This window comes from Anoplopoma fimbria, chromosome 13, assembly GCF_027596085.1.
Source record: "Anoplopoma fimbria isolate UVic2021 breed Golden Eagle Sablefish chromosome 13, Afim_UVic_2022, whole genome shotgun sequence".
Taxonomy (NCBI): Eukaryota; Metazoa; Chordata; class Actinopteri; order Perciformes; family Anoplopomatidae; genus Anoplopoma; species Anoplopoma fimbria.
This window is the reverse complement of record NC_072461.1, coordinates 13,006,802-13,076,332: the sequence shown is the minus strand read 5'-3', so window position 1 is coordinate 13,076,332 and position 69,531 is coordinate 13,006,802. Positions and strand designations below refer to the sequence as shown.

At 41.1% G+C, this 69,531-nt stretch overlaps 2 protein-coding genes across 2 annotated transcripts in view; both read left to right on the top strand.

The window, feature by feature from the left end:
• The first annotated feature begins 12,850 nt into the window (after positions 1-12,850).
• Positions 12,851-52,905, top strand: pdzd2 (PDZ domain containing 2). The gene is made up of 25 exons (XM_054610831.1): positions 12,851-13,043; positions 13,847-14,325; positions 15,341-15,860; positions 20,561-20,706; positions 22,323-22,455; positions 23,461-23,634; positions 24,716-24,815; positions 25,045-25,193; positions 26,181-26,300; positions 28,016-28,130; positions 28,214-28,287; positions 29,333-29,555; positions 30,874-30,991; positions 31,904-32,036; positions 32,757-32,838; positions 33,001-33,104; positions 33,271-33,436; positions 35,773-36,710; positions 36,916-37,060; positions 44,157-46,794; positions 48,186-48,303; positions 48,447-48,548; positions 50,738-51,008; positions 51,134-51,268; positions 52,504-52,905. The coding sequence occupies exons 1-25, from the start codon at positions 12,924-12,926 to the stop codon at positions 52,662-52,664; spliced, it is 7,464 nt and encodes a 2,487-aa protein (XP_054466806.1). The 5' UTR covers positions 12,851-12,923; the 3' UTR covers positions 52,665-52,905.
• A 4,974-nt stretch (positions 52,906-57,879) lies between these two features.
• Positions 57,880-69,531, top strand: part of npr3 (natriuretic peptide receptor 3) — a 24,604-nt gene continuing 12,952 nt past the window's right edge. The window contains exon 1 of the mRNA XM_054610572.1: positions 57,880-58,547. Within this exon, the coding sequence (XP_054466547.1) occupies positions 57,890-58,547 (658 nt within the window). The 5' untranslated portion in view covers positions 57,880-57,889. The remainder of the gene's footprint in view (positions 58,548-69,531) is intronic.

The following is a 69,531-nucleotide window of genomic DNA, read 5'->3' as shown; positions in this document are numbered from 1 at the left end:
TCTGGATTTACAGTATGCCGCACGTTTTTGGAATAAGCTTATCTCTGACGTCTCTGTCAGCATTTTGGGTGAATCATGGGCTCCAATAGGATATGAATAGAAGAAAGTATATTTTGCTTACAGATCTAACACTGTAGATTAAAAGGAACGTGGTGGTCTACTACCAGGGAAATAGTATAATAAAAGTATGATTATGGTATTATTTTTTTCTTCGGGACACCGAATATGTCACCTGAACCCTTGTATCACTAGATATCGAGTACTGATCTGATACCATATGTTTTTAATATGAATGGATGCTACATTCTCCGCTAGCACCGGCCTGGTGGGTATTGGGCATGTGCAACTCTCAACAGAGATGAGAGGGAAGCGAGATGACTCACTCCTTAGCTGATTCAATCATCGATATTGGATGCAGCATCGTTTTTTTCAAGAGCTGATGAGAGTAGTAGCTTACCAGTAAGCCATCTCGCTTCTTTCAAGGGATGTTAATAATTAACGGTTAACTGGCAATGAGTATTTTGACCGATTCATTCTATCAGTTAAACTGTTAAAAAAAAAAAAAGTATAGAATAGCTCTGGTCTGCCTTTAAGGTCAGCCCACATTAAGTGTGCCAGAGCCGGAGTTGTTGCTAACGTACGGGCTAACCCCCTTAACTTTAATCTGCAGTTGGCTGACAACCTCATGCCTTATCTAATTGATGCGTTGAGACTTGCTGGGAAAGTGGCTGCACGTGTCCATGACAACGCATGCAACATCGTGGCTGCTAACACTCCCTGACGTGTAAACTGGTTTCCTGTTTTGCGCATACACTGCAGCAAGTGGTAGTCGATGAATTTAACCTGTTAAGGCGTCGGTTATTGTTGCAGCTTGGTGGCTTCTTAGTCACTTCAGCGAAAAAACAACATGGCGACGGCCGTAATCCAAGATAGCAACGGCGATATCGCAGACCTCTAGGCTTCAAAACCGCAGTCCATAAACCAATGAGGGACGTCATAATAATATACAGTCTGTGCTTCTTTCTCATCTTTGAGTTGAACGCGTGCTGCACGCATCGAGCAGGATCAACGGATCGGGTATAGAGGGACATGTGTTGTTATGGATCCTGTGTAGCGTAAATGAGCTGTAAATTATATGATGCCCTGATATCGGCATACTCACCGATACCGGATGTATCTGAGGCATTTATGACACCCAACAACTCTAGTTATTCTGGCTTTTAACAATAATAAATACGTTTATTTACTTTCTTGGTATAAAAATAACCTTACCTCCCGCATCAACAGGCCCACAGAGGAGGTGCAGGGGTTTCCTTCAACCCCGCCTCCCAGCCGCTTGGTCTTCATTATGCCTGGGGAAATATCTCTGGATTATGCAATAAGTGAACCTTTAGGACCTAATGATTAGGACTATTCATGTGTTCATTAATGGACCTAAAAATATATTAGTCACTGGTTTAGGAAAGTATAGGAATTCTAAATGGGCCCAATGGCATCCCATAATTCCATGATCTGGCCTCTACAAAAATCGGCTTCCAAACCCATTACTGTACCTGGGGGCTTGGACTCATGGACCTGATTAGCCTCCATTTAATCAAATGTATTAATTCACTCTAAGATCAGGGTCGCATACATGTGTCACCGGGCTGAGACAGCTCCAGGATGATTTAAAAAACCTATGAACATAAAAAGTATTAAATGGTTTAAACATTAGTTTGTTTTGTCTTTGTCAGGTTTTGGCATCGGTATTCCACAGTCACTGAATGTTTTTTCACTTCAGGCTTTGGCTGAGTTACCCTTAGGGTTTGTACACTTAGGGTTTGAGAGTGTGTGTGTGTGTGTGTGTGTGTGTGTGTGTGTGTGTGTGTGTGTGTGTGTGTGTGTGTGTGTGTGTGTGTGTGTGTGTGTGTGTGTGTGTGTGTGTGAGAGAGAGAGACAGACAGAAATGGAAAGTGAGGGAGAAGAGTTATGTGATAAAAACGTTGGCTACATGTTGGGTTCTGCTGAAATGTTTTTAGCTGCCTGACCAGGATGGACCTGAATGACGAGGGGCGGGGTTTTATGTAGGGCTTAAAGGAATGATTCATTCTTTTTCATGTCCGTCTCAAACCAACAGTCAGGTGTCCCTACCAGCATTGAAACTGGTTTAGCTTTTTCTTTTGTTAGGATAACCCTTCCTAATGTGCCTTCAATGGAGGAGTTATGGTTGTTGCCTTTGCAACAAACAAGGATTCCTGTACTAACGCTGAAATTGAAAGCGACCAGTATGAACAGGAGGAATGATGACAGCAAAATAAACCTAAAGGTGTTGTCTTAAGACGGACAAAAGTGATCTGATCCTATAAATCAATAGCAGAACTTGAAGGAGGAGGCATTTGTTCAGATAGGCCCAGTAGGGGAGGGACACTTTGCTTCCAGCTTACTGTTATAAGGCAAGTTCCTACAAGTACACAGTACTTTAAGGGCAGTCATGTCTGAGCAGATTATCTGTTTCTCATAAACACGGGTGCATCGCCCACTCTTGTAATCAGATATGCAAATTCATAGAGATTTTTACATTTTTTATTTTTAAGGGTATGCTAAAGTATCAACTCATTTGAGCATCTCGTTATTATTGATTCTCAAGAACACTACAAATACTTTATATGCAAAATATTTTGTGGCAGACAGTGGCTCAGATTGCACAAAAAATTGTGCAGGGTTTAAAGGTAAATGAAGATGCCACAGTTACCTTAGATTAGATCCTACAATTAGATTTTTAAAAAATTGCAATATATCGCCTTGCTTACAGTATCACGGTGTATTGTGATATATTAAGTCGTAACCCCAGATTCTACACAGAATCAGATTTAGAATCAGAAACGGAAGGAATTTGGCTTGGTGAATGGTGCATGACAATAAACGTAATGCAATAGTAAAATACAATTTAAAAATAGAAAATAATACAATTTATAGTAAAATATGATATACAATCATACAAACAAATAAAGAGTACGTTAGGTTAATTAATCGGAAAAAAGCTTTGGAGCAATAATCACATTCGAAAACTATCGTTGCTGGGAAGGTTCAAGTAATTGATTGAAGTGTCAAGAGCACAGTGTTTAAAACTATATCCCCTCGCTTCCAGTATCTCAATATATTGCGATATATTGAATCGTAACCCCCATCTCATTCCCATCAAAGTTTCTTTGTGTTGGTCCCCAGAGATTCTGTAGCCCCCCTTGAAGTAAATACACACAGATTGGCCCCTAGGTAACGCAAATGGTTTGCTTAAGGTTAAAGTGTTTTAATTTAAGCTTGATTTAACTTCAACTCCGGAGCTGCACGACTCCACGTGATGAACAGTCAGGAGCAAAACAAGAGCGCCTGGAGTAAAATACGGGAAACACCTGGAGATGCTGGTTTTGAGATGATACTGTTTGCCTGACACACACACACACACACACACACACACACACACACACACACACACACACACACACACACACACACACACACACACACACACACACACACACACACACAGCAGTTGGTGTCTGCAAGAGACACACAACAGTGGTCATATTTACACGAAAACAGCAAGGTGAAAGTCCTCCACCCCAAGGACCGAATCAGCCTGCTCTGCTCCCTCTGCCCACACCGCTCGCATAAAACTGCTGACAGCAGCTCAACGCAGCCTGAAACAATAAATACCTCTAATCCCTGGCATGTTCCCGTTCCCCCTGTCCAGCCACAGAGCCCTGAATCAGTTTCAGCCCCCAAACAAACCAGGTCCTATTGTACATGGTTTTATAACGACATCATCACCTTTTCAAAGAGAAGAAAAGAAAATGCTGATTAACGGCAAATTCAACTAACTTCACCTTGACGAGGACTCTCTTGGGTAAAATTTGTCAGATTGACTTTGTCCTGCAGCGCTGAATGTTTTTTTCTGCTTTTGTGGTGAGTTTTTCCTCATTCACCTGATTTAAATTGATTTGAGCTGCTACCTTTTCCCAACAAGTAAAATTTCAGAGTATTTTCCTATTAATCCCTGATATTGCAATTTGTTGCTTTGAGTAATCCCCCAAAATTTGATTGATCAATAACTGTTGCCGCCTTAGGTGATCATTTTAATTTATTCTGGCAATACTGATGATGATTTCTATTTCAGGGGAGGAAGAGAATACTTTTTTTTGAGGCAGACAGAGAGAGCGAACTGCAAAAAGTAGGACAAATGGCACGTATGGAATGCTCACCAACTGCTCACATTGACTAAGAAATAAATGAACAAACTAGTCTGTGCTAAAACTTTTTTGCCACTGTATTGCCCAATAACTTAATGAAAGCCTCATAACTTGACATTTTGGACAGAATATGGTGGAAAAGCTTTGTGTTAGTATAGAGTTTCCAACCATGCTTGAGAAGGCAGTATTTTTTTAATATTAGTTTGCTAATTTTTTCAACAAATGAAGAAAAGAACAGCTACCATATGGTATAATTAAGTTTTATAGATGGTAAAACTGCGGCACATACCACTAAATTGGCGTTTGGACACCTTGGTCATTTTGAACCTAGTACAATATAAAATAAGGATTTATGAAGCATGGCCTTAAAGGAAGCCCTACCTTCAACGACATCTATTTTCCTGGTTATCAGCTGGACAGAATCCTTCTGTATTCCACTTCTTATCTGGGGCATGGTTACTGTGGCAGCAGGTTAAGCGACGTTGTTGTGAAAAATATGCCAGAAAAATATTTAGTTTGTCCCAATACATAGTATGTCAAGTGAATTTGCATTCCGGTCATATTTTTTTGTATGCAAGCCAGCGTGGTTTTCTCGATCAACCCCAATCTAAACATTACATTACATTACAGTCATTTTAGCAGACGCTTTTATCCAAAGCGACTTACAATCAGTAGTATATTTACATATCATTCACCCATTCACACACTGATGACAGGCTACCATGCAAGGTGCCACCATCACCTTGCAACTAACATTCATGCAACATCCAGTCCACACCGATGGCAAGCCTTCGGGAGCAACTTGGGGTTAAGTATCTTGCCCAAGGACACATCGACTGCCGAAGCCGGGTATCGAACCACCGACCCTCTGATTGGAGAACTTTTGACACAAAGGAGCGGTGGCTCTACCCACAGCTGCCCCCAGAAGTCTGAACTCACCCTATCTCTAATATTGAGCCTGACCACCCGATGGAGGAAGCTCTTTTTTGCTGCTTGAATCTGCAATCTCTTTCTTGCGGTCACTACCCAAAGTTCATGACTATGGTTGATGGTTGGAATACAGACCAACTGGTAAATCCAAAGAAAAAGAAAGAATCTAAAGAATCTAGATCTATGAAGATCTTTGTGCTCTTGCAAACAATTTTGGGCCCTTCTAGCTAGCATTGGTAAAAAGGAACTAAGTACATTTAGGCTACTCAAGTACTGTACTTGAGTCAAATTTTGAGTCACTTATACTTTACTTAAGCATCTCCATTGTATGTAACTTATATTTCTAGTAAACTACATCTCAATTGGAAATATTATAATTTTTACCTTCAATACATTTATTTGACAATATTATTAATTGATTAAGTTTCAGTTCCTTAATGCAAAACACAAATCAACAAATAAGTTATGATGTATTATTAAGTAGTATACAATTATTGAGTATATTAAGTAGCCACTTTCAATTTTACTTTCCGAGCCAAACTACAACCGGTGGCTGCGGAGGAACTGCGCCCGGAGAGGGCCAGCCAGCCGACCTGTTAAGTGTAAAAAAATGTTTTGGTTCTTTATGAAACTGGGGCAGGACTAAATAGACTTTGGCTGGCCGCCACAGTCTAGGTTATTCATGATAAACACTGGATCCTATCCAGTACCCACGGAAAACATGTTTGAATTCTTACCGCTCTCACTCCGGCCATATAAGGAACAGATGGCCTGGTACCCCCTACTCAGTAATCCCCAGAAGACTCCCTGGGAGACACTATCGACAGCCTTCACCCAGTCCACAAAACACGTTAAGTCTTGATGGGTAAACTCCCATGACCCCTCTAATAACCCTGCAAGGGTAAATAGCCGTTCCAGTGCACTTTTAAGAGATGAGGTTTCACAATTGGGTGGAGCCTCCTTACCAGCATCCTGGCACAAGCTTTCCAAGGGAAGCTGAGCAGTTTGATACCCGGGTGATATGAGCAAACCCGTCGGGACCCTCTTTTAAAAATGGGAATTTCCACCCAGGTTGGCCTTTTTACAAGCACTGTCACCGACTTCCACGAGAAGAGTTGTGTCAGCCCAAGACAGTCCAACAATGTCCTTCAGCCTTCAGCTTCTCAGGGTGACTCTCATCCACGCCTCGCTGTCGAGAAGCTCCTAAACTACCTCAGAGACCTGATTATGTCAGTATTATGGGTGAGGCCTCCCAATAGTCTTCAAACCCTGCCTCCTCCAAAGAGTATGTGTTGGTTGGGTTCGGAAGTTTCTCAAAGTGTCATCCCCAGTGCTGAACAAAGCCTGAGCTAAACCCTGTATTCTCCTCCTGAATTGTCTTCTGGTTTGCCAGACCTTCCTTGTGGTCTACCGAAAGACCTTCTCCATAGTCTCCCCGAACAACACCCACACTTTGGGTTTTTGCTTCGGTGACAGACACATTTGCCCTGAGAGACCCTTCCAGGAGCTTTTATTCCCCAATAACACAGCTACAAGGGACGCACAAACTCCTCCACCTCAAGAAGGTGGCATTTTTTTGGAAGGGCAATTATTACAGAAGAAGAAAATGTTTTTTGTGTTTCTGCTAAGGTGGATTTAAAAGTGACACCAGCTGATTGAAGTGTCTAGACCACAGTGGACCACCTTCTTTATTCTGTAACAATGTGACATTTGGGATGTACTGAAATGGGGCTTTTTGTAATCCTTGGCCATATGGCGCTTTGGGTAAGAGCAGGGTAGAGGGGGAGGGGAGGGAGGATACATGTAGGTCAGCCCGAAACACAGAACAATAAGTAGGGAACTAATCCGTGTTGTCAAACTGTAAAGTAGAGAAATGTGTTCACCCAACAGTGAAGTGTGCACATCTTGGGGAACACAGTGAGACTTTTAAGTCCATGGATGGTTGTCTGGGTATTCATGATTATAAAGAGATGTAGCATCGAATTTAGGGAGTTCTAGAAGGCATTCCATAGGTCTGAAGGACAATATTAGAGATTGGCGTGCAAGTCAGTCGCACTATGACGAGTGCAATGAAACGAGGGAGCTCGAAGACCTTCCTGCGGGTTCCCGGAGAACAGAGAGAGAGTTGTCAGAAATTAATCACCTCTGTGTATTTTTACTGATATTGCAGACCGCGAGTAACCACGACTTGGGTGTGACTTTCAGGGCCAGATTTAGTGATTTGGGGGCCCTTGCTTTACTTTCACCCTTCCTCTATATGGAAATGTTGGTGTTGGCAGCGGTAGAAGAAGTACTCCAAGATGTTTCCAAAGTAAAACAAATAACTATGAATTGTAAAACTATCAATACCGCATAGTAAAAATCCTGCCTTCAAATTTTATTTCAAGTGAGGATATGCTGGTATTGACGACTGTCCAAAACTGTGTTTTTTTTTGAAAGAGAGGCATTATAAGCACAATGCACTTTACAATTTACATCTGTCCAAGGTGGAGCATTCAATTCTTATATGATGCTGGATAGTTTAATGAATGATAATGCATCATATTTTAATTGTTATATTCTGTGAGTCAAATCTGCAATGTAACCAGTGACATTTATTGTCAAATAAATGTCGTATTACAATAATTACAAAATAAGTTTTTTTTTCTGAAGTAAAAGTACCCTTTACTGCTGAGTTAGATTTTTGAAGTGCTTTAGGGGCCCTTTTGGAAATGATTTTGGGGGTTCAGAGTGTATCTCACAGCTGTTTCTGACCGTGAGTGGCCACAACTTGGGTGTGTGACGCAACCACTGTAAGTCATGGCAGGTGTGGGAGGAACCAAGAAAGCGCAGTGTTGAGTGTGAAGTTGTTTTTATGATATTTTCCCTGATTAGTAGGTCAAGAGCTGTTTTCCGTTAAAAGCGCAACAGCAATAAGACAGCAATTCCCAGTCATCTGGGTGCGAGCAAAGGGGCTTATGTACCATCCTGTCTCTGCCATTAATCATCACAACATGCGATACATTTGTAGTCCAGTAATACTGATAATGCTTCTTATCAGTTATAAATCAAATAACATAAATACACACATCCGAATCATAAAAGTGCTGAGTAGACTTGATTTCCCCATGTGGGTCCTAATGATGCAGGATTACAATTGTCAAAACTGTCCAACTCTCCAGAAGTGAACAGCAACAGTGTATAATTTAAACCCAACTACATGTGTGAAAGCACCCTAAATTGCCCCCAGGTGAGAATGTGAGCGTGATTGATATCTATGTGCTAGCTCCTCTGTCCAGTGCGTACCCTGCTTTCGCCTCGCAATGTGGGCTGGGATTGGCTCCAGCCCCCCACAGTTAATGGATGGATGGATGGAGGTATGGATGGAAAACACTTAACAGAGGATGAGATGAGACAGTGGATGAGTCCTGCAGTAAACCTGTATCAGTATAGACTGTGGGTCTTCGATTCTGTTGCAAGAGTCGGGCAGTGGGCCGGGGATTATGTGCGGAGGGGGAAGGGCTCCATTTAGAGGGATTTAGGTCGTTACTGGAAATGTCATGTTAATACTGTTGTTGTTTAACTGATGCGTGTCAACAGTTGGACTGATTCTGCCTCTGTCTCTTCCTGTATGTTTGGTCTGTCTGAAGAATTGAAAGCCTTTGTGAAAAGGCCTTGTTTAAACACTCAATGTGATTTCAAGTCCACAAGTCCAAATGTGATTTAAGTCACTTTCATTCCCACTTTGCTCCAAATACGCATCTGATGGCCTCCGTCTTGGTTTTCCCGGACTTCTTTTTTGATGAATCATCATCAGTAATGTGGACGTAATGAATAAGTCTGGTAAATTCAGAAAATGACTTTAATTTTATATCCTATTTTGTGTCATAAACCATATCCTAAGACTATATCCAGTTCTATCACTGTATCTATCACTGTATCTATTACGTTACGTCTTCTTTATGACTGTATGTGTTGAAATCTTCCTGCTGTAGGAAGAAAGGTGGTTACATTCAGTGTAATGCTTAGTTACACACAGGTCAGGTGTGCCTCTTGCATTTACGATTTTTCAGTAGAATCCCTCTGATACAGTGCTCTCAGATTTCAATCCGTCCCTAATGTCTCTTGGTTGCATTTACACTTGGCTTTTTAGTCATCTGGTAGCTTATCTGATACGCCAATTCTGTGTTTTGTACATTAGCAGCCTCTGTGGATTTGATGCATTTCAGGTGTTTTAGTTTGGCGGAGTGGCTTTGCTCATGTGATGCCGAGCAAGCATGCAGACAGAATGAGTGAAGACAGCATAATGTGATTTGCACAGTCCACACAGAGTGATTCGTATTTACATTTACTGTCACAGAGGGAGATTTGTTTTTACAGCCAGTCCAACACATACAAACATACTACACAGATATAGACTAGGCGTGGGCCACATGACCAGATAATCATTCAGGATGATAGTGGTTATGATAACATAATGATATTCAATTATGTAACGCCTGTTGTGAATTTTGTGCTATATTCTCTTGCTTTTTCTATGCTTTACTGCTTTGCACCGTATCAGAAATAAATAAGGTCTGATTTTGTTTTATTGTGGTTGTATAAATGTAATTTATGGTCCTGTTAGAGTGTAGCTGAAAATGATTATGTCTTTATGTTATTAATCAATTTTGACTATGTTTGTTTGAGGGGGGTGGAAGCTGGTGAACTATTGCAAACAATGTCTGTGTAAGTTATTAATATAAATAATTCAAATGTCAACATTATTAATGAATTGAATTCGAGGGTATAGCCCCAGTAAAACCCATGTAGAACCCTTTCTGGCAGTTTGTCTGAGCTAAATTGTTGTATAGCCTGAAGCTACTGTTTGCTATTTTATTGAATTTCCTTTAACCAAAATTATTTATTTTGAGTTTCCTCTGGGAATCAGTTACACAAAGTATATGTCTATGGCTTTTATCATTAAAGGTAAGAACAGAAGGAGTGGATCTGGTCTGTCTTTGTTAAGGTTAGGCATTAATGTTGATTAACAATATATGTTTACATGAATGTTTTTGCTTCGCGCAACATGATTGTTGATTAATTTATTAGTGGTGCAAAAGCAAAAAAAAACGCCCTGGTTCCGATTTTTTTACTCATGGCAAAAATAAATGTACATGCAAATTAATAGCACCAAACAAAATGCCCCTGCTTTGTAAAGGAGTTTGGCTTTAGCAGTTTGCAAGCAGAAGTTAGTCATTCAGTTGATGGGAAAAAGGTAAATAAAGGAAAACAAAGCCAGGTGATGGCATAGAGTGTACTGAAAAGTAATTGTAATCATCGTGATGTCACCCATTGGTTTGTTGACTAATGTTTTGAAGCATTGAGTTCTGTGAATTGGCCTTTTTTTTGCATCTAGTGAATGGAAATTACCATATTTGGACTGCGGAGGAGTGACGTATGGTCGCCGGCTCTGGTGGCGTTAGCGACTTGTCACAGTAGCCCCGCCCTAAAGCATACTCTGCTTTATGCTCTATTTGACAAAAAATGGACCATAATTTACTAAATGAACATCATGCTGTATTGAAGAATACTTGAAACTAGAGATTGAGACCATAAACTCATGTTTACAATGTTTACTGAGGGAATAAATCAAGTAAGAAGTAGAGTCATTTCCTCATAGACTTCTATACAATTTGACTTCTTTTTGCAATCTGAGAAGTCGTCCCCTAATGGCCAACAGAGAAAATGCAGGTTGGACATACTGCTGCATTGGATTCATTTGCCCCCTCGGCCAGGTACAAATCAGAAATAATGTAAAAATAAAACCCAGACAGAATAGTAACCGTTGACAGACTATGTGCATAACATATAGCCGTTGGCTGATCTCCTACCCAAGTAATTTAATATGGAACTGTAAATGCCGTCTTCGTCTCCTGATATCACATTTTGAAAAGCTTCATCTCCCCGAGGTCCCACTACACCCTCACCTCCTCGTCTTCCCTCTAAACCCACACCTCCTATTCCAGTCCGTGGTTCAGCTCAGGCCAGAACTGGGCAGGCCCCTGGTTGCCTTCAGCTGGGAGTGTACAGGAATAGTAGAGGCAGAAGGGACCACAAAGCCCAACAGTTTATTTGAAGCCCGAGCTCTGCATAGTCATTAAAGTGCGGTCTGGTGGTAGCCTGCGTTTTTTTGTCTATATCGGCCACAGATGTGGCAGCACTCAGCTCTCCGTCTGTAGTTAAGCGTGTAGATGGAGGGGTCAACCCAGATTCCTCACTTCACAGAGGAGCCCTTCATTGTTTGAATGGGGCCCCCAAGGGACTCTACCGGTATAGTGTGTTTTTAGGACATTTACAAAATGAACATCACTGTCAGCTATTGACAAAGTATAAAGTTAGAAGTTAAGCGTATGTTTTTAGATAGATTTTTATCATCAAGGCAGTTGTTGGTTTTCCCTTTTTCAGTAGTGGAAAGTGGGGCGAGACCTGCCAATTTTTTGTTTTGGTGTATTTCAGGCTGTTGCACAAAACTAGAAATGGTTAGATTTAGCATAAATAAACCGTTTTTAAAAACAACAGGCTCTCAAAAAGTTGTGTCATTACTCAACCTTTCTCGTATAAGGGTAAAGGTAAAACCATTCTAGGATAGTCAGTGTTTATATGTTTTTCAGAAGGCCAGCTAAGCCAAAAAATAGCAAACAGCGAGAGATGTTCAGTGGCATTCGACAGCAGAGAAAGGTTTTTTCATCCACTTTGTTGCTTTTAACACACATTAAAAGATGTAAATTGTAAGATATGCCACGTTAAAGTTCTGGTTGACATTTATAATTATAAATGATTAATTGGTTTTACAAAATCAAGTACTTCTCTGTTTTATTGATCCCAAGTTTTTTTCTATGGGTAGCCAATACGAGGTTTGACAACAGCTTCATTTTTTTTATTTTGACTAATTCCTCATTTGCACAACATCAGATGTGAAGGTGCCGTACTAATTGATGCCTTAGTACAGCTATTCTCAACCACCGCTCCTCAGAATGTCATCTAGTGAACCGCTGTGGTACTGCAAAATGATTGAAAAACATATTTGGGGGTTTTATGAAGCTAGTTTTTTTGTAACTAAATGTGCTCAAGAATTCCCATTAATAAAACCCCAAGAAAAAAGATATTCAGACAAATGAATTGCAGCGACCAGATACGTTTCCCCAGTTTCCCTGGTATTTTGGATGGGGAAAACGAATGAAGAATAATTTTTTATGAGCCACTGATTTTTCATGGAACTGTTTTTCATGGCGTCATGACAGTTGTTTTACAGCAGAAAGTAGAAAGTAGAAAACAGTAGAAAAATGAATCAAGAACAACAAGTTTGATGTGAACATGAGCTTCGGAAGGTTCTGTGTAATCGAAGAGGCGTTGATTTATCGTTTGTTTCATTTGGTCTGGCTGGAAAATAATGCCAAAAGCGCAATAACAAGTTATTGACTTTGGGAAAAATTTGGTGTAGAAGCCAAGCTTTCTTTGATACCTTCGTTTACCTTTTTATCTAGCACATAAATCTGACATTTTGTTTTGTTCTCTTAAGGAAATGGACGCCACATCCGACATCAATCCGATATCTTCCAACCTGGCTTGTCTGGAAATCTCAGAGTAGAGTTTGTTAAGTTTCTCTGCAGCGGCTCCCAGACCCCTCTTTCAGAGATGGATCCGGAGCAGTCAGCCAACACCGGTTCCCACTCCTGCGCTGACTGTTGGAAGCATCAGAGTGGCTGGTGAGGGACCCGACCCCCCCAACAGGCCCAGGATGCCAGGATGCCCATCACTCAGGACAACGCCCTCAGCATCCTCCCACTGCTGGAGAACTGGCAAGGGGCTCAGAGCGCAAGATCACAGCAGGACCACAACCTGAATCGAGACAATTCTGGCTTCAAGGTACTTCGTCCCCTTCCCTTTTTTCTTGTAATTATGGCATAGTATGGCCTCCTTTATGCCAAATGGTTCAAATTAGACAAGAAACGTTTCTTGTACAAACAACAATCTTGTCCCTTCTGTGGGATGTTGGCCCTGGTTGATTTTGGAATTTCCATTTGAGTGAAGACAATGGAGTTTGTGCTTGGTGTTGGGCAGTCTGGAGTTTTTTTGGGGGGTGCTTGAGCTTTAAAGTTTTTTAAAATGATGTGCATAGTTTCAGTTTTTGTGTTGTTCAATGGTGAAAGATTGTGGTACACTAATTTCCCAGGAAGTTAAATGAAATGAATTATTTTAAATAAAATATGTAATCAATTTAGTTTATTTGTTAGTTTTAGTGAGGGGGAGACCCGCAAAGACCCTTTTTTTTATTATTTCATTTTCTTTTGTTAATGTTACTTATAATGTTCTATTAAATGAAATTAAAATAAAGAAAGGAACTCTCGGTAATTCACAACCACTGATCTCGTTAAATCAAACATTTTTTGTTTTAACATGAGAAGTCGTTATGTTGTAACAAGAAACTTCCCCATGGCGTTTATCAAGAAAAACGAGACACTGTAGCCTGGAGCAGTCATAAAACATGATGATGTAGACATGTTGACACTTTTTCACAATAAAAGCTCTAGTCATACACTGTTTACCAGAGGAAAATACACTCAGAGCATTTCGCTCAAAGGAAACAAAGTAGGTTAAGTTGTTAAAAGCTTTACATTAATTTTCCATTAACTAATGGATTACTCTTCTTCTTCTTTATCCTCCTCCAGCAGGTGGATCAGGACTCCTACCAGAATGGGGAAGGGGACAGCGTGTGCAGCAGCAGCAGCGTCAACAGCGTCAATGTGGAGGACATGTCCCTGTGTCTGGCTGCCATTCAGAAGCTGGTGGAGTACATCAAGTTCAACTTTATGGAGGGTGACACAGCTCCGTCGGTCAGCCCGTCCTCCTATAGGGAGGGGCTGGACGTCGAGGTCCACGCCGTGTCCCTCAGCAAGGACGAGGGCGACGCCGCCGAGTTCGGCCTCAGCTTCGGGAACATCCCCATTTTCGGGGACCCCGACGGGAGGAAGAAGGGAGGCCCGAGGAGGAGGAGGGACCAGGGCCCCATCATGGACGTGGGCTGCATCTGGGTGACGGAGGTGAGGAAGAGGAGCCCGGCGGCCCGCTGCGGTGGTATCAAACTGAGGGACGAACTGCTGTCACTCAACGGGCAGCTGATGGTGGGAGTAGATGTCAGTGGAGCCAGGTAAGACCACTTCAATAAACGAACCAATCACATGAAGGAAAATAATATTAATATATATAGAACAATGGCCAAATACCTGGTTGTATTTGATGTTAAAGGGATGGCTCAGAACAATATCTACTGCATGAGAAATCTCTATTCTCATATATCATCACATCAATGCGGAGTCTTGATCTAATACAACTGCATTAGGACCTGGTAGTCTGCAGAACCAAACTCACCGGAAGCTCTGACTGACCCTTCGCTAAGTCCCGCCCCTTGAATGCATACCAGCAAATCATAGTGCAGCATTGGCCAGCTTCAACCAGGGTCCGACAACTATCCGGCTTTGCTCCATAGACTCTAATGCAATTGTTTTGTATGTTCTTCATGTTGAGGCTGTGGATTTGGAGCTAGTAGTGGTTAAACATTGTGTTATAGCGATTACTTTGTACATGTTCTTATCTTTATAAGAAATACAAGCGCAGACACAGAGCTGTGGACATTTTTCTGTATATGCGAGACTAAATCAGGTTGTTGGAGCACGTCGCTTATTTTTGAAAATGAATGTCGGGTCTGATATGTCTCCCACAGGACTGTTTTGGATCTGTAATGTGTGACTTATAGGGCCGGACCCAAATATTTAACTGTTTGGTTATTTTTATTTATTTATTTGTAATTCAATAACAGATCTGAATACAAACAACAATACTGTAGAATAACCGGATACTTAAAAACAATAAACTTTAATTAAACCAAAAGACCCCCCCCCCGAGTCTCATGTCATAACCCCAGGCCATGAGTTTGTTGCCTAAACTTTTTTTTTATGCCCGAAAAGCCCCAATGGCAAACTCCCATGTGCAAGTCAAAATGAAAGTTCCTCGTAGTAGCTTTAGTATAAAACCTGTACAGAATGCATGAAGAGACCGCCTCCACCCATAGAGGTGGAAATGTGAGGACATGTAATGGCTATAGTTTCCTCTATGATATTGGATGTAATGACAGCATTATCCCATCAATGTTTGTTTTTTCACAGTTACCTGGCTGACCAGTGCTGGAATGGAGGCTGTATCTACCTGATCATGCTTCGGCGAGTCAAGCGGAAGGCTCCCCTCCCTCCCTGCAACGCCAATGGCAGCACAGACACTGCTGTTATCCGCGACAACTGCGAAGACCCGCCGCAGTCCAGAGCCGACCCCGACCTTTCCGACCGCCCGGCAAACGGCAAGCGCACCCGCAAGTTTGGCGTGATATCGCGGTCGTCCTCCAACCGGGATAACCGGGACAGCGGGACAGACTCCGAACTCAAAAGCTGTTACCACGGCTTCAATGGCTCCTCTGTTCCCGCCGACTCAGTTTTCAGTCCCCCTCCCGATGACTCGGGTCGCACCCCGTCTGCGAGCACACAGCTGGAGGAAAGCCCGGACGCCTCTCCTCCGGTGAGAGCTGCTCCCCAGCGTCTACGCGGCGGAGGCGCCTCCACCCTGCCCGCCAGGTGTCACAGTCAGCTGTTGGAGTGCAAGATGGATTCTTTCAGCAGTGAACCTTCAAGCCAGGTAAGACCCTGCACAGCTACATGACTCAAACTTGCACCTTTATTCTGAAGAGTTTATTCTGAATGTCATTTTTGTTAAGTTTAACGATAAAAGATATGAGGTCAGTTAAAATGTTCAAACGCAAGCTCATTCTGTGGTCAGCTTAGCGTTTTTGAGGCCATACACCTTTCATATGTCAGAACTATTGACAGCATCATCATCACAAACGCATGAGCAGGAGGGCAGTGTGAACCTTAACTTCATTTGGAAATCATTCATTGTAATTACCTTTACTTGGTTGTGTAAATGTAACTTTTTCCACCCAGTCTATTAGTCCCCCCAACACATTACATTACATTACAGTCATTTAGCAGACGCTTTTATCCAAAGCGACTTACAGGAAGTGTATTCAACATAGCAATGAAACCACTCACAGAGGCTTTTGGTCAGGAATGGTAGTTAGGTGTGCTGCAAGGTGGTATTGTGGTTAGCACCCTCTCACAGCGAGAGGGGCTCGGGTTCGTACGGAGGAGGTCAAGGTCATGCGTCAACGTTCGGTTCTGGAAAGTGAAGACAACACTAAAGTGTCTTAAACCTGCATTCTCTCTCCTGTCCATCAGGGGCGACTCTTCTGGTTGTTAAGAAATCCATGAGAAAATGACTCTACTTCTCACTTGATTTATTCCCTCAGTAACATGAGTTTATGGTCTCAATCTTTAGTTTCAAGTCTTCTTCAATACAGCATGATGTCCATTTAGTAAACGATGGTCCATTTAGAGTCAAATAGACACACATAAAGCAGGGTATGACTTAGAGCGGGGCTACCTTGTGACTGCCGGGTCGCTGCTGCTGCCAGAGCCATATACGCCGCCTCTGCATCACTCCTCCAAAGTCCATACATACAGTCACATTTGCTCAATGGTTGCAAAAAGCGAAGATGGCGACAGCCAAAGCGCCAAACTCAAGGCTTCAAATTGGCAGTCAACAAACCAATGGATGACGTCAAGACAACTACGTCCACCTACTATATATAGTCTATGGTCAGGTTGGAAAGTTGGAACACAATGCTCAGGACTTAAACACCAGCGATCAGAGTCCCTGTCAACTGTCTTGCATGTGGTTATATTTGTATGAAACGATTCCTAGAGAACCTGATTAATAAAAGAAAAATAGATTGAATGGAACAAAAAAAGTGTTGAAATAGTCAGAAGGAGAGCTAGTTAATGTTAGCTGTTAGCTCAGAATTATTAGCAGCCAGTGGGCAGCACCGTCCTGCTTGGCTAAATAACTAACAGTAACTGAGGTTCCATTGAGTTACATAATGATGCCTTCAAGCTCTCATCAGTAAAAATTCATATTGGGCAGAGGTGGATTGTAACACTACCATGATATGTTATGTAGCCTCTAAAATGTAGTTTTTGGCGAGAAACTTGAATAAATCCAGTTGATTAAAGGAGATGTTTTCAAAGCAGAGAGAAAAGTATGACTCGTATACACTTGATCTAAGCAGCTTATTAAAACTTTAGATGCCAATAATTATATTAATCAAAGCAAATATTTAATTAAAAATACATTATTTCTTTCCTCAGAATTTGAATTGTGCATTTTTATGCAATTAACCACTATAGATGACAGTAAATCATTTCCAGAAAACAATGTTTTGTATTTTTAATAGTAGTGCCCAGAAATGTATTAATACAAAAAAAGAATCCACAAATTTCGAAGGAAGACAAATCCAAACTGTTCTGTTCTTTTATTCTCTTCTCATGTTATGTAACTACTACCTTCAAGGCAAATTGGTAATGAAGCTGATCCGGAAAGCGAATAAAACATCAAAGCCTCCTCAGCCTCGTTTGACACTTGGGATTTATTAGCATCCGAGAAGAGTGTCTCCGTCTGTTTTCCTTTAAGACCGGAGCTGTAGTGTGCTGAGCAGTCAGTAGTATTGTGGACGGAGGGCAGTAAGAGGAGGAGTGGTGTGATGAGGACCACATTAGCAGTGGGACTGCTAATATGCCACTAAAAGCAACGTCCTGTTGTGGTAAATCCAAATAAATCATTTTTATATAAAATGTCATGTATTTAGTATGGTCATGTTTTTATATATTACGTTTAATGCCAGGGAAATACAAATGAGCTCCACAGAAAACAAAGAACCTGCAACAAACATATAAACAATTTAACTTCTGCTAAGTGGCAAATATGAACAAAAACAATGAAAAACATGTCTGCGTATATAAATAAATATATATATACGTATATGTCCAATACAACATGGCAGAGAATTCCAGCACCTAAAACTGGCATGAAACTAAACATACTGGTAATAATATTTTTAGTACTAACATTTGGTATTAACAAAACTAAATAATAAAAAAGTATAAAAACATCGATGGCAGAGAAGAAGACATTTTTATTAGGTCATTACTGATGTAAATGAGAAATGGAGAGTATGTGCCAACACTGAAGGGCAGAGATTAACCTGAGGCATCTGTTTGACCACATTAGTGGATTCAACTCATCTATATGACAGCTGCATGAGAAGGGTATTAGTTTTGGTTAAGATATGTCAGGACTTGCAATACAGCAATCAGTCAGTGTAGTGGATGATCTGTTTCAGGAGAGATCCCTAGAAATATTACATTGCCATTTATTTCCAAGTCGTCAGACTTGGGGTTCCTTGTGCCGGTCCAGCAGCCAGATGTTCATCGGTCCACAGATCTGTGTACAGATGTCTGAGAGGATAAATGGGATCACCAGCCGGCAACAACTGGTATGAGGAACGGGACAGTGGTTTAACGCACCCCGTGCGTGAGAGGATTGAGACAGACAGCTGGCGTATCATCCCAGCACATCCGAAGGATTGTAAATGCAGTACAGTGTTTGTGGCCTACATTGAGGATGTAAATCCTTTTAGGTCCTTGGGTCGTCAGAATGGCTGATAAAGCCGGTAGCAGTAGCACTGCAGGGGTTAAGCATGACTAAGGGTCCATTTTTAATCTCCCAGTTCAACGTGTAAACAGTATCAACAACAACATGAATTTGGTGTGGTAATTAATGAATACACGTGATACATGTGTATCAAAATGCGTGGTGATCCATGCAAGAGCATTTCATGTAAACCACGTCTTGGAGGTATAAGGAAAAGTCAGTGGATCACCAGAGTCAGGAGGGTGCATCCTCTGGGGAACATGATGTCAAATTTTCATCCACTATTTTCTGAGATGTGGATGGAGCAATCGACCAACCATTGCAGATTAAATACAGAGTAAACCAAGGCTCAGTAGTTTCAGTTTCATTAGTGTTAATGCAGTGGTACAAGCATAACATTTTTTAAACAGATTGGAGAGCATTTGAAGGCAACATTGGCTTACAGTTAAAGTGGCTGTGACTGGAATTGGCTAAAGTGATGGGGTAAATGTTGGACTTCTGAGGCTTAATTGAACAATAGATTCAACACTTCCCAGACTCCAATTCATGGTCGAAGAGCACAGACTATATAAAATACGTGACGTCACCCATTGGTTTGTGGACTGCTCTTTAGGAGCCCTTTATTTTTTTTCTTTTGAAACTAGACTTGACCATTTTTGAACGAGAGGGTAGAGCTGGGGAAGAGCGAGGCCTGGGTCACAGCAACGCATATGTCTTTGGTGCGGTATTATGAATCCCATTGCATTTCTTGGCAAGACCAGTCCTGAGAAGCTGGTTGAGGCAGAGACGTTTGGTTAAGGTTAGGCATTGACCATCAGTAGTTATGCTCAGGATAGCCAAATGGTCAGGGCATAGGACCTGAACATATCACCTTACCAGTACCTCGGCGAGCATAGACGCCTGGCAAATCCTAGCGTTTGAATTCTACGCAGGTCTTGCCAAGAAAAGCAGTGGGATTCTTGATTACGCGTCTTTGGGGCCAATTACCGTTAGCAGCTAGGGCTAGCTGGCTGGCTAGCTTACTTTGCAAGCAAGGTGCATCCTTAATTTCGCTTTAACTGCGATATTATGATGAATGCTAATTTTGGCTAGCCAAAAACAAGCTTCAAACAGAATGCCTCTTCCTTTAAATGTCTTTTAGTACAACCGAAAGCTAAACAACACTATTGTAGCGAGTGTACACACCCTTAATTATGCATAACTTTAAGCCTTGATATAATTAAGTAATATAAAGTGAGTTATTATAAAATGATGCCCTATACAGACTGAAACAAGTTTATTTCTGATCTAAAGTTGGGCAATTTAACATGGGGTTTATGGAGATTGACTCCCTATTGGAGCAGCCTCATGTGGCCATTGGAGGTACTGTAGCTTTAGGGAATTCTGGGTTGTCTTCATTTGTTTTAAAAGGAAACTTAACAGAAACTGTCTCCTGGCTGGAGTCTTTGTGGAGAAGGTGGCATTCAGCTGCCCACAGATGTTTTGTGAAAGTTTTATTTCTAAAAAAGGGGTAATTTTACAATTTTTTCTCTTGACAACTCCACAGTAAGACCAGGTCCACATCCCAAACTCTGGCTAGTCACATTGTCTACACAGGCAGCAGCATTAGCTACAGTCCGTCATCAGTGTCCACACAGGATGCGTTCAGGCACAGCTTTAAGTGCTCTTGAATACCATAGTCACATAAAAAACATATAATCTGACAATCAAACTCATGAACTTTTCAGCATTCTGTTGGTCTGAATTTGATTTATTGTTTGTTGTTGTGTTTGTCTGTGCTTCCTTTGTAGCCCATAGAGGGCAGCTACATCTGGAAGATGCACATGGTGAAGGGCGAGGAGGGCCTGGGGATACAGATCACAGGGGGGCGTGGCTCCAAGCGCTCCCCTCACGGCATCATTATAGCTCACGTGGAGAAGACGGGCGCCATTCACAGGTACAAGGGGACCTCCCTACAGTACAATAATAATCTGTGTACTTGGTTTTTAAGGGTAACTACGGTAATTATCAACCAATGTTTTTGTGTCTAAGTGACTGATGGGGATGGCAATTTTTGAAATTGGTCCAGTATTGATTGACATACAATGTACGTCCACTAAAAGTGCTTGTGTAATTCTTTGATACAATGTTCAAAAACTTTTTGTGCAATCATTTGCAATCTGTTGGACACACCTTTTTTTTTTTTTTTACAAATAGCCTATAATGAAACATTAAAAGTTTTTGGAATCTTCTCTTTTGATTTACAGAATATTATTTTAACAGGACAAACATTTCAGAAGAATTAGATGTTCAGATGAAGGCTGTGATATGTGTAATAAAATAATTATTTAACTATAGCAAGTTTAGTCTTTAGGGTTTTTGGGCGTTCTCAAGGCCTGTAGTATAAATAACGGTCCAAAATGTAGTGAAATTGGATAGTATTAGGTCAATGCCTTTAAATGATCTTGGGGGCAGGTCCTATTAACCCAATGTCTCCTAGTATCTTTAATTAACTGTAAAAAATCTTAATGTAGGCTAATAATGCTGATGCTGGCCAATACACATATCTGTATCTGCATTCCTTTTTCTTTTTTTTTGCACTTATTGTGTCTAACCAAGTCGCATCCATGTTGTCAAAATCAGATAAATATTCAGCCGGGGCATTAAAAATCTTTTAGATAACACCAAGCTACGCTTTCTTCCACTCCAACACCACAAACTCTCCTCAGCTCTCACTCACGTTTGCACTCACGTTTGCAACGTTGTCTTCTTGATAAAGAAAGGTAAAGAAGGTTTTATTTCTGTAGGGTTCTCTTCAAAAACAATCTGAGTCAGTGGCAAAAACAAGCACTGTTAGTTAACGCACATTGACAGTGTGGCGTTGCCCTGAGCAATTCCAGTGTTTTCCTACGATACTGGACCAATTTCAAAAATTGTGGTTCCCATTAGTTGCAAAAAACATGAAATAGGGTCCAAGTAGAAACATTTAAATTGTTGACAAAGTTACCCTTTAAGTGTTCAGTATAAAGTTGTTTTTTCTCACAGTTTTTATATCCTCAAACCTTTATTCATATCACAATTATTATTTTATTAATTCGATTCTTTTATCTCTCACCAAGAAGTATATGTTTTCAGTCTTGTTTTTTTGTTGGGATGGCCTAATATCTCCAAAACATTAATATACCCAAATAATTGCTGTCATTTTGTGTCAATGTTTGCAATAACACCTTTTTTAAAAATCAAACAAATCTGGAGTAGGTATCCCACGATTGTCAGTCACTTTGTCCATGTGAATGCTAATCCAGAGTCAGATGCAGGTTACTTCTTTTTTTTAAGTCATTTTCTATTTGGCCATTATAAATATAAATTATAAATAAGTAAAGAAGTGCAGCCTCGGTGGAGGTAAGCCCTCTCTGAATGCTGGCGCTAGCGCTAGATCTGATACAATACGTGACACCTTGCATGTCTGAAGTGGTGGAGAATAGTTCAGCTTGAGTTTGTGTATGTGTGTATGAGTTTATGTACAGTATGAGTAAGTGATGCTGTCTAAATGTGTATGTGTGTGTGTTTCAGAGACGGTCGTCTTCATGCTGGCGATGAGTTGCTGATGATTAATGGTCAGTCTCTGGTGGGTCTCACACACCAGGAGGCTGTCGCCATCCTCCGCTCCACCACTGGTCTGGTCCAGCTGGTGGTAGCCAGCAGGGTAGGTGAACACACACACACATACACACACACAAACACACACACAGTCAACACACACACACGCGCAGCCGTCCTTGTGATGCCAACTTTACTCTTGTACAACTGAACAAATGGCTGTCATTATTTCAGTACGAATCTCAGGGAACACTCTAGACAGCTCCAGATTCAGAACCATGGACAGCGGTCAAGAACGTTAAGCTTATAATGTAAAAATGATTTAAGGTCATGTCCGTATATCATACAATAAGTTGATAGTGTAGATATGATCAAGGGCATGTCCATTTATGGTACGATATCAAGAGGTCATGTCCATATATCGTATGAGATTTAGAGGTCATGTTTATATATCGTATGAGATTTAGAGGTCATGTTTATATATCGTATGATAAGCTGACAATGTATAAATGATCGAGGTCATGTCCATATAACATACAATAAGTTAACAGTGTAAATATGATCAAGGTCCTGTCAATTTATGGTACGATATATAGAGGTCATATCCATATATATATCGTACGATAAGTAGTTAACTTAAAAATGATCAAGGCCATGTCCATATATCATACGAGATATATAGGTCATTTATATATCTCACAATAAGCTGACAACGTAAAAATGATTGAAGGTATGTACAAATATAGTACGATAAGCTAATAACGTCAAAATGATCAAGGTCATGTCCATATATCGTACAAAAAGTAATTAACGTAGAAGTGATCAGTCATATACATACAGTATATCGTAAGACAAATCAAAAAAGGCCTTGGTACATAATGAGGACAACTTTGGCCAAGTTCCAGTTAAAGGTCCAACATTGTTTGTATGAGATTCCTGCTGTGATAACAGCTGTGTTACATGTTTTTTTTATTTTATTGTTCCTGTTTGAAATGGAAACACAACAAATCACTTTCTCCTCTCCCATGGCTACATATCTAACATACCAAGTACACATAAATGCCATGATGTCTCACACATGCCATCTTAACTTTATTTTCTGTCCCCGCAGGAGGAGTCAGATGTTGGTTTCGAGCGCTTCCCATCCACCAGTCTGCCGGATCTGGTCAGCACCTGCAATTCCTTGTCCTCCCTATCTCAGACTGCTCCCCCTCGCTGCTCCCAGCCCTCCAACTGCAGCCCCAATTCTCACAACCCCTACCTGGTACACACAGATATGTACTATGTGTTTTTTTTTTGTGTGTGTGTGTGTGCGGATTGTGTCGTTTTGTGTCGGATTGTGTCATTGATGGATTTTAGGCCACCGCAATGTTACAATTAACTTACATGAACTGTAAACTCCCTCTGAAAGGGTTCAAATATAAAGATAAAAGCGCTGACAACTCCCAGACCGGAAACGCAATGGCAGAGACCTGTCAATCACAGTAAGCCCCGCCTTAAAGCATACCCTGCTTTATGGTCTATCTGACTCTAAATGGAGCATAATTTACTAAATGAACATCATGCTGTATTGAAGAAGGCTTTATACTAGAGATTGAGACCATAAACTCGTGTTTACAATGTTTACTGAGGGAATAAATCAAGAGAGAAGTAGAGTCATTTTCTCATAGACTTCTATACAACCAGAGGAGTTGCCCCCTGATGAACAGTAGAGAGAATGCAGGTTTAGAGCACTTTTCAGAACCGGAAGTTGCTGCTTGGTATTAGCCAATCAGAGGCAGTAGGGTCAGTCCTTTGCCATAGCATCATTTGTAATTTAGTGCCCTTGGCTGTACTCCTATTAGGAGACATCCAGATAACCTCCAGATGATGCATCCTGATCGACCGCCTGGGCCACCTTAATGACTCCTGTCAATAAAACAGAACGGCTACAAAGTGTCCATTTGGAAAATAGCACAATAAAGGTCTATACATTTTACAGTATATTTAGTGTTCACACAACAGAACTAAAATGTTAAAAAAAGGTAATGTTTTTTTTAATAATAATAATAATCAATCCTTTATTAGTCCCACAATGGGGAAATTATTTCTCTGCATTTAACCCATCCCGGAGGAGCAGTGGGCTGCAATGAAGCGCCCGGGGAGCAACTTGGGGTTAGGTGTCTTGCTCAAGGACACCTCGGCATGTTGCCGGTAGAGGGGTTTGAACCACCAACCTTGTGGTTACGGGACAAGCGCTCTACCTCATGTGCCACAGCCGCCTATAATAGACAAAACTGTGTTTTTGAAGTTTTATTGTGGAAGTACCAGATATCAGGAGGTCCATATTTCTGTATGAAAATCTCCGTATGTTTTTGTCCTTACAGTTGACTAACTTGGAGAAACAAGAAGGACAAAGTCAGGGAGAGGCACCCAAAGGATCTTGCTGCAGCCCCACGCCGATGAAGCTAGGCAGTCGATCCCAGGGTTGGTACAGAAATTAACTCTTGAAATGGTTCTTGAATTAGAAACACTGCATCTATTCTCGGCACGTTTTTAGTCTATGGATGGGTGGATTGATGGAAATAAAGATAGAAAAATGGATTGATGGATGAGAGTTTGGTATCTTCCTGACTTTTATATTGACTTTACCAATGAAAAATTGAGAATGGCTTCTTCTGTTCAGAGGAATGAAATTATTTTTTTCGTGGCTCAGGGGCGAGCAGTCGTCTGGAGTCAGTGGGTGAGGACGATGAGCTGTTTGTGGAGAACGGTGTGAGCAGCTGTGAGGTGGTGGAGAAGCCTCCACCGGGACGCCGCAAACACTCCTTACCTCAACAGCTGGACACCGCTGGAGTAAGACAGGTCAGCGAATGCCTCACCTCATTCTAAGATTGACAGTGTTGATATTTACATATAGATTATGCATTATGCCCTGAAGTGTAGATATAATAACATTACATAAGATGGAAGAAAGGGCGTAGACAGCTAGAAGGTTCCCGGGTTCGATGCCCGGTCTGGGCAGGGCCTTTCTGTATGGATTTGATATGTTCTCCCCCGTGTAAGTGTAGGTTCCACTCCCAACACCAGATCATCAAATCAGATTTCCATACCGGATCGGTCGAGGCCCAGATAACCAACAAGATGGCTAGCAACCGCCTTTATTAAGACACATAAGTATACTGTCATATTTTATGTTGGAGCACAAAACGTTAACATCCCTCAGGCTTGTACTTCAGGCATCTTAAAAAAACATTTACTTTGAAATGAAAAAATGCTAACTCATCTTTTTGCAGCACTGCCTTTATCGATCTATTTTATGTAATGTTTGATATAACAGTGCACAATGAAACGTGTGTTAATGGGAGGCTTATTGAGAAAAGGAACTCAAATAGAAAGGGACTACATCAGAATCAGCTTTATTGGCCAAGTATGCGTGCACATACAACAAATTTTACTTTTTTTTTAACATCTCTCTCAATGTATTAAAACATCAATAGAAAAAAACAGCTTGGGACATGGACAACATAGCAGGACAGGTAAAGGTAAAGACTAGACAGGACTGTTTTGTACACAATTAGTGAACAAAAAGGTGTAAATATAAATATGAAATAAATATATACAAAAAGTAACAATGACCTACATTATATAAGAACAAAGTGTCTAAATACAATAACATTAAGAACCACAGACTTAAGTCATCACATGTCGTCTGTATGTATGAGGGAATAATGCAAATGTATCATTTGAATAAAAAAGTAAACGTCTCCTCACACTATCAATAACTCTGTTGTTCTCATCAGATTAATTTGTATGACTGTGTTTTTCTTTTCATATTAATCTCCCTTTTAGGAGTATCAGATCATTAAGAAATCAGCTCGCTCCCTGAGCACCATTCAAGTGGAGTCTCCATGGCGACTGGCACAGCCGTCCATTATCTCCAGCATAGTGCTGATGAAAGGCCAGGGCAAGGTGAGTGCACTCCTTTTGACACGAGTCGCATGAATAGAGCTCACAGAATGCACTCCAACTGCTACATGTATATGTAATCTAACAATATGAGATGCACATGTGTGTGTCGGTACAACCAGAGTCTGGTTCTAATTCACTAACTTTTATACGACAGCGTATTAGGGCCATTTAAATAAATAAATTACAGAGCCGGGGAATATATTCCAAAACTGAGAGATTAAAATTGAAAATTTGGGGAAATTTCCAGGAAGAAAATCACAAATGTACCATAAAACACTAACAATATCTGAGATTATAAAGTTGTAAAATAATTTAAAAAAAACCTCTTTAACGAGGAAGAAAAAAAAGGAAGAAACCTACGGAGAGTAACAGCGGAGGGATCCCTGTCATGTGTACAGAATGAACAACATAATAGAGTTTCAACATAGTCAACCCATATGATAGAAATGATACATATAATGACTGAAGCAATAGCAGTAGTAGATAAAATAATAGCAGAATAATAATAGAGAAATTATGACTTATAATAACAGGAATAGTGGATATAATAGACTAATAATGATAATAAAAGTAGAAGTAACAGTAATAATGCCTACAAATAATAATAGCAGTAGCAGTGGGTGTGAGCAGGACCGCAGCAGGAGGCCCGACCACGGGCGAGGTAGAACTAGATCCATGGAAACCAAGATAGCACAGAGACTCCAGGGAAGGAGCAGATTTACTAATGTGCATAAAAGTGACATGAATATACACAGATGGAGAGGAAGAGGAGAGAGGAGCTCAGTGTATCCTAGGAAGTCTAGGCCTATAGCACCATATAGGGTCTGCACCAAGGGAAACCTGAGCCAGCCCTAACTATAAACCTGAACCAGCCCTAACTATAAACCTGAGCCAGCCCTAACTATAAACCTGAACCAGCCCTAACTATAAACCTGAACCAGCCCTAACTATAAACCTGAACCAACTATAAACCCCAGCCCTAACTATAAACCTGAACCAGCCCTAAAACCTGAGCCAGCCCTAACTATAAACCTGAACCAGCCCTAACTATAAACCTGAACCAGCCCTAACTATAAACCTGAACCAGCCCTAACTATAAACCTGAACCAGCCCTATAAACCTGAACCAGCCCTAACTATAAACCTGAGCCCTAACCCTGAACCAGCCCTAACTATAGACCTGAACCAGCCCTAACTATAAACCTAACCAGCCCTAACTAAAACCTGAACCCTAACTATAAACCTGCCCTAACTATAAACCTGAACCAGCCCTAAAACCTGAACCAGCCCTAACTATAAACCTGAACCAGCCCCTGAACCAGCCCTAACTATAAACCTGAACTATAAACCTGAACCAGCCCTAACTATAAACCTGAACCAGCCCTAACTATAGACCTGAACCAGCCATAACTATAAACCTTATCAAAGAGGAAAGCCTGCTTTTAAAAGTGGTGAGTGTGTCTGCCTCCTGGACTGAAACTGGAAGCTGGCTCCACAGTAGAGGAGCTTGTTAACTGAAGGCTCTGGCTCCTGTTCTGCTTTTGGAAACTCTAGGAACCGTAAGTAACCCTGCATTCTGGGATTGCAGCGCTCTAATGGGGTAACAGGGTACTATGAGCTCTCGTGTCACCACCATAATGAATGATGTTCTTGGAAAAACAAATGCCTACTGATGCCGTTGTTTGTCCTTTCTGACATAATATCTGCCTGTTATAGGGCTTAGGATTCAGCATTGTTGGTGGCCAGGACTCGGCTCGCGGTCAGATGGGGATTTTTGTCAAAACCATTTTCCCTCACGGAGCAGCAGCAGCTGATGGACGACTGAAAGAGGGTAAGCGTTCTTTTTCCATTCATCGATTCTGTGATCTCCATTTACGCTCATCCCATATCTAATTGTGTGCTTCCCTTGTGTAGGGGATGAGATCCTGGAAGTGAACGGGGAGTCTCTCCAAGGACTCACGCACCAACAGGCCATTCAGACCTTCAAGGTGCACTGCATGATCACAATAGGTTCTGTCTAAAGATGTTGTTGAAAAAAACAATTCTAAAAATGTCTGTGACGACATCCGTTTGTCCTTCAGACAAAATAAAGTTTATGCTAGGCTATACGGCAACTATACTGACTTCATCACTTTTTTTTGTAATAATAACCCATTATAAAGCAATGTATCATAATTTATAAGGTCAAATATCATAATATTTAATAATTGCTGTCCTCTCAATGATCAATTCAATTCAATTCAATTCAGTTTATTTTGTATAGCCCAGAATCACAAATTACAAATTTGCCTCAGAGGGCTTTACAATCTGTACACATGCGACATCCTCTGTCCTTCCCTCACATCGGCACAGGAAAAACTCCCCTAAAAACCCCTTTAACAGGGAGAAAAAAGGAAGAAACCTATGGGAGAACGACAGAGGAGGGATCCTTCTCCCAGGATGGACAGAATGCAATAGATGTCATGTGTACAGAATGAACAGCATAACAGAGATACAACACATTCAATGTATATGACATAAATGATTCATATAATAAGACTATTTATAATAACAGCAGTAATTATTATAGTAGAATTATAATTATGAAAATAGATCATAGTGTAATTTAATTCCCATAGTTGTTATATATAATTATTTTTCCATAAATGCATTATAATCATTGTTATATAATTGTTTATAATTTATTCTAGTCATTGTTTGCCTTAAGTAAGGTGAAAATGTATTTACATGTGATCTTCTTGCATAGATTCAATGATATTAAAGCAAACAATAACCACTTAGCGTGAATTATTTTCACATTATAATACATTATAAAATATAAAATTTGTATTACACCTATGGGAATGATAATACACTGATACATACAAAGAAATATGTAGAAATAATATTATATTGTTATAATACACTTCAAAAGCCAATATAAAATATCTTATAATCTGTAAAGATAATTGTAATAAAGCACATGAATATTGATTAGTGCAAAGTAATTATACGGGGTTGACATTGGACCTTATTTTTCTGTTCTTCCAACAGCAACTGAAAAAAGGTGTGGTGACGCTGACGATTCGAACCCGCCTGCGCAGTCCCAGCCTGACCCCCTGTCCGACCCCCACCCTCCTCAGTCGCTCCAGCTCGCCCAACTCCAACATCAGCGGGGGAACACCCATCCCGTCAGGGGGCGAGGAGGCTGACACCCACAGGGGCCCCGGTCCTGGTCCCAAAGACTGCATCATCATGGAGGTCACACTTAATAAAGGTTGGCAGACCTGATGGAGAACCCAGAGACAACCCTTGTCATGATTCAGGGGTTACGATTCAATGTATGGCAATATAGATTGTGATTCTTAAAATTTGGTTGGAGGAAAACTTTCATAGAATAAAGTTGTTTTTTTCCCGGGGGACCCACTTATCCCAACCATGTGATGGCCAACAATGTTCCTGATCGTTATTTTGAATAGCTTCACCAGCCATTTAGAAAAAGAAATACGATTGATAAATCACTACATTGTTTAATGCATTTTATTCAAAATACACACATATTTGATAAATGAGACCCATCAAATGCATTTAGGGGGAGTTAACAGGCTCTCATTTTTTCCTCTCTTCAGTAAAACAAACAGAATTATTATATTAGATCAACTCTTATAAACAGGCTGCAGTTATCAGAACAATACCAACATTCAGGCTCCCTCATGTGGCTCAAATATGAACTGCAGATGTAAAAGTTAAATTAAAGACTATGGAAGACATTCTGCAAAAACAATTTGGCAACCCAGATAAAATGTCCCCGACCCAGTTTTTGGGAATGACTGGTATAAAGGACACACCATCATACTCATAAAGTGAAAATAGAGTGAAAAAATTGCAGAACATTGGGCTCATTTGATTTATCACAGTCCTGGTAACATCCAACATCGTGGCACTACTTTTTCTACAATCTGAGCCACTGTCTGCCACTAATCTTTGCATATGAACTGTAATTCAAAAATCGTGTTTTGAGAGTTGATGGAGTATCACAAAACACAATATTGCAACATTCAACTGTATCTATATTTTCTTTGACCCCTAATATGTATACTTATTTTTATTCCATTCAGCTCATCCCTAAGGTGTTGGATGGGGTATAAGTTCTCCCAAACCACACTGGAGAATCTTTCCTATATTTATTTGAAGCAGAGAAGAGACAAACATAACTGTTGGCAAAAAAGTTGCAAGGACACTATTGTGTAGAACAGTGGTTCTCAACCTTTTTTCAGTGATGTACCCCCTGTGAAATATTTTTTCAGCCAAGTACCCCCTAACTTAATGTTGCACAATTCAATGATATTCTACACTGTAGAATATCATTGTTGCATTAAGAATTCCCTTCATTGGAGCCAATGGGCTCAAACCCGGAAACATAGACCCGGACCAAAGATATACTCAAGTAATGGGTCGGTATGTTCTCGTATTTTTGTACAGTATATCCTTGACTGCTTTGTTTCTGTATTAATGAGCAGTTAGCAGTCATACTTTACAAGGAGGTCTTGTGCGATTTTTGCAGTGATGGCTAACATGTTTTTTGTTTTTTTTAGAGCCCAGTGTTGGTCTCGGGATTGGAGTTTGCTGTTTGACCCTGGAGAACTCTGCTCCTGGCATCTACATCCATAGCCTGGCACTGGGATCTGTGGCCAAGATGGACGGAAGGCTCAGGTAAAAAAACTTCAGGGTCATCTTTGAACTGTAAACTGAAATGTACACTTTGGTATTAGCTCATTGGTTGAAAAAGTACGGAAGCTCCGTGACGCAAGTGAGAAAAAACAATTATGTTGTTCCATTTTCTAAGTCTGACCTTAATTGTTTTTTCACCTGTGTTTCATTACTTAAAGGGACAATTCACCCCAAAATGACAAAAGACAATATTTTTTTTCCTACCTGTAGTGCTATTTATCATCCTAGATTGTTATGGTGTGAGTTGCCTAGTTTTGGAGAAATTGCCCGTAGAGATGCATGCCTTTTCTGAAATATAATGGAACTATACTCTCCAGAAATCCTTACTACTACTCGAGAGTACTCAAGATAGTCCACGGACCTCTTTTTTAATTATATTCAAGAAAAGGCAGATATCTCTATAGTTGATACCCTTAAAACTAGGCAACTCACTAGTAAAAAGCACTACAGGTAAGAGGAAAAATATGTATTTAGAATTTTAGGATGAACTGTTCCTTTTAAAGAACAGGTTAAAAAAAGATTCACTTGTGACTCAAAAAGAGTCACTTTGAAAAATGATCCTGGCAAAGCATTTTTTCCCACCTTTTTACAGATGAAAATACTAAATAAATATTTAAGGAACTTACGAAGATTATACTGGAAAACAACTTTTTTCCCCACATGTTCTTTAGTCATAAACACAGGAGAGAAAACTATTTAGATCAGACTTAAAAAATGGAACACCAGAATTTGTTTTCCTAACTTGCCTCTCAGGGCTTCCGTAGAAGTGTATTCACAAATCAATGTTTGTTCATATAATATTTACATTTGATTGCATATGGGTACATTTAAGTTTGGGTGTGTACAAATAGGTCTTTGACTGTGTTATGCTGATGCCTGTACTCCTCCGTGCAGTCGTGGAGATCAAATACTGGAGGTGGACTCGGTCAGTCTGCGTCACGCCGCTCTCAGTGAGGCCTATGCCATCCTCAGTGAATGTGGACCTGGACCTGTCAGTCTCATCATCAGCCGGCATCCTAACCCCAAGGTAAGAGGATGTGTGTCTCTATTTACATAGATACAGATTCTTTTTTGATATATTCAACAGCCTGAACTTTTGGGCAGGTCTATATTCCAATTAAATCCAGCTGATACTCAATAATTATGAAGTAAAGGGTAGATCATTCCCATTAACTTCCTGAAGGACTGTGAAAATACAAACCGTAATGCAGTTTTTGGGGATTTGACCTTCCCTGCCAAAGTGCCTAATGCAGGAGGACTCTTTTGGACAGCCATTTCTCAAGACCTGTTACAATTGAGGTCTGAATGTAGCTTTATGTTTGTGGTAACGGCGGATTGGTAGCAAACAGTCAATCACAAGATAGCCCACCCTAAAACATACCCTGCTTATAGTCTACCTTTACTCTAAATATGACCATCATTTACTAAATGAACATCCTGCTGTATTGAAGAAGACTTGAAACTAGAGATTGAGACCATAAACTCATGTTTACAATGTTTACTGAGGGAATAAATCAATAGAGAAGTAGAGTCATTTTCTCATAGACTTCTATACAATCAGACTTCTTTTTGCTTTACTTCTTTATGCCCTTTTTAAATCTGTCATAATGTACTGTATTTTTATTTAACTTATATACGTATATGATGCTTTCAGAACTGTTGTATCCATTTTCTAGTAGTTGCCACCGTAGTGTTCAAAGTTGTCCTGGTTTGATAAAAACTCTTGCATCTTATTGTCTTTGCTCAGGTATCGGAACAGGAGATGGATCAGGTCATAGCTCGTTCCACACACAAAATGAGCAAAAACAGACCTTCGTCTCACCCCCAAGGTCAGATATCTCTACCTACATTTACATTTGTCATCCGTTTACTCCTGTTCTGAAAGAAAGTTTTACAGGTGTTAGAATAAGAGCACCGCAGTTGAACTAAGTGCTAAAGTATGTTAGCAACAGCGTGGCTCAGATGCTAACTGTCCCGGTTGTGATGTGTAGGTCCGTCCTGTAAGAGCCCCTACCCAACGCTGAAGGACCGGCAGGGAGATGGCTCCCCTACTCTCAGCTGGACCATGAAGAGGTTCCTCGAGCCTGCTAGTAGAGTACGTTTGTTTCCAATATTCATGTGTTATTTCTAAGTTCTTAGACATAGGTAGTGTGGCTCTGCTAGGTTCAGTTTAGTTCTTCTTAACCGGTGCATTAGTATTAATCTTGCACTGTTTTTCATCTTCATTTCCCTCGATTGGTTCTTCCACCATTTTGCTGTAGCAGGGGTCTCTAAGCTCAGAGACAGAGTTGTCTCAGTACTTCTCCCAGGACGTTTCCAGCCAGTCCTTCTCGTCCGAATCCGTGCTCATGGGCTCCACCAGCGATGATGCACTGCACCAGCGGAGCTTCAGCACTTCAATGGATGACAGCACAACAAGGCCAACTGGTAAAAATAATTCCAGCCATTTAAATACCATGGAGAGGTTTAAACTTAGCTCTAGAGGAAAGTGACTTTGTGATCAGATGAACTGAAAATGGCATTGTCAGGTATGGATTCAGCCTGTTTAATATGAACTCAAGGGCAGCCGAGCAATCATTTTGATGATTTTGATGAGTGTTTTCATTTCATGTTCCCCCTCAGGATTTCTTAGCTCATGATAAGTTCATGATATTCAAAGGCCGTCTTTTCATTATTAGTTTGTATGCCTCCACGATTTCAGACAAATGTCTTTAAAGGACAAAATTATGAAGGGATGACATTTTGAACAGACCTGGATTTAAACTGCAACTTGACTGGCTCGCGGAGGCTTGCAAGCACGAGGTGCTAATTATAGTTTATAACTGTTACTCCCAATTGACCAGATGTAAAATGTCTGTACTGAGTCTCTTCCAACAGACAGAGGACGATTTACAGTGGGGGAAATAATTATTTGATCCCTCGCCGATTTTGTAAGTTTGCCCACTGACAAAGAAATGAACGATCTATAATTGTTATGGTAGGTTTATTTTAACAGTGAGAGACAAAATATAAAAAGAATAATCCAGAAAATCACATTATATAAAAGTTATAAATTGATTTGCATTTGATTGAGTGAAATAAGTATTTGAGCCCCTACCAACCAGCAAGAATTCTGGCTCCCACAGACCGGTTAGATTAGTCCTCTCACTTTAATAAAGTACTCCGAATCTCAACTCGTTACCTGTATGAAAGACATCTGTCTCAATTCATTACCTGTATAAAAGACACCTGTCCACAGAATCAATCAATCAGATTCCAACTTCTCCACCATGGGCAAGGCCAAAGAGCTGTCTAAGGACGTCAGGGAAAAGATTGTAGACCTGCACAAGGCTGGAATGGGCTACAAGACCATCGGAAAGCAGCTTGGTGAGAAGGAGACCACTGTTGGTGCGATTATTCAGAAATGGAAGAAACACAAAATGACCATCAATCGCCCTCGGTCTGGGGCTCCACGCAAGATCTCGCCTCGTGGGGTATCGATGATCATGAGAAAGGTGAGGGATCAGCCCAGAACTACACGGGAGGAACTTGTTAATGATCTCAAGACAGCTGGGACCACAGTCACCAAGAAAACCATTGGTAACACACTACGCCGTAATGGATTAAAATCCTGCAGCGCCCGCAAGGTCCCCCTGCTCAAGAAGGCACGTGTACAGGCCCGTCTGAAGTTTGCCAATGAACACCTGAATGATTCAGAGAAGGTTTGGGAGAAGGTAATGTGGTCAGATGAGACCAAAATCGAGCTATTTGGCATCAACTCAACTCGCCGTGTTTGGAGGAAGAGAAATGCTGATTATAACCCCAAGAACACCATCCCCTCCATCAAGCATGGAGGTGGAAACATTATGCTTTGGGGGTGTTTCTCTGCTAAGGGGACAGGACGACTTCACCGCATCGAGGGGAGGATGGACGGGACCATGTACCGTGAAATCTTGGGCGACAACCTCCTTCCCTCAGCCAGGACACTGAAAATGGGTCGTTGATGGGTCTTCCAGCACGACAATGACCCAAAACATACGGCCAAGGCAACAAAGAAGTGGCTCAAGAAGAAGCACATTAAGGTCATGGAGTGGCCTAGCCAGTCTCCGGACCTTAATCCCATAGAAAATCTGTGGAGGGAGCTGAAGTTTAGAGTTGCCAAGCGACAGCCTCGAAACCTTCAGGATTTGGAGAAGATCTGCAAAGAGGAGTGGACCAAAATCCCTCCTGAGATGTGCGCAAACCTGGTGACCAACTACAAGAAGCGTCTGACCTCTGTGCTTGCCAACAACGGTTTCTCCACCAAGTACTGAGTCATGTTTTGTTAGGGGATCAAATACTTATTTCACTCGATCAAATGCAAATCAATTTATAACTTTTATATAATGTGATTTTCTGGATTCTTTTTTTGATATTCTGTCTCTCAATGTTAAAATAAACCTACCATAACAATTATAGATCGTTCATTTCTTTGTCAGTGGGCAAACTTACAAAATTGGCAAGGGATCAAATAATTATTTCCCCCACTGTAGCAGCTTTTTGTAATGTAATGTTTGCAATCAGAGTGAAGCATTCTGTCCTCCACTTTTGCGTTGTTGAACAACTCACATTTTTTTTTCAGCTCTATGTGCATGTTTTTTCTACAGGAATGTTTGTAAAATAGACGTGAAATAGCGTAAAATAGACGGCCCATGATGTAAAAAGGTTGTAATGCTTTGTGACACGATCATCAGATCTTCATCTTTGTCTGTTTTTATTTGGCAATGATGATGACTTATTCTCAGCATTCACTCCTTCTCTTACAGAAGTGGAGAGTTGCTCCGCCCACAATGCATCGCAAGAAGAGACGCCTGTTCCTCCCAATCCCCCCGTAGAGGCAGTTTGCCAGCCCATCGCTGTATCTAGCCCCGCCTCCTTGCGTAGCCCACTTCTTCGCCAACGACGGCTGATGTGCTTCGAAGACGAGCTCAGCGACGAGGAGGACGACAAAACCAGAAACACCGGGCTCTTCCGCGGGCCAACGAAACCGGACTCTGTAAACTTTGGTGATGGCAGAGCTTCTGAAATTCCCAAAAGTGAATCAGCGATTGTGAATGCTACATCGTCGTTAGATATAAATGGAAACAGCAAGGACGGGGATATGCAGAGTTGTGGAAGCCATGATGTCAAAACACCGCTCTCTGGCAGTTTCTCACAGTGTGAGGAAGGTTTCACCAATAAGTCTGCGTCACCCACTTCCGAGTCGCCCCTCATGCCCACCCGAAAAGCAGGGGCTGCAGGCAGTTTGGGCTCCAGGCCCAGCAATTTGAGCATCAATAGTGAGAGCTATACAAGTCAAGATGATGGCCAGTTGGAGTCAAAGCGCTCCCCCAAGCTCGAGCATAAAGCAGTGATGCGGGTCAAAAGCATGATGAGCATCGAAGCGCCAAACCTGCCCCAGCAGCAAAAGTCCAAAGCGGATGAGCCCTCTCCAGGCTCCGGCCCATCCCAGCCCCCTCCCCAAGCCACCCAGTGTGGAAGAAACCCAAAGATCACCGGGGGCTCGGTGCCCCATCCGCACTGCAAGAAGGGAGATGCCAGTGAGCTTGTGGGTGTCTGTACCATCGACACCGTGACCCTGAGGAGAAGCGAAGACGAGACGTTTGGTCTTGACCTGGAGATCATGTCGTCCCCTCTGAAAGTGGTCGTCATTGGGCTAAAGCCTGGAGGTGCGGCAGAAAGGGTATGTCTGACTAGTTTAGTCTTGATACAGGTCCAATATCAGTGAAATGATACTGCAGATTTTACTGCAAACCTCTCAGTTTGAATTGCTTCAAGATAATACCAAATAATTTGACGTATAAGGGTATTTTTTTGCCAGAGCGCTGGTGGTTCTGTTGCTCGGTTGCATGCTAACTTTGATTCCTTTTGTTTAATCGTGCACCCAGGAAACTACGGGAAGCCTGTCTACTGGAGATGAGATTGTCAAAATTGGGGAAACGTCCGTGCGCTCCTCTACTTACCAGGAAATCTGTGAGCTCATGCACAACCTTCCCGTTACACTGTCCTTGGAAATTAAGAGACCGGTTTCAGGTAAGACCTTGTTTTTTGAATCACTTTATTCTGGAGGTTAAAGGTCATCCAGCATCAGTGTGCTACTGTTGTGCATTTACTTTAAGACTCCACATTTTTTTTTAAATAGCAAGGTTCCTGATGCAGAGACAGAGGTAAGAAACGCGGAAAAGCCCATCAAAAATGTTCAATTTGCTGAACTTAAAATTGGCCGCAATGCAATGTGATGTCGTCCAGGAATGCACTTCGTCAGACAATCAGTAGTGACCCCACACGCCAAACATTAAAGTACAACATTCTGGTATATCTGTAACCGTTTATCCTGTTAAGGGTTACGGGGGGCTGGAGCCGATCCCAGCTGTCATTGGGCGAAGGCAGGGTTCACCTGGACAGATACCAGTCTATCACAGGGCTGACACATAGAGACATTACATTTTACATTACATTACAGTCATTTAGCAGACGCTTTTATCCAAAGCGACTTACAGGAAGTGTATTCAACATAGGTATTCAAGAGAACTACTCGTCACCAGAAGTCATAAGTGCATCTCCTTTCTTAAACAAGCATCTTAAAGCATAAGCCAGAGCAAAAGTATAGTGCAGAGGCAAATTACTACGAAAACAATAATTGCAACAGACTAATACGAATATAATAAGTGCTACAAACTACTACGAATAGGATAAGTGCAGTAAACAAATACGAATTCAATAAGTGCAGCGAACTGATACGAATACAGTAAGTGCAACAACTAATACGAATGCAATAAGTGCTACGAGGAAGGCTCAGGGTAGTACTTCTTGAAGAGGTGAGTTTTCAGCCTGCGCCTAAAGATGGGCAGCGACTCTGCTGTCCTGACGTCGGTGGGGAGTTCATTCCACCACTGAGGGGCCAGGACAGAAAAAAGCTGTGACCGGGTGGATCGGCCGCAGGGTCCTCTGAGCGACGGGGCAACCAATCGCCCCGAGGCAGCAGAGCGAAGTGGTCGGGCGGGGGTGTAGGGCTTGACCAAGGCCTGGAGATAGGAAGGAGCTGTTCCTTTCACTGCCCTGTAGGCTAGCACCAGAGTCTTAAACTGGATGCGAGCTCTTACAGGGAGCCAGTGTAGAGAACGGAGAAGGGAAGTTGTGTGAGAGAACTTGGGGCGATTGAACACCAGACGTGCTGCAGCTTTCTGGACAAGCTCCAGGGGTCTGATGGCCGACGCCGGGGCTCCGGCAAGTAGTGAGTTGCAGTAGTCCAGGCGGGAGATGACCAGAGCCTGGATGAGCACCTGCGCCATCTCGTCAGTGAGGAAGGGGCGAATCCTCCTGATGTTGTAGAGGAGGAATCTGCAGGAGCGTGTGACCGATGCAATGTTTGCTGAGAACGACAGTTGGTCGTCCAGGGTCACACCCAGATTCCTCACAGTCCGAGTTGGCGTCACTACGGCATCATCAATGGTGATGGACAGGTCTCGGTGCGGGCAGCCCTTCCCCGGGAGGAACAGTAGCTCGGTTTTGTCCAGGTTGAGCTTCAGGTGGTGTGTCGCCATCCACTTCGAGATGTCAGCCAAGCACGCAGCAATGCGTGCCTCCACTTGGGTGTCACCGGGAGGAAATGACAAGACCAGCTGGGTGTCATCGGCATAACAATGGTAAGAGAAGTCATGCGAGCGAATAACAGAACCCAGAGATGTTGTGTAGAGCGAGAAGAGAAGGGGGCCCAGAACTGAACCTTGTGGGACCCCGTAGTCAGCATGCGTGGTTCCGACACGGCCCCCTCCATGTCACCTGGTAGGATCGGCCTGTCAGGTAGGATGCAAGCAGGGAGAGTGCAGAGCCTGAGACGCCCATCCCCTCGAGGGTGGAGAGGAGGATCTGGTGGTTCACCGTGTCAAACGCCGCTGACAGGTCCAGGAGAATCAGGACAGAGGAGAGAGAGTTCGCTCTCGCAGCGTGAAGCGACTCTGTCACCGCAAGGAGGGCCGTCTCTGACGAGTGACCCACCTTGAACCCGGACTGGTGGGGGTCCAAGAGGTTGTTCTGGTGGAGGTAGGAAGACAGTTGTTTAGAGACAGCGCGTTCAAGTGTTTTGGATAGAAAGGGTAGAAGAGAAACCGGTCTGAAGTTCTTGACATCAGAGGGGTCAAGTGATGGTTTTTTCAGAAGGGGGGTGACTCTGGCAGTCTTGAAAGCCGAGGGAAAGCATCCCGAGACGAGAGATGTGTTGATGAGGTGGGTGAGGAAAGGAAGGAGTTCAGTGGCAATAGACTGAAGAAGAGGGGAGGGGATCGGGTCAAGGGAGCACGTGGTGGGGCGGTTAGATGTAACAAGGTCGAGGACCTCGTTAGGGGAGAGGGGAGCAAAAAGGGGATGGGGGGGAAGAGCTGGGGGGGTGAGGGGGAAGAGGAGAGGGTGGACAGGGAGAGGGGGGGGCTGAGAGAAGGAGGATCTGATATCGTTTACCTTCTTGTCAAAGAAGTTGGCGAAATCATCAGGGAGAAGGGAGGAAGTAGGTGGGGGTTGGAGGAGTGAAGAGAAAGTTTCGGAGAGTTTTTTAGGATTGGAAGCAGAGGTTAGGATTTTAGAGCGGAAAAAAGCCGCTTTAGCAGTAGCTAGAGAGGAGGAAAAAGTGGAAAGGAGAGATTGGAAGTTAAGAAGGTCCTCCGGGAGTTTGCCTGTTCTCCATTTACGCTCAGCTGCTCTTAGGCTCCGTCTATCAGTACGCACTGAGTCCGACAGCCATGGGGCAGGAGGAGTTGGCCGTGCAGGCCTGGAGGTGAAGGGACAGAGGTTGTCCAAAGAGGAGGAAAGGGTGGAGAGGAGAAGATCAGTAGCAGTATCGGGGGATAGGAGAGAGAAGGATTCAGGGTCAGGGAGGGCAGAGGTAACGGAAGACAGACATCCATTCACACTCACATCCACACCTACGGGCAAGTTAGAGTCTTCAATCAACCTAAGCTGCATGTCTTTGGATTGTGGGTGGAAGCCAGAGAACCCGGAGAGAACCCTCGCTGACACGGGGAGAACATGGCGTATTTCCGAATGAGGGTGAATCTGGCAAGATTTGTGAAAATGATGACTCGCACTAAATAAGATTATTGAGGCAAACCGCACAAGCCTCCTACAAGCTTTCCAAAAAAAACAACATGATTTTACGAAGCATCAACGCTCGTTTCTGAGTCAGAGAGAAAATTAATAAAGGAAGTAGCGTCTCGGAGTAACCACGTTGGATAACTGCATAAAGATCAACATTACCCCAGATGTTGATCCCTGTGGAGTTCACTGTAATGGCAATTTCAGGCAACTACTTTCTGTGTTTGCTTTCGCTCGGACTCAAAGACAAGCATTTGAAAAGAATTCATGTAAAACTTGTGTATCTTTGAGAAGTCACGATATACTTTGTTTTGCACTAGTCCTTGTTTCAACAAATCTCTACGGTGAAAGATTGACATTGCAGAGTAAGCTAGTTTCTGGCTAAAACACCAGGTTGAAATAAACCCGTAATTTCCCTTTAAGGATGTTTTTATTGACATTGGCATTACTCTTGTATAATTCATTTTACTTCCCTACTGCGATATCTTTGTAAAATCCTACTGCATACTATTGTAAAGCTCTGTGCAGTGTTTTGACTTCTGCTAAGCCTTTAGACTCATGACTGTATCAATGAAAGTGGGATTGAAACGTTGCCCATTTAAAGTCCAGCTGAAATTGGTGTGAATGTGAATTGTTGTCCGTCTCCATTTGTCAGCCCTGTAAACTAACTGCCCATCAGCACTTAAGTCCAAGCGGTTATAGCTAATGGATGGACAGCTACAGCAACATATCTTACTTTGTTTCTCCTCCCCCTGCTGGTGCTCAGCCTGCCAGCCGCTGTCAATCAATGCCCCTCCAGCATTTCCAAAATTTCCCCATACACCTTTTTCTCTTCCTTTTAATGATAAAAAACTGGTGGCAAATTTTTGACTGCAAAAAAATCTTGACTAAATGTGATTTCAGTTGGACCTTAGATAAATTGGTGGTTTACAAAGTGTGCAGATTTTGTCATTCTTTCCCTCAATGTTAATGGAATGTGGTGGTGTATATTATATATGTTTTATACGTGTATCACGCTGCTTCAAATTAGTGTTTACAAGCAATAGCACCAGAATGCCTCTCAGTCTGCTTTTTAAATAGAGCACCATTTCTTTCCCTTTTATGCCAACTTAAGATGTAGGATCAACCCTCCCTCAGTTACTTCCCCAAAGCAACCTGCAAGCATCTGGCTTTCTATCCATGGTGACTATCTTATAAAGTATATTTGACCTTTTATTAGCAGTGCTCTATTTGCCCTGTAGCTTAACTCCCTGAATGCCTTCTGTGTCTCAATTTGAGAATTGAGACTTTTGTAGTACAGTAGTGTGAATCTTAGTTTAGCGTAGCATAGACATTGCTGTGGATCACTGTTTCTTGGTCACCAAACCATTATTCTAGGAATCTTCGAACGGGGTGGCTTTTTATTAGATTACAATTTTTTTGTAAATATTTTCAACATCTACCCATCATTACAACATTTTCGGATTGCCATTGAAGGATTGCATTTAATGTTAAAGGGATTAAATTACCGATTTAGATGATATAAGAAAAAATAAAAATAAAATCAGTCCTCTGATTCAAACTTTTCCAGACTTTGTACTTCTGTAAATGTTTGATTTGTAGGTAGTGAACAGATGATTCCTTAAATCTTCTTTACAGCTTACCCATCAGAGACTGCAACAGAAGAAATACTTTGGTGACATCCTTGACCAACCACAGCAATGTCTCTAGAGTTGTTCTGATATCGATACCACAATCAGAAATGCCTCCGATCCAGCCCAAAATGCTGGGCTCCAATCCAATCCAATATCACGATATCCTTTAATTTATCAACTCATTCATGCACCACGGGAACACTCATTACCTGATTGGTAAATCCCACCGGATCAGTTCTGCATATGTGCAACTCTCGACAGAGATGCACATATGTTTGCTATTTCCATCATCAGCTCCAGAAAAAACTATAGCTGCGAAATCTATTATGATCTTGGGCAGTACCAATTGGGCAAATGCTAGCGAAGAGTGTAACGTTAGCCACAGGTAGTAAAATGGAAAATAATTTGGCAATATTTTACAATGGAAAAACTGTCAAACTAGATAATTAAAGAAATGTCTATGGCATTCATTCATTCATCCATACAGTGTAGTAGAGTGGTATACATTATAAAAAAGTGTATATATATATATATATATGTGTATGTATATATATATATATGTGTGTATATATATATATATATATATATATATATATATATATATATATATATATATATATATATATATACATATATATGTGTATATATACTGGTATTGGATCGGTACTCTGCATTGGAATTGGTATAAGCTAGGAAAAAATGATATCAAAACATCTCTAGTTTCTAGTACCTACATTTTCTGAATGAATCAATTAATTAATCTCTGTCTACTCAACCACAGACATACACCGACTTTTAGTCTTTGCAGACATAATCATAATAGCACCTCTGATGCATCTATGTTCTACAATATGCCTGCATGCATGTTCTCTCTTTATTTGATGAATCCCCACATTTTGTAATCTGATAGTTAAATGACCAATCAGGTATTGTTTATAATGACAATTTATCATAATTTAAATAACTTTTCTTTCTTATATTAAGTCTCGGATTAACCATTGTTACAATTTTAACTAAAGATATCTGTTATGCCAAAGCTTTCATTCTACTTGAGGTATTTCTACCCGGGGATTTTGCAGTGTATTTGTTATTGCTCTGGTTTAGAAATATGAATCTTTCGAGTTTCTTAAATAAGTGCAATGAATCCTCTCTCTGACGCTACTGTTTCTTCTATTTTCAGAGGTTTTTAGTTTGCATGTTTATCTTCAAGATACCTCACAAACTGTATCACCTGTTCATAGATTTTGGTGAACTGATTCATTTAAATTAAAATTCTAGTTCATTTTGTGACACAACTATGTAACTATCATAGAAAAAAACAGTTTTGGGGATTCTAAATGCTATGGATATTGTACTGAAAGACTCAGTGGATAACGACTCAGTACTATGGTCTCTAACAACATACAGAAAACCAGACTGACAAAGCATTGCTGAAAAAACATCACCCTGGACATTCTTCTAAAATGATTTTAGTTTTATGGCATGACATGTATGTAACCTCACTGTGCTGCATGGTTAGCGAGCATTGTTAGTTTTTAGATGGTGTTTTTGTTTGTCGTGGCGTCTGTGTGTGTGAATGGGTGAATGAGAGCCAAGTATATAGCGCTTCTTCCATTAGGGCAGAAAAGTGTTATACAAGTGCAATCCATTTACCATTTAGACAAAACATTCATATGTTCTAACTCACACAGGCTCCACCCTCTACTTGACCATGGTAATACTCTCCTCCAACCACATTCGCCCACTGGAAATTTGCATAAACTGGCCAATCAGGACATGCCTTATATAAGGCAGCACACAGCGCTGTGTGCCATCCATTTTCTCTTCAGCTAATAGCTATTTGCCTACTGGCATGATACACCTACATTCCTGTGTTCCTCGATGGACCAGATAATGGAGTGGGCAGGGTGTCTACTTCTTGTCTTTTTGACCCCTATAGACTTCATTTGCGTATTTCCTGGGTTGACTCCCTACTTGGCCCCCTACTCTCTCCGCTGTTTCAGCCTAGGTTATAAAGAAGTGGGTGTGCTGCGGCGAATAACCCTTTAGCCATATAGTCCAGTTGAGGGCAGACCCTGTACATGTTAGAACTAAGGTTACAATATTGTAACCCTAGTTCTAGAAGCACAGGCAGAGCCCTTTACCAAGGGGGCCCTGTTGCTCTTACACCGCTCACTGTGGCTGATATACCGGGGGATCCACACATATTAGGGTCGGCTTGTCCTGACAAATTTAAATGCTTCTTCGTGATTGGATTAGAGTATTACCCATAGAGTCCAGTAAAGGGTTCTGCCTGCGCTTATAGAGCTAGGGTTAGAAAATGTTAACCTTAGTTATGTTAAATGATTAACTCAGTGCTTCTCATGCAGTCCTAACCAAACAGCTTACTTTTATATTTTTGATCCCAGCTGTAGATCGACTGTCCAGTTTGATAATGTCTTCGGGGAGCAGTGATGGAGCCACTACACTGCACCCGCCCAGATCTGTTCAGGGGACATCTGATGAAGAACAAGTAATGGGTGCAAATTTGGGGAATTCCAACCACACAACCCAAACAGACTTTCAAACACCCATTACCAATATAGATGACATTTTATCAGTAGTGAGCCTCTGCAGTGCTAAAAATACACAAAAAGAAGTATCTATTGAGCCTGTATCCTGCCATGCAAGCAAGCATACAGTAACCCAGTGTGAGAAAGCTGGCATTCAGGTTCCAATACAGTCCAGTCCACTGGACTGTATTGGAACTCCCTGCATCTCAGATGCAGGGAGTGAAAAAGGTGCCATGCCTCCAGAGGAGACAAACAGCTCTGTTGTTTTCAATGGATCACATACCAAAAGGTCTGATGCTGGTTCTAAGTCTATGTACCCCATAGGAGATGACAGTGATTCAAACAGTAACTCCTCCGCTGACAACAGTGTAATGGTCAATACAATTGCCGGCAGTGGAGGCAGTCTTCATGAGCCCTCCTCAGATGAGGAGGAAGTGGAGTTCTGTGCTTGTGATGCCTTGCAACCTGCTGCTGGGGAAATCTCACATTTAATCCAGTCACCCAATGGTTCCCCATCTTTTGAGCATGCCAGCAGTCAAAACACAAACCTGGACCAGACCTCGCAGCTCTCCACTGATGTCTTACCAACAAACAATGAAGACTCTGTTACAACAACCCAATACTGGCAGCGCTCTGATTTATTAGCGGTCCCCTCTCCAGTGCAACCATGCCAATCTTCCAACAGTACAATGCCTGTGAATTCCTCTGATAGTGCCATCGAACCCTGTGACAAATTTAAAGCATGTGTGACATCCAGTCCTGGAAGCACTTGCAGAAACCCCTCTCCACTAGATATCGACAGTGTCCCTCAGGGTACAACCACTACAAATTTGCATGTAGATGCCTCGCTGACCTCAGCTTCATTGGAGAACTTGAATACACAATCCCCTCATTTACCTTCGATGGAGTCAGAGACCTCAGGTTCAAGCATCGGCCAATCGGATACAAGAGTGACAGCATCAATGACAAGCAAAGAAAAAGCCTTGGAGTGTAGAACTAATTTAAACCCCCAGGTTATCTCCGTGCTTAAGAAGACCTCTGGGCTAAAACTCCTTGATAGTATAGACTGTCCCGTGTGGAGTAGTAACTTTAAACTCCAGGTTGAAACTCAAATAAGACCAAGCACTAATGCTCCCAAATTGAAGGGCCTTAGTATAAGGAGTATGAACAAACCACAGGAGGAGCCGATCGGTAGGGAAAGTCAAGTATCCTTAAACGCCAATGCTTCCTTGAACCAGTCGCTAAAATCTCCCCCAACGTCAACCATGTCCAGCTCTTTGAAGACTCATATCAAATGCCTTGATTTGCCCAAAGTAAGTGACAGAAGGCAAGCTACAGCTGAGTTCAAGCCTTCAGGTAGCACATCACAAACCGTGCACATGGCCAAAGAGATCCATTTAAGCTCCAAAGCGGCAGCCAAATCGCAGAGCCAATCACACTCCACTGTCACTCAGAGAACATTTATAGAAGTTCGACTGTCTTCCCTTTCTGGTTCTTCATCACCAGTTACGACACACAAAGAAACAGTGAATTCAGAAGTCTCCAAACCCACTCAAAGAGGCACAGATGTAGGATGCATGCTGTCTCCTGCCAACTCCACTGTAGAAAAAATGAACGGCACGGTCAGTAACACAGTATTTAATTCACTGTGTTCTGCCAAAGATACTGATTCAACCACAAGTAGTGTCTCAAAACCCAGTACTATTGTAGAGACAAGTGAGACCCTAAAGTCCAGCATGTCCAGACTGTACATAAAGACGCTTGAAAGGCGAAGCATCTATACGGACAGCGCCTTGTCTTCATGCTACAACCCTTTCTCTGTCCGACATAAAATAAAGTCCTTTGAAAATCTGGCTAACTTTGACAAGCCGTTGGCTAAAAGCAGTGACATTCAGTCTTACGCTGTGGCGTATAGAGCCTCGCTTAACCAAAGGATCGCCGGTTACATGGGCTCGGTCAATTCTATCGACTGCCGGGCACGGCAAAGGAGTTTTAGTTCTTATGTGGAGAATCTGATCCCCATCGCGCCTTGCTCACCTCTCCTCGGTAAATCTCCATCCAGCATCACACTGATCAACCTTGAGCTCCCACGTTCAATCTGTAATGCAGCTCCCCCGACGTACGACAATCAAGAGGCTCAAGGTCTCAAAGCTCCAGATGGGATGGCACCACAGACCCCACAGGTGCTGCGCAGGAAAAACGGCAAACTTCCCCGCAGCAGGTTGCGGCAGCTCAGGGCTCTCAGCATGCCTGAATTGGAAAAACTATGCACCGAGGACTTTACCAGAGACCATGATACGGCCGTGGATACAACTGAGCCTGGCCAGGATGCCACCATACTCCAGAAAGCAACAGCGACTAAGAGCTTCCCACCTTCTGCATCCCTGACAAAAGCAGATGTGAACAAGGAAAGCGGAGGTGATGTTGGATCCACTGAAGGGACTCCTCAGGGAACCCCAGAGACTCATGGACAACAGCCTGGCTGGGCAATCAGGTGGGGAGATCAATTATTGTATTTATTTTATTCAACCTTTATTTAACCAGATTAAACCAACTGAGATATGAACCTCTTTCACAATGGTGACCTGGCCAATAAGGCATCAAAGTTACAGGTCAAGTACACGTCGATTACATATATACAATAAAATACACAACAATACATTACAGAGTTAAAACTAATGTCCACTCATCCAAAGAAGAGGTTAAATATACACAGACAGTGTGTAATACATAGAGACCCAAGGCCATAATAAAATACTCCTTTTGCCGGTCTCAGTATGCACAGGTGGCATCTTAAAACCCAGCCAATTATTGGATCTAAGTCTAAAATAATTAAAGTACATTGAAGCCACTATTTGTGGTTATTAAAAAATGTCAGACATAGGTGCAGCCAGTATATCATGGGGCGGCTGTGGCGTAGTGGAGAGCAAGGTAGTTCTCCAATCAGAGGGTCGGTGGTTCGATACCCGGCTTCGGCAGTCGATGTGTCCTTGGGCAAGACACTTAACCCCAAGTCTTGCCCAAGGCTTGCCATCGGTGTGGACTGGATGATGAATGTTAGTTAGAGTCTGATGGTGGCACCTTGCATGGTAGCCTGTCATCAGTGTGTGAATGGGTGAATGATATGTAATATACTACTGATTGTAAGTCGCTTTGGATAAAAGCGTCTGCTAAATGACTGTAATGTAATGTAATATCAAGACACTAGCAGACTGCAACGAAGCTATGAAAGATTAGAGGAAAAAAATCTAAGGATCAATACACAATATGCTAATAATTTGATGGTTACAAGTCATATCTTGTTCTTATAATATAGTGAGAGTAAAGGCATAACATTTTTGAGACTACTTTTATTAGGACTGAATGAAACTCAAACTTTATTTGTTCATTTTCTTTATTAGGTCCTACGTAGGGTGCACAATTTTCTAACACACTTTAAACATTTTTGGTTATTTTACATGAGATTTCTCTGAGTTTTGTGTTTTTTTCTTTGCGCTCTTCTTGCCAATTTTTAGGTATCATTTGGAAGAAACAGGTCTTCTGTCTACTTCCATAGATAGATGGGTATTGAGATGGATGGGTATTAAGATGGATTGATGGACATAAGGAATGGTTTGATGGATGTAAGGATGGATGGATTGATTAATATTCAGGTGGATAGATGGATAGATAGGCATTATGAGTTAACATTTAAAGAGTTAATCTCTCTTAATACTGAGGACACTGATGCAGCTATTGTAAGGAATATATTGTTGTAGCAATATTGGTAAATGGAAAAAACTAATTTCTTTTTTAGCCAATATTCGCTGTACCTTATGTTATTAAAAAATGTTTTCCTTTCTATTAAAATCATGTTTGATGAAAAAAACCTCCTTTTGTCTGCAGTTTAAAGGAGCTGGCCTCTTCTCCTGTGAGTCGGCGTAAGCTGCAAACACTGCTGTCCACCCCGACACTCCAATCCTACGTGTCGGCCCTGCTTCAGGAGGCAGAGGCCCTCTCAGAGGTGACGCTATATTGCGCTGGATTCGCAAGACCTATTTCACATGCGGTTAAAGAACTCACACATTCTGTAGACTACACTGTGTCAGTTCTACTTCCTGTATCTATCAGTTTGTCACATTGACTCTGCGTCTGAACTCCCTGCAGGTGAACCGTAATACTCACCTCGTGGTTCTGAGTAAAGAGGAAGGCTCGGGGCTTGGTTTTAGTGTTGCTGGTGGAGTCGACCTTGAGCAGAAGGCTATAACTGTAAGTACAGTGTGTTCCAATGCACCGGCTGTGTTTGTCTTTCTGTCTCTGCTGTGCTCAGGTCTGCCTGGAAAAAGAGATCTTGAAGAAAAGTATTTGTTTAGATCTCTGTTAGATACTATAACAGTAAAGTAGCTATTCTTCCTTGGGTCCACATAACGTATTTGCAATACTTCAATGAAAAAACAAAAAGGGACAAACACTGAGACAAAACTACTAGTAATTACCCTTCGCTAAGCCCCGCCCCCCCACTTATACTCCTTCAAACTGTCAGAGCTAACGTTGCCATGGACCCCACACTGTCACTAACTGCACTCTATATATATATATATATATATATATATGTGTGTGTGTGTGTGTGTGTGTGTATATATATATATATATATATACAGTGGGTAAAATAAGTATTGAACACGTCACCATTTTTCTCAGTAAATATATTTCTAAAGGTGCTATTGACATGAAATTTTCACCAGATGTCGGTAACAACCCAAGTAATCCATACATACAAAGAAAACCAAACAAATACGTTCAGAAATGAAGTTATGTGTAATAAAATGGAATGACACAGGGAAAAAGTATTGAACACTTGAAGAAAGGGAGGTGCAAAAAGGCATGGAAAGCCAAGACACCAGCTGAAATCTATCAGTAATTAGAAAGCAATCCTGCCCCTTGTCAGTGCAAATTAATATCAGCTGGTTCAGTCCCAACTGATGGCCTATAAAAAGGTGTCTCATTACCAAGGTGTCACACAAAAAACATCTCATGATGGGTAAAAGCAAAGAGCTCTCTCAAGACCTTCGCAACCTTATTGTTGCAAAACATACTGATGGCATTGGTTACAGAAGGATTTCTCAACTTCTGAATGTTCCAGTGAGCACTGTTGGGGCCATAATCCAGAAGTGTAAAGAACATAATTTCACGATAAACCGGCCACGACCAGGTGCTCCTCTTAAGATTTCTGACAGAGGAGTGAAAAGAATTATCAGAAGAGTTGTCCAAGGACCACTTGTGGAGAGCTTCAGAAAGACCTGGAATTAGCAGGTACAATTGTTTCAAAGAAAACACTAAGTAATGCACTCAACCGCCGTGGCCTGTATGCACGCTCAACAGACTCCATTGCTGAAGAAAAAGCATGTTGAAGCTTGTTTAAAGTTTGCTGCACAACATTTAGACAAGCCTGTGAAATACTGGGAGAATATAGTCTGGTCAGATGGGACCAAAATTGAACTCTTTGGATGCCATAATACACACCATGTTTGGAGGTCAAATGGCACTGCACATCACCCCAAAAACACCATACCAACAGTGAAGTTTGGAGGTGGGAACATCATGGTGTGGGGCTGTTTTTCAGCATACGGCACTGGCAAACTTCATATAATTGAAGGAAGGATGAATGGAAAAATGTACCAAGACATTCTTGATAAAAATCTGCTGCCATCTACCAGGATGATGAAGATGAAACGAGGATGGACATTTCAGCAAGACAATGATCCCAAACACACAGCCAAGGAAACCCTCAATTGGTTTCAGAGAAAGAAAATAGAGCTGCTAGAATGGCCCAGCCAATCACCTGACTTGAATCCAATAGAAAATCTATGGAAAGAACTTAAGATCAGAGTTCATAGAAGAGGCCCACGGAACCTTCAAGATTTGAAGACTGTTTGTGTGGAAGAATGGGCCAAAATCACACCTGAGCAATGCATGTGACTAGTTTCTCCATACAGGAGGCGTCTTGAAGCTGTCATCACCAACAAAGGCTTTTGTACCAAGTATTAAATAAATTTCATTAAGCGTGTTGAATACTTTTTCCCTGTGTCATTCCATTTTATTACACATAACTTAATTTCTGATTTGTTTTCTTTGTATGTATGGATTACTTGGGTTGTTACCGACATCTGGTGAAAATTTCATGTCAATAGCACCTTTAGAAATATATTTACTGAGAAAAATGGTGACGTGTTCAATACTTATTTTACCCGCTGTATATATATATACACTCCATAAACCATGACTGGTTGATTGAGGCGTACAACCGTTCATGGTAATTCTGTCTATCGTACTTTCTAATATATACATTATATTATTATTATAAATCACTATGTTCTGCATTCCTTGTATGAAAGGTGCAATAAAAATAAAGGGTATTATTATTATATTAATACTGTAGCATATGACTTTGCATCCAGGTCCATCGGGTCTTCACCAAAGGGACAGCGAGCCTCGAGGGCACAATCCAGAGAGGTGACAACATTTTATCCATAAACGGCACCACTCTGGGAGGGAAAACCCACGGAGAGGCGGTGTCTTGCCTCCATCAAGCCAGGCTGTCCAGTCAAGCCTTAGTGGTTATCTGGAGGGACGAGAACTGTGAACTGATCGTCTCTGATACACATGACTCGGCTTGCCGGCCAAAGAGGACGTGTTCTGCCAGAAAGAAGTCTTCGGGAGCTGGAGCAGGTAAGGCCTTGGCTCACATCTGTGACAAACCCGCCCGTCTCCTTGAGCGTAAAGTAGTTCCCCCACTCTTTCGCTGTTTCCATGATATATTTTAACCTCATCAACCTTGATTTTTAACCTCTCAGTGGTGGATGTGGGTCCAGATGGTGTTTTAACGGTGGAGCTCCACAAGTCCTCTGCTGGCCTGGGTTTCAGTCTGGAAGGGGGGAAGTCCTCATCCCATGGAGACAGGCCCCTCGTCGTCAAACGCATTTTTAAAGGTGAACCTGTTTTCTCTAAGTCTCTCAGAAATGTCCATGTTAAAGCTAAATATTCACTTAATTTAACTGTCTGAAAATACGTGATAATAGAGTCATGGCACAGGTAGTACTGGTAGAATGATTTGTTATTTAGTACATCACTAAGAAGCAACATGAATTGAAAAGAAAGGATGCATCTGAACCACAGTGTCAGAGACCACAATACTTCAGGGATGAGGATTATCACCGTCTCAATGAAAGGGTTGCTCCTCACTTCTACTCTCGCTTCACTGGGATCCACAAGCTCATAAGCCCCGCCCTCTCGAGATTGGCAGCCAGTACAATTTTACAAATAGTAACCTGTCCGATGGCCCAATGTAAAATTGGCAATGTGAGTTTTGTTGGCTGGCCTCTAGTTTTTTAATTTTTGTAAAGATTATTTGGTGCCTTGCTCTGTGGGTGGAGAACTACAGAAATAATTTACCCTTCCCTTAGTCCCACCCCTCGAAGGCAGACTGGACAATCATAGCATAGCATAGGCCAGCTCCCACTAGGGTCCGACAATTATCCGGCCCTGCTCCATAGACCCTTATGCAAATGTTTTAGATTTTCTACATTTTAAAGCTGGTTTAGTGGATTTGGAGCTAGTCATGGTTAAATTTGGAGTTATAGTGATACTTGTTATCGGGAGAGGTTGGAAGGAGAAACCAATTCTAAAACATTACATTTCTTCGTAAAAACCTGTGGAGCTAACATTAGCAGAGTACATTAGCATAGCATTAACTGATGTTGGTGCTTCTATGCTCAACTAGCTACTACTACTAAGTTCATTGCCTTCTGTCTTGATCACCAGGTCATGTGGTGGTTCACTTAACACTGTGATCCGAAAGCTTTATCTTATGTCTTTATCTTTTTTTACCTGTTTTCAAGGCTGAAGTTTGAGATCCTGGATATATTTTTCAAACACATAATGTAGATACTTCTGTCTGCTTCTCTCTGAAATTGCGTTTTCGTTATTCCAAAAATGAGATATGTCTTCAGGGAGGACAATTAGTGACAGTGTGGGCTCGACGGTAACTTTAGCTCTGACAACATGATGTAGTAGCAGTGGGGGGCGGGGCTTGAGGATCAATTCATATCGAAAGCTTTTATAACTTGGTATGATACAGCAGTATGTTTCATGTTATTAAATATCAATCGCTGTGAGGAATCAAGGCGGTGCATCTTTTACTTGAGTCGCTCTACTCCTACAACAGGAGGTGCCGCCGAGCTGTCCGGGTTAATTGAGGTTGGCGATGAAGTTCTGTCCATCAACGGCTGTTCTCTGGAGGGCCTCATGCACCACGATGCCTGGAAAATCATCAAAGCCACTGACGAAGGGCCCAACCACCTCCTCATCCGCAAACCGAGAACCTGACCGTTATGAACGAGGAAATAGAAAAGCTCCCTGAGACGGACCAATGTGAAACAACCCTCTGAGACAGGGTGTGGACGACAAGTAGCAGTTTCCCCCTTTTAACAGGTTCTCTGATGGACTTCATTTGAGATTTTGTGTTTTGTCTTGTTACATGTGTTTGTATGTAGAAATAGGTCAAATTGGATGGACCACTAACTATTGTGGTGTACATTGCTGAATCATGATTTATATCAGATGGGATGTGCAGTTTGTTTACAATAGATTCCCTTTGGAACACTAAAGAAAACTTTTTTTTAAATAAAGTCAGTATGTGAAAATATCCATGGCTGGTTGTGGTTATACCATTCATGCTAACTTGAACATCTTTGACTCTCCGCTTCGGGGATGCAACTGTCAATTTATAGAATTCAAAGTCCACACCAACATTTCAAACCTTTTACTTTAAGTTGTTTGTATACTTAAAAAGTAGGACTTGGAGGCTTTAAAGGGTAATTGTGTTGGATATGGTGACAGCTAGTGATGAGGTTGCAGATTGCAACCAACGCAATACCCCTCCCTAGCTCCACCCTTATTGCAAGACTGCAATGACGTGAGCTGCCGAGGTCAAAACCGTGGAAACATTTGCCTTGTTCAAAAAGGTCATCCATACTATAATAACACCTTATACTTTAAGAGCAACAGAAGTCAGACGGCTGATGGCTGTACCACAGGTGTTGCACTCCACAGCTCACGTTACTGCAGTTTCAAAAACGACTCAGGGAACTATGGTGGCCTTCAGGTAACGTAAAAAAAGTCAAAGGTCCTCTCTATAGCCAGTGTTTGGTTTGTCTGTTCTGGGCTGCTGTAGAAACAATGGTGTTGCAACATGGCAGACTCCGTAAAGAGGACCAGCAGTGAAGGGCTCATTTTAAGGTAATGAAAACACACTAGCTTTCAGTTTCAAGTTATTATACACTAATTTCAAAATAGTTGTGAGTATTATAATCCATTTCTGCTAATAGAGCCCCTGAAATACTACTCACTGAAGAATGTTTATACTATTTATACATATGATCATGCCAGTTTTAACAGTACATTGGTGTCTTGCCAACAGATACTTCTGGGGTACATCATAGTGTGCAACACTCTGAGACACCCATCGTTTTAACAATCTGACACCAAATCTGCCTTGAATTTGCATTGATAGGATTGCAAATATTAACCTGCAAGAGAAGTTTGAGACATTGAAACAGTACTGTTCGATTTCTATTTTTACTCAACCCAATGCATTGAAAGCAAAGCTATTTTTATGAGAGAATGTGTCTTACATTGGTTAAACCTAATCCTTTCTCTCTTAAGCACACACTTAACTTGTGATTTATTCCCTCATGTTACGTTCTCCCCATGAGGCCTTTAACTCTATCATCACATCATTATATTTATTTAAATAGCCAGTTGACCACAATAACAGCCGTGTTTCAGCGGGCCACCACAAACCTTAAGAAATGGTTACAATGACAGCGTGCAAGTGTTAGAAATGACCAGCAGATGTCAGTAAAAGCAAACAAACGGGAAAGGAACTGCTCTTAAGTTCTGAACGTCAGTGTGTTTCTGTTCCTGCAGTGGTACTAGGAATCCTTATGTTAAATGTTACAGTTTTTAAAGTTTGAGTTCACTTCTTTCTCTTTACAAAGTTTAGAAAAACTTATGTCAACGTGGATCACTACTTTAACACAGGATGCGTTCAATCACCACGTATTTTGAAATCCATGAAGGGGTTTCTCAGTCAAAGGTCAACCACCACCAAACCTCGTTAACTGTAAATTACACTGCACTGTTCCAAATTCAGCTACATATACATCTACGAAGAAATTACAAAGTAAAAAATAAAACTTCTAATGGGGACAACCAACACTGAGTACCTATTTTCATTCCTTCATGACCTCTAATGAAAGATTTGTTCCAGGTGAGGGGATTTAGATTCCAGTGGTTTACAGCTCATCACAGTATGGTGTCACTTCCATTCCTCCACCCCACAGAAATAAATTATTTTCCTCGTGTAGGTGGAAAGTTTACCAGCCACACGATCAGATATTCACCCTTGGACTCCAGGCTGGACGCCTGGACGTATCCCATGTGGAGGATTGCCAGGGATCTCACATTTTACCAAAAGTTTCATCAAAAGATTTGAAATTAAGTATCAACTATCAAAAAATTAAGTCACTAGTCTTAAGTGGGCATCTTGTTTCAGTTTAATTATTAATGCTGATACTTAAAGCATAGCACAAAGCAAATGTTGACCAGAACTACTCTAAATAAAATAATGATTAAAAAAGTATGTGGACCTTCCAGCCATATGCGACGGTTGAACATGTGATTCCCATGTGCTCATAACAGTCTTTCCATCAGAATGTTGGAACCTGGCTGCAGGGATTATCTCCCATCCTGACACCAGAGACACCAATGAGATCCAACACTAATCAGGTCTGGCTCACGGTCGTTCCAGTTCACCCCAAAAGGTTGTCATAGGGGGTTTGAAGCCCGGACTCTGTCTTGTTCTTCCACACCAAACTGAGAAAACCAATTCTTTATGGAGCAGCAATACTTTGGGCCATATAGTGCACATGGAAACTGAACTAAATATCAAAAAAGGTTGCAGCCGTTATGCCAAAAACAAGAAAAACTAAATGAGTGGCCCCGTCTGCACAGAGGCATGTAAAACACACAGACGCAGCTGAAAGATGCTGTTACATGACAAGGTGTTGAGTTCAGCTTTAATGACCACAATTTGCAGAATAATTTTGGACACTTCGGGTAAAGATAGCACAGAACTGCTCCTCGCATGCAGCATAATGCTCTGCCTTTTTTACGTGTAATGATTTTAATGATTTTTTAAGTGTAATGAGAGCGGTGGAAAACATTGGGCCCGCACGTCAGCAAATTCCACTCCGCTCGCCAGCAAACAAAAAAATGTGTCTTCTGCGAGGCTCGGCGGGTGAGTCATTAGCGACACGTGCTAATGAGCCACGATAATTGCGAGTGCTGCTGCTCGGGCAGGAGGCTGGGGGGAGGCTGATAATGTTATTTTTGTCATTGTGTCACTCTTGAACCTCTGAACTGCGTAGAAACATTGCTGTGTTTTGTGTGTACTGCTTGCACAAGTCTGACAAAGTGCATTTACTTACTCTGAAGACTGCGATACTCAAAACAACCAATGCATTGTTATAGATTAAACCACCGGAGAACAATTTGCAATAGTTCAAATTAGATCCCCTCTATGCTGAAATGACTTAAAAGCTGCATTAATTGATTTTCTGGCCGCTAGGGGGCAGCATAACAAGCTGTTGTTGTGAGTAAACGGTTTGCCTTTTTACACATCCAGCAGACTGCCATTCATTTGGAGTTGTATTCGTGTCCACTAGATGTGTCCACCAGCTGTTACCATGGGGTAGAGCCCTCGTTCCCCGATCGCAAGGTGGCCGGTTCGAAGTGGGCTGCTTCTTAGCACACTTCTCCTCCTTAATGCAGGAGGGAAATTGCATGTATATATGTATGTATGTTTATTCTTTACCATTAAAGCTGACACTTATACTTATGAATGCAAGGCCAATATTCACTCTCCTTTTAGCTCTTCTTTTGGTCTCCACCATATCCTATAAGGATATCTTGCTTAGCTCCCCAAAGGCCCTTTGTAATTGGACATAAAAACAACTTGTAATCATTCCCAGAGCATCAAACAACAACATTTTGTCAGGCGCCTTGGTGTATGATACTGAGGCACATTACGCCCTTTAGAGTCTTAAGAGTCTTGTATGACTCCTGTGACTTGCACCTGGCTTTCAGGTAAAAAATAATGAAAAACCATCCATGTGATTAATAGATGCTTAGAGAATATGTTCCAGAAGTGTGATGACATAATATGAAGGATGATAAGGAAATGGATGGGTTAAATCAACACAGGACTTTCAATCAGGAGACAGGTGTTCTTGTCCCAAAATATTGAGTTATTTTGAAGTTAGGTATTTTCAGTACACACACACACACACACTCACACAGGTTGCTCACACTTCCTCTTGCAGAAAATGCTTTATTGAATATGAGCTAGTTTGAAAGTGGAGCAGACGTGATATTTTGGTGTGCATTTTTTAAACCATTTAGTTAATTGGTTAATGCAACTTTGTTTACTGTTGGTCCACTTCCCGTTGTTACCTCAACAATAAAATCATTATTTCAGAATGTTATTTAAGGAGTCATCTTTTGGAGGAAGAAATATCAGCTTGGAGTGATGTCAGTTATGTGACAAGGACACTAAGCAGCTGCGGAGCATTTTAAGTATTTCAACTCCAAGTGAAACGTGAAGCTGGTTCGAGATTTGATTGCAACAACATTATTTTATATATCTTTTATCTGCTTTCTGTTCATATTTGCACTTTGCAAGCAGCAAACCGTAGTTCAACATAAATTGTTTCAAAACATCAACACTAAAATGAATAAAACAATTTTGGAATCCAGACTGAATAATAAGTGGTGCTCCATCCGAAATCTATTTCTTTAACCATCAAAAAACTCATCAGCTTGAAACCGTCATCTTTAATTTACAATATTGTTATTGTAATGTTTAACACTTGACCTTTTAACCCTGGCTGCAGGGTCTGTATAATAAAAGTAATAAATAATATCTGAAAAAAAAAGAAAACAAGAAAAGTTCTGTATTTTGTTTGTTCCTTCGAGCCGCACGAAACCACAATTCCCCCCGCCATTAACTCCCATTAACTCCGGACGGCCCCCGCGTTGAAGCGGCTCATTGTGAGCTCGGCGGCCGGGGTGTCGCTTTAAGAAGGGGGCGGGGCAAGCGCCGCGATGACGCAGGAATAAATCCTGAGAAAGACGCTTCAAATACTCCTCCGGGCCGGAGCCGCCAGCAGCGTGTGCGGCGGCTGCTGGCGGAGCTGGAAGGATCTCCGAGCCGCGGCTGGATCAGCTGTAAAGGGGGGGAAAGAAGGAAACTCAATGCAGAATAAAAACACACACAGTCCGGCAGATTCGCGTCTCTAAAAAGACAAACACAGTTATTCACTATTAGCCCCGAGGCATTTATTCACGGCGGAGGGCTCTCTCTCTGCAGCTGCATGTGCAAACAGTGGAGGCAACTTGGGGGGAAAAGAAACATTTTGAGGAACAGTTTATTCTGAAGTGTGGGGAGAGGGGGGAGAGAGGGAGGGGGGGGGGACCCGGAGAGACGCATCATGCCACATTCCGGCGCACTGTGCTGTGTGTACTTTTTGACGCTCCTGAGCCCGGTTGTGACCATCACCGTGGACGTAGAGGTGTTAGCGTTCCTGCCACAGAACAACTCCTACCCGTTCTCGCACGCGCGAGTTGCACCCGCCATCTCCTACGCGCAGCGGCGGCTGAGGGCGGACGGCGGACGGTTCTCGGAGTTCCGCTTCAACGTCCAGTTCGAGGACTCCGACTGCGCGAACGGTGCCCTGTTCGCGCTGGTGGACAGGTCGTGCGCGCGCAAACCCGACCTGATCCTGGGTCCCGTGTGCGAGTACGAGGCGGCGGCGGTGGTGAGGCTGGCATCCCGTTGGGACATCCCGGTGATCTCGGCAGGTGCCCTGGCCGCGGGGTTCGGCGACAAGCAGGGCGAGTACTCCCACCTGACCCGCATCGCGCCGCCCCACGTGAAGATGGCGGAGACGTTCGCCGCGATGTTCGAGCACTTCACGTGGAGGAGCGCGCTGCTGGTGTACGAGGACGACAAGGAGGAGCGGAACTGCTACTTTACGCTGGAGGGGGTCTACCACCTGATGGCCGACTTCAACATCAAGACGTACTCCTTTTCGCCGGAGGAGCGCGTGGACACCGACGACATCCTCCTCAACGTCCAGGACACCGAAGGTAATGCTGCTTCAGTGGCTCTCAAATAGGTTAGGCGGGTGATAGAGATACGACTTAACCACGTGAGTCACCTGTAAAATTACAAAAGTTACATGTCACAAGTTAGTTATTATAGTTAAACATGAGACACTGCAGGCAAAAACATTTAGAAATGTTGTGCTATTTTTGCTTCAACTACATTGCTTGTTTCAGACAAGTGGAAAGAAAACATCCTAAATACACATTTAGATGTTTTCTTTACTTCTTTGTCTGTAGATTTTTAGCTAAAATCACCAAAAGTTTCTATTAGATAATTGCTCATTTGCACTTTAAAACATGACATTCCAGACAACTTGTACAAAAAGTAATTGTCTTAATGTCAGTAATCAACTGTGGAAGTTTCACGATGATATGTATTAGATCTTCTTCTTCTGTATTCACCTGTATTGTCTTCAAAATGTATGTAATTTCACAAAATATATCTTTGGAGGTCATTTTCTCTTAATGAATTTTATTCTCACTTCATTAGCACTTGCATACATCAAACTTCCTAAAAACACGGAGAAAATAGATTTTTTTTTTATGTCTGTTGACAGTATTTTCTGATTTATGGAGTGATACAAAGAGATATCCAACATTCCCTTATGAAAATCCATTTCACTCTTCTATGCCAACAAATGATACAAGAAGTTTAAACCTGGCTTTATCCAATGTTCAGATTTCTGTTTTTGAGATGTATGCAAATCAGCACATATTTGATTAGATAATGCCTCATTTGCATATCAAAACATAACATTTCAGAGCACTTGTAGTACAAAAATAATTGTCTTAATGTAAGTAATTGACTGGAGAAGTTTAATGGTGATATTTAGCAGTTAATCTTTTACCCCTGTTCACCTGTAGTGTCTCCCCTTTAAAATGAGAATCATCAAAGGTGAAATTTTAGTTTTTTAAATATTCAGGAATTCAGCTGCAATTTATGATGATTTTTACTATCATCTACTGACTTTTTCTCAGGGTTTGGTCCAAATTGACAGAACATTTAGGGAAATATACATCACAAGTTCCCAAACCAAGGAGATGTCTTCAAATAGCTTGTTGTGTTCAACCAACAGTCCAAAACTGAAAGAGATTTAGCCGAGAATCCCCTAAGAAAGCAAATCCTCCCAATTAAAGGTTAGGTTCATAATTTCACATGCCCATATGTAAATTAGAAGAGTTAATCGTGATTGTAGTCTTTTTTAGTTACAATCCCTCCTCTTCAGCTCATCATGAAAATATTGTTCAGGGAAATATAGATTGCACTTTTTTTTTTTTTTTACCCTGAGCAAGGTCAGTGGATTTTGTTAAATTCGGGTCCATGGACCAAAATGATGACACATGCTCAAAGACATGTGAATATATGAAAATAATTACATAAAAGATGAATTGGCTGTCAGAAGAGGTTTTTTTATTAATCATTTGTTAGTTGTCATATCAATTAATCAAAAAATGATTTCTTCTGATAGGCAAAATAAGCAGTGTTTTAAGTTCTTTATTGGCAAAGAAAAAATCTTGATCTCAGGCTGCCCCCAACAGTGTTAATTAAATATGTATAAAATGAAATATATTCGAGGTAGGCAGTAATTACAAAAATGTATATTAAACATTAATATAAATGTAATACATTGATGTATAATGTGAAGATGGCACTTTAGAATGCCCGCCTACTGAAGGTAAGCCACTTCATCCGTCCCTCATGTAGGAGCAGCCACTGAGGAGAACACTGGTGCATTTTCATCACACTGACAGAGTTGCATAACGTCTTGTGTGCTGTTGGCATGGAACATCCTCTCATGTCTACAGACATACAGACTGTACAGACTACAGAGAAGATGCATAATATTGAATTTACATTGTTGTAAAGAAAATCAAATAAAACCATGTTTTCTTTTATATTATCCAGTTTTGAGCGTTTTTTTCTTTAGCAAAAACATGTATCTGGCTGTTTTCAGTAAAAATGACAGTTATAGTTAGTAAGGTGAAGTTTTTCATGAAAAGAACATCAAATGAAAACTGCTTTTTAGAGGAAGTTTAAAAAGGAAATTCAAATTATCCACTTTTGAGTGTTTCTGGAGCAGAAACGTGTTTCTGGCCATTTTCGGTAAAGAAATGACAGCTTCAGTTTTCATGCATAGAACACTAAAATGGAAAATCTGCTGTTAGGAGGAAGTTTCTAAAGGGAATCAAATAAAACCATGTTTTATTTTATCCAGTTTTGAGCGTTTTTCGAGCTGAGACGTTTTTGTTGCTGTGGTTCAGCAAGAAATTACGGTTTTAGTTAGTGATGGAAACTAAAATAAAATTCATTAAAATAAACCGCTAATGGGAAATCTGTTATCTGTTATTATAAAGGAAATCATGTTTAATCATGTTTTCTTTCATATTATCCAGTTTTGAGTGTTTCTCGAGCAGAATCCTGTTTTTGCTATTTTCAGTAGAAAATGACAGTTATAGGAAGTACAGTGATGTTTTTCACAAAAAGAACGGCAACTACAACTGCTCTTTAGAGGAAGTTTCTAAATCTTCAAAAAAAAAATCATATTATAATTTCTTCTTTTTGTCAAACAGAATCATTTTTTTGGTTGTTTTTAGTATGCGAGCTTTAGTTAGAGTAATGGAAACTACACTTTTACATGAACAGTAACTGCTAATTGGAAATCTCTTGTTATAAGAAGTTTCTTGAGTAAATTGCATAGAACCACATTGTCTTGCATATTATCCAATTGTGAGCGTTTCTTGAACAGAAATTTGTTTCTGCTACTTTTCAGTAAGAAATGTTAGCTTTACCTAGTACAGTTATAAAAACTGCTGTTTTTTTATGAAAATAAGCTCAAATTGGAAAGCTGAATTTAATTTCAGTGTGAGAGTAATGCAGTGTGTTGCTGTCTTTTATTGTCGTGCTAGTTTATCTACTCTTTGGTCTTTTTATTTCAGTGAGGGCGTAGATGGAGCTATGCAGGCATGACGGACAGCATTCAAACACTTGGCAGTCCGCTATCTTTTTGCTCTTGCTACCAATATGAGCTGCTCTTTTTCAACAGTAGTTTGCTGAAAAAATGTGTGTACAGGCTGAAATTCAATCGTGTTCTGTCTGAAGAGGCATAGAAGAGCTGAGTAATGCTGTGTTCACACCAAATGAGAAGCAAATTCTTGCATTGCGTTAATCCTGCACATTTGACAGCTGGATCGTTTGTGAATTTTTGCGTCAATTGCGCCAGCCAGTTTGGCCCGCGCCATTTTGGATTTTTGCAATCAGTGAACGGAAGTGACTATATTCGGACTGCAGAGGAGGGTAGGCATATTCGGCTATGGTAGCAACCTGTCAATCACAAGGTAGCCTTGTACAGACTTGAAACTACTGATTGGACCCTAAACTCATGTTTACAATGTTTACTGAGGGAATAAATCAGTCATTTTCTCATAGACAATCTGACTTCTTTTGGCAACTTGAGGAGGCACCACCTGATGGTCGCTTAAATGCAAAAAACATGTATGTGGCATCTTATGGGCCTGTTATATGGGAGGAATGTTATTTTTTTTAGTCTAATTTTAAAGCCTTTATCTGCTAATACTGATGACGTGCCGATATCGTGCAACCCTACAACAGACTGAACAGATGAGCCATATGGGTTAGTTGCTCGAAAATGTTCGGAGGACTTTGGAATTGGCAGTGACCAGAATGGGACGCCCCCTCGCCATATGTGTCCTAAAGAGCTCTATAAATGTGCAATCCCTTAAACAATGCCATTGTCTTATTCTGCACTATTTCAGGACAGATGGCAGCCTTTCATATGGGCTAGTGAGATATTTATGCTTTAACTAAACTAAAATAAATTCTCTCTTTGGTAGAAACAATGAGCTTTCCAATGAGATACCCAACAAATAAAATGTATCCACATGATCATCAGAACACATTGGTGTATTCTTTTGAGGAAAAAAAGTGAGACCCAGGCAAATAAAAAATCCTTTTTCCAGGAATATAAAGCAGATTTTGAATATATTTAACTCCCTAACACCGTGAATTAGTAGCAGTTGAAGGACTCTTGAAAAGTTAAACCAAATGAGAACGTATCTATGCCAAGGGCTGTTTCAGCTCAATGATAAGCAGCATGTTGGCCACAATCCTCCGGTCATAACACTTCCTGATTACATCACCACACATCACAGAAGTGGCTGTTGTATTAATTAGCATATATTAGAAATGCTAAACGCTGCAGGGCCACGAAGTGCACCTGATGGCGGAAAATTAGTATTCTCGGCACGGCAGGTGCTAAACTGAGAGGTTTGAAGGGTTTCAGCAAAGATTGGACGGCTTTTCAGCAGAAGCCGAGTTGCATTAGAGGAGCGAGGCGTTGGGGGTTCACCTGTGTATAAAGGCTCACAGACAATATAACATGATTTGAAGATTTAATATTTGTGATGCTGTTGCATTTCTCAATCTCCAGTGCCCTGATGCTTTAGATTATATGTGACTATGCTCCTCACTGGAGGCAATCATGCTGGCACGTTCACCTTTCCAGTACACGATCTACATAAACCATCGGCTGGTTCCAGAGACCGGAAAACCTTGGTTTACACGAACACGTAAAAATTTGCATGAGCGTAATGCTGCTGCAAAAGTGATCTTGTAAACAATGTCCTCGGTCTGCCACTGGCAGTATCCTTCAACAGCACGTGTTGCTGCACTAAGCCATTCTACATAGCTACAAGTGTACTGTCTGTACTGTGAAAGCCATGTAAACAGCCACAATCAGCACACATCAAGTGTGGTGCTTTTTAGCTTCCCGGAGGCATTATGTCTTCAGGTTGTCCGTCCGTCCTTTTGTACATATGTCTGTCCCATTCTTGTGAATGCGGCATCTCAGGAACGCCTTGAATTTATTCAACTTTAGCACAACCATCCACTTGGACTGAAGGGTGAACTGATCAGAATTTGTTGGTCAGAGGTCAGTGCGACCTCACAAAATACATTTATGGCCATGTTTAACTTAAATGTTTACCAGGATAAAATGATGAAGTGATGGAATTTTGGATGAATGTAGAGTCCAACTGGTGAGCGGACGCGTACAGCCTTGAGGCAGTAATTCAAGTCTATTTTTTATCATTTCATGTCCCTCCAGCAAACTGGCATCCTGAGCTTTTCTTGATTCGGCGCGGAGGACCATCAGATTGCAGGTTTTGTGTCTAAACTACTGTATGCTAAAAGGACGGGTCAGATCCATAATTCTGATGGATACTTGTGTGCGACCAGAAGCTGTGCACGAATCTGGTTGGTTCTCAAATTTGTTTTAATAGTCATGGTGCTAATAGAGGCCTGCACAGAGGTACAAATACTAATTTAACCTAAGTCAGGCTTTGAAAGCTTTCCTTGGTTCCAGTCCCCCGCCACAAAACCAAGTGACAAAGACCTTAACAATGTTTTCCTCCAAAACAAAAGTGTCAGAAATCCTGTTTCTGATAAGTTCATCATAATTGCATGTATTCATTTTGATAAGGTTTAGTATTTAAATGATATTCCTGACATTTTGCACACCAACAATAATTGTTGTCAGTACAACTTCTTTTGGTGACCTTTTTTTTGTGTTCACGTATCATCGATACATTGCGCCCATGGCCCCCTACCGGACCCATGTGCAATCAGTATGCTGATTTTAAATGTGGTTCATGTTGCTTTGTTTTGAGTAATTGATAAAATATCATTAGCAGCTCTATGTAATTGTTTTGGAGTTTTGTTAAAATAGCCAAAAAGATGATGAAAACTTAAAACAAACCTAAAACATGTTGGTCTTATTCACTTATATTGTACTTTACCATTATAAACTATTAATCTATCGAGAGTTGCGGACAAAAATCAGACTTCGAGGATTTTCCTTTTCACTACAACAGGTATAATAATCAGCTCAAATGAATCACAGAAATAGCCTATAAAACAAATTTGCTCATTTGTAGGCATTTTGAATGAATAAATGAATGAAGTGCAGTCTATGCCAACATATAAAATAAAAGATCTGGGTTTGTTCAGACTATCGACCTCATCCACTGCGCTTCAGCACCCGGGACAGCGCCTCGTTAAAACACACACCCTGTGGGCATGTTCATAATCATCATGGGATGTAACTGAAGCTAGGCCTGGTCTGTTCAACAAAATAACATTAATTACATAATAACATTTAAATGAATAATATGGAACAACAAATTGTTACAATAGCATGATTATATTGTTGAAATAAAGCATTCCTCAATTATTTGTCTCAAATGAAGCTTAACGAATATCATATGATATATGTGTTTTTAATAAAAGTGCTTGTGAAATCTCACATGTGGCCTCGTCTTACGACTGACTATTTAGCCCACTTTCGTATAAGTCCCGAAATATATAGTGTTTGGCCATTCAGTCTAAAATAACAGAGATGTGGTTTTTGGTCCATATTGCCCAGCTACAGTTTGTACTTTGGCGTCTTAGTCATTGACATTATGTGTGTTGTCATAAGGTAAATTATAACGTAATTGTGTTCAAATTGAATCATGTATAATTTAGTTTTTGGTGAAACTTTAAATAAAACCAGTTGTTTGAAGGAGATGTTTTTTCAGCATCATTAAATGGATATTAGAGAGTGGATCATGAGCTGTTTTATAAATATTTAAATAAAAATCTAATATTTTGAATTGTGTATTTTTTAACAAATAACCACTGTAGATGACCATAACAAAGCAAAAGGATAACATTTAGATTTTTTCCCGCTTCAAACTGAGTTTGGGACGATTGAACATTTTTCTGTAGCCTTGCTGTAAATTATAGTTCTTAGAAAGAAAATTTGAATCAGCAGGTCAGACTTTTAGAAAAAAACAGAAATTGAAATCAAATTGAAAATTACAATACGTGAATCTCTACATTTTAAACATGCTGCTCATGGTGTTACCTTATGATAAAACAAAGTTATACAATTAAAAGAACACACAACATTATACCATGAAGGAAATTGACGATTAAGAAGCTGTTTCACTTCAGATAAAGCTGTCTAAGCCTGCCATGTTTCGGCCATCTCTCCTCTAGAGATTTACTAAACCGCATGCAAATTAAAACAATCTAATTTAACACACACACACACACACACACACACACACACACACACACACACACACACACACACACACACCTCTGAACACATCGGGCTGGACTGTTATCACATGGAGTTTATGCGAGAGATGTTCAATAACTGAGGCAAATTAATACTGTGCATCCTCCTTTCTAATTTTTTTCGAAGCACCGCTGTTAACCTGCAACCTAAAAGGTTGACTATTTTTTACATTTAGAATATAAAAGCACTACAGGTAAAGTATAGGGCCCCATTTCATTTGTACAAGTATAACAACAAGTGCAAAGTTGTATGTCTTGGGCTCACAGACTCCAAGCTCACTTGCTATTTTTGGTTTATGTATGCGTTTTCTCCACTGGTAGGGCACCATCAAGGGCATTTTATCACATTTTCTCAGCATAAAGACGCCATAGAGGGGACTTTATGATGTTTTCTCAACTGACAGGACACCCTAGAGGGCACCTCATCACGTTTTCTCCACTAGCAAGGCACCCTAGAGGGCACCTCATCACGTTTTCTCCACTAGCAGGGCACCATAGACTTCACCTCATCTCTTTTTCTACACCCTAGAGGGCAATTGATCACGATTATTTTTGTGTAAAAGTGATAATTTTTATGAAATAAAAAAGGGTGATAATTATATTACTGTTGATTACAATAATCTGGAAATATATTTTTTCCAGCCCAATAGCGGCTTGAGTCACTTCAGACAATATCTGTGTACATCCCTGATCATGTAAAATGGTGATTTCTATTTTTTTTTATTTTAAATACTAACAAACAAGATAAAATGTTTTAAATGTGTATTTTAAACATCGCTTCATATTTGGAGGGATGGTCTTCTCATTGAACTCTCATTGAAAGCCAATAAGCACTACTTAGTGGGTTTTGTTGCACAACTTCTTCTCTTGACTGTGAAGTAATGTTAGCTCTATTTAACTCATGGTCTTTGACCATCTGTTTGGAGAGACAGCGTTAACAAATCATTTATGGCATTGACATTTAGTATCTGCAACTGATATAATCTGCTGCCAGTGAGGTCTGTCATTTAATGAGGCAATGACGTTCAGTGCTGGCTTAAAGTGAGGCTGCTTCTTCTGTGAGTGCTTCCCTGAGATATTTTATTAACCTGGAATTAGATCCAAAACAGAACTAGCTATGAGAACCAAGCACTAGACGGGTCCTTCTGTGGTTCTGTTTCTGTATTGTTCTGTTTGAGCCAACAAGGCAAACAGTAAAATTATTACTAACACTCTCTGTTCTAAACATCCATTACTTTTTTGGACTCATGTCCTGCTTCAACTTCGACCTACTTCCTGCAGTTGTGTGCACACAAGACATTTCAGGTGTGCACACTTTTTGTTTTTACCTCTAAATTAAATTATTAAGATAAACCTGATAAACCGTTGGTTTGTTCCCAAGATGTTTGTGTGAGATGCCACTGTGTTCCCAGTTGATCTCTGTAATAAACGTTGAAAGTACAAAGTTATTATAACCTCATAACCTTTATGAATAATGGACAAAACTACAAAATAAGACTTAAGTTGTAATAAAGCAGAATCATTACTTATGTTTGAAGTTACCTCTGTTCCTATTGATGCATCCTCGACGGAAAACACACATCATCAGCTTCTGTTCAACATGTCTGGCAAAAGCAGTGCCTGAGGTTGTGCATGTATAATTGTGTTAGAGGTATACCTGTGGCTTAGAACATGATGTGATAGTGCAGAATCAGTTTCAGTAAAATTGGACACCGGTTGGACTGGAAACTGTTATTTGTTATAGAAAGGTTCTGTTTTTAAAGCACGTATTCCCATATAAAAGGAGGGGAGTTTTTCCTTATCGAATCCAGGGTTAAAGTTGTTGCATCAGCATCAGTTTTGAAGTTAGTTTCTGCTTGGTACATGAGTGTCACTTCATAATAGATTTCTGTGTTTATAGGAAAAATATATTTTCTGATCCTTAAATGCATACAGTCTCTTTTTTAAACTTAACTTACAACATAGGTTGACTTAGATTTTAGGTTTACGTACGCAAAAAACAACCCTTGGAGGGACTTTTTTCAATGTTGCAAAAATTCACCACTGGGCATCAATAGCTGTCATTTTATCACACAAAAGGATCTTTAATCTTCATACTTCAATATATAGTGTACATTAACCTATATATGGATTATAGGGTTAAGGTTTTAAGGATTAACCCTGTAGGGTTAGGGTTAAGAGACAATATACACTGACAGGCCACTTTATTATTTATACCTCTTCAACTGCTCTTTGACCCAAATATATAATCAGCCAATCACATGGCAGCAGCTCAATAAATTGAGGCATGTAGACATTGTCGAGACAAGAAAGGTTATTGAAGTGACTTTGAAAGTGACACGGTTGTTGAAACTAATCTACTGGAATTTTACTGGTCAAATTCATCTGCCGTTTACAGTTTTGTTCTTTTGATATCATTGAATCATCAATGTCTAATAACTTATGGACTTTGTTCCAATTAAGGTGGTGATATTTGTCAGTGCTACGACCTGCTGTTGACATTTGGCACCATTTTCACAAAATCCTCAAAAAACTAAAAGAAAAGGGAAGAAAAATAAAAAATCTTGACCATAGGCTTGCTAAAGGCTGATCAAACAGCAATATCTACATTAATAAAAATCAATGCTTTGGTTTCAGAGGTTTATTGCACCTTTAACTAGACCACATACTGTAAGTAAAACTCATTGCCATGTTTTTAGTACGTGAAGAATTCAGCATAAAAAAAGCAGAATTGTGGAGCCATATATTCATATCAGGGCTGCTGTATGTATATTTGCCACAGATGTCATTAGTGTCACAGTGGGGAACACTTTAGAGTGAAGAAGAGGACCTGATGTGATTGACACTTAAATACATTTTCTCCACTGGAGGGGGCTGCAGTGTAGAGGGCTCCTCATCTCGTTTTCTCCACTAGCAAGGCACCGTATAGGGCACCTCATCTAGTTTTCTCCACTAGCAAGGCACCGTATAGGGAACCTCATCAGGTTTTCTCCACTAGCCAAGCATCGGAACGGGCACGTTATAATGTTTTCTCCACTAGCAGGGCAACCTAGAGTTTACTCCGGTCCCTGACCCATCCACCAGCATTCACTTTTATACAAGCAGTAATACACAAGGTGTTCTCATATGCAACAAATGGCAGATCAGTGGGCAAAGAATACTTTTACCTGATATCTGTCCATTTGGTTTGTAGCCATGGTTATGCCCCTTTCACAGGTTCAGCATCATATCAATGACAAATCATATTTTCAGAGATTGAGCATATAGTTCATATAGGATTCGGGATATTTCTGCTTCTGGGAAGAGGCATGGTGATAATGCGTATTGTATGATTCGTTGAGGAATAGTTTTCTTTTCGTGATGTAGTCTTCAAATGATAAAAACTCCCTCATCGTTAGCCTGCTCTTGTACAACAATGCACAGGGATGTATGACTGAGATAAGATATTCAAAGTAAAAAGCTTCCCATAAACTTACATTTTCATGCTTTGGTTGTACACCCCCCAACCAACCAACCAACCAACCAATCTGCTACCCATTCCCCCACCATTACCTGCACAATACTACAACATGCAAAGAACACTTAGGGAGGAAAAAAAGTGCCTCTTTCTGGATTGGTCGGTTTTTCTTGATGCTAATCCTCCTGAGACATGCACTCCCATCCTGAGTCTGTATGAAGCCTTTGTGTTTGGGGAGAACTCCACTCAGACTGCGGCAGGGTTGTAAAGCAATGGCTGGCTTTTACTGTACAGCCACAAACATCTCAAGTCTCTGAAAGGACAATACTGTTAAAAACAACAACAACAACAACATCAACAGGACGGCT

What these genes read in the sequence shown, in the direction of transcription:
- pdzd2 (XM_054610831.1), top strand. Translation starts at nt 12,924, where the DNA reads ATGCCCATCACTCAGGACAACGCCCTCAGCATCCTCCCACTGCTGGAG. An exon ending in GCCGGCATCCTAACCCCAAG is followed by an intron (nt 32,037 to 32,756) that starts GTAAGAGGATGT and finishes GTCTTTGCTCAG; the next exon opens with GTATCGGAACAGGAGATGGA. An exon ending in TTGAGCAGAAGGCTATAACT is followed by an intron (nt 48,549 to 50,737) that starts GTAAGTACAGTG and finishes CTTTGCATCCAG; the next exon opens with GTCCATCGGGTCTTCACCAA.